Raw genomic sequence first — 72,089 nt, 5'->3', positions numbered from 1 at the left:
GTAGGTGGTGATGGCAGCAAACAATGACTAGGAGCAGGTAATACTATAAACACAACCCAGAAGAGCGAAACATGACTTCTTACGTTGGCTCAGGTCAAGTGTAAATTGCTAAGAAAGCCCTTGCTTTTAGGCGTGTGTTCTTGTGCTTACAGCAATGCCTTAACAGAGATACAATAAAACCACGACTTTGACAACGAATACAGAATGACATTAGCGAAAAGCCACAACTGATGAACCCAAATGCATGCATCGTTGTAAGCCGAACCCCGACCCTCACCCGAAATGATTAGTCTCACAACATTTTGTAAAGTGTTGACAATAAAAGGCTCTAGGATTGTATTGTACAGATATGGTTATGCAGATAAACAAATAATCACATCTCATAATAATATCATACTTTTGGGCACCGGGTCCTGAGGTTACCCCCTCTGGACCGTGCCGCCTTCCCATGTCCCACGACTCGTTGTGGATACCGTACAGTGCGCTGTACTTCTTTCCTTTGTTCTTCTCCCTTATTTGTAGGGTGGGAGGGTTTTGTGGTAAAAAAGCAAAGTGTGGAAGAGACTTAGTAAACAGCGAACCTCCTGTCAGTTTGAGTCCCCGTTCAGGGTCCACAAACAGATTGTGTTCTCTTAGAGCATTCTGCTCTTATTTATAAGACCCAGGGGAGCCCTGGGTCTTTGATGTGTATAGTAGTGGGGGCTGTGCACCAGCCCCCGGCTGGATAGCCGACATGTCTGGCCCCCTGAGGAGGGGGCAGGTCTTTGAACCTGGGCTCTGCGTGCCTGTTTGTTTTCCGTCGATGCTTAGTACCTTGTTGTTTGGAGGAAGGGTGAGGCGTTTGTTCGCACCTCACACTTCCTCGGCTTTGTGTGACAGAGACTGCATGTCTCTGCGCTTGTGGGGGATAGGAGCAGGCGTGAGGGCGGGCGCTTCCCCTCTCCTAGCCTGCCAGATGGTAACATCATTTACTCTGCCTCGCCTTGGGCGGCACTGCGACATTGCCCAGAACTGGTAAAATGTATGAACTCTTACCCAGGAAAACTTGACATCTCCGCTTCTGCACACATGTTGGTTGATACAAATGAGTGTAAATATGTCGCAATTTCCATGGGTTAGTATTTACTTCCCCTTCTTCTGACTGTTGGGATACTTGGGCTTGACAGAATGGGGGACCAGTGATCATTTTTATGTTATGTACAGTCTAAAAAGGGAAACATTTGAAAGCCCAGCACATGTAGCCCCACCCAACCCCCTTGTGTGCACAGATTGGATATATCTAACCAATGGAGAGTTGATGCTTGTTTATATATTTTTTAATTTTGTTGTGTGTTTGACTATATTGATAACATGCAGAACGTCTCTTGCGTGTCTACGTATTACGCTTGACATAGCGAAGATACAGAATATGTGGCAATGTTCCCCCTCCCTTGCCGCACTTGGGGACTGTTTCTGTATCCCTACAGTCCCACTACCAGCACTTGACACCTGATTTCTGCACTTACCTTTGCACTTGCCATCTGCTGGCCGTTACTTTTACTTGTTGTTATTATTCTATTCCCATGTACTGCACTCTCCCTTCCCCCTCCCACCGCACGTTCCCCTTCCCCCATCCCATGCACTTGCACGATCGTTGTCTGCCCTCCATTCATTCCCCCCATCCCTCGTCGCGCCTTGAAACACTTGTCTATAGGCGCTTTACAAATGCCATATCATATCATATCATACCACAGGGATATGAAAAAAAGTAACATGTTTACATATTCTGTTTTCGCTTGATACAATCTAGGGATTAGACGTAATGCATCATGAAGGAGACAGGGTTTGTGGGGCGCATTTGACTGCTCCACCCAGGAGCGAGATTTGTGACTAACTTTTTATACATTTCTTCAATAGGTTAAGTTTGACACTTCAAAGGGGGACCTGCAGTGGCTTTTGATGTGTGTGTCTGTTTGATCGAGGGTAAGATAATCACAAGTGTGCTTCTATATTGTATGCCCGAGTCGGGGTGTACACTAGCCCAGCACCTGTCCACATGTGTGTGCGCTGCATAGACCAACCATTGTTTTCACAAATATATCAATGTCTCCAAACAGTGGAAATAACAACACTAAGCTAAACAATTTACATGAAAGCGTGGGACTCAAAGTAAAAACAACAATTCCATACAACTACAAAACCAGCCTTCACTTACACATGGGTACAGATTCAACCTGCCTATTATTTCATGTGGGTGTTAAGGTTGGATTTGTAGCGGTATGCCTTCCGTGCTTTGTGCTTCAAGTTTCATGATTGAATTTGTAGTGTTATAAGGCAAGTGTTTGCTCCTTAATGTTGTTATTTCTACTGCTCATAGAATTTACATTTTATTTGAGTAACCTTAACTGTTTTTTCATTTTATTTTATCAGTGCTTTTTGTGTAGAGAATGGCAAATAGTGCATGAGTCTATGTCTTTTAAGAGTATATGGTATACGTGTTTGGCATATGAGTGTATTAGCATATGAGCCTATGGTGTATGAGCATATGACCTACATCTATGGTGTAAATATGGCATATGATTGAATGGTGTATGACTGAATTGATTAGGGCATACGAGTGCATTACATATCTCTTATGAGTGTATGCTTTAGAGTATATGCTATATGTGTTTATATCATATGTGTTTATGTCAAATGTTTGTGTGGCATATGAGTGTGTTGGGTATGAGTTTATGTTGCATGACTGCATGGTGTATGTGTGTTTGGTATGCAAGCATCTAGCATATGAGTGTGTGGTGTATGAATGTCTTGAGTACAGCATATGGGCATATGGCTTGAGAGTGTATGGTTAATGAGTATGTGCCATGTAAGTATACAGCATATGAGTGTGTGACATATGAGTGTATTACATGTGTGCTTATGTTGGTGAGTGTATTGCATATGAGTGTATGGCGTATGCATATATAGTGTATGCGTGTATTCCATTTTAGTGTAAGGCTTATAGATATGCTGTATTTGTATGACATATGAGTTTATGGCATATGTGTGGTGTATGCGTGTTTGATATGTGAGTTTGTGGCATATATGTGTCTGACATATGAGTGGCAGGTGTATGAAATGGGCATATGGCATTCAGTGTATGACGAGTGAGTGTATGATGTTTGTGGCATATGAGTGTGTTTCATAACAGCATGTGGCTTAAGTGTGGGTGGTGTAAGTTTATGTGGTGTAAGATAGTGTGGTGTAAAAGTGTGTTGTGTAAGAGTATGTGGCAAATAATGTGTGGCGTAAAAACATGTGGAATAAGGGCATGTGGCATAAGAGCATGTGGTGTAAGAGCATGTTGTGGAAATGTGTGTGGCCCATGTGTTTGTGATGTAACAGTGTGCAGAATAAGAGTGGGTGGCATAAGAATGTGTCACATAAGAATGTGCAGCACAAGTGTTTGCGCCACAAGAGTGTGTGCCATGAGAGAGTGTGTCATAAGAGCACATGACACAATGGCACATGGTGTTTGAGTGTGTGGCATAAGAGAATGCAGCATAAATGTGTGGTGTATAAGTGTATGGGATAAGACTCTGGCATAAGAGCAACTGTTTTTAAATTGTGTAGCATAAGAATGTGTGATTGCGTGGCAGAAGAGTTTTTGGCAAATGATTGACTGGTGTAAGAGGAAATGGCATAAGAGTGTGTGGCGTGAGAACCTGTAATGTAGGAGTGTGTGACATAAAAGTGTGGCATAAGTGTGTGGCATAAGCACACCTGGCCATTGTGCATGTGGCATAAGAACAAGTGGAGTATGAGCACATTGTGTACAAGCACATTTTGTGAGTGTGTGAGCGCATGCGGCATAAGAGTGTGCACCATAAGCATGTGTTGGGTGTAACAGCATGTAGCATAGGTCTGTGTGGCATAAGTTTGTGTGGCATAAGTGTGTGGTGTAGGTTAGTTTGTTGTAATGTGTATGAGTGTTTGATGTGTAAGTGTGTGGCATGTGTGGGCATGGCACATTCACCTCATGACTTTTTTGGTGTAAGTCCTATAAAATAAATATGTTGCATAAGCCTCCTGTACATGTGAAAATCCACATTAAAGTGAGGTCTGATTTTGATGTAAGTTCTATATGTATATTAGGAACATCAAATGCACATTTTACATTTCATACATAAACACAATGTACATCTACTACATGCCTCATTTACATTTGAAAACTAACAACAAAGTCTGTCCTGACTTTGAGGTGAGTTTTCATACTTACAGTAATGCACATATATAGAATGTACATCTACTATTCAAAATGTACATCTACTGCATGGACTAGTCCAGTTTGCATAGCTGATGTACATTCATTCTGCACATGTCTTAAATGCCTTCTATATGTATGAAAACTCAAATGAAAGTGAAGTCTGACGTTGAATTGAGTTTTTAAATGTATAGGGTCCAAAAATGAGTTTTACATTTCTTATATGTGTGAACTTTACATCTCCTATACGTCTCATGTACATATGAAAACACATCAACATCAGTCCTGATTTTGATGTGTATGTTCATACATATATTAGTAAACTTTTTTGAATTGTACATTTGTTACACGTACATGCTCAGTTCATATAGAAAATGTACCTTCATTCTACACATGTCTTATAGGTCTCTTATATATATATGGATACTCACATTAAAGTGAGGAGTGATTTTGATGTTATTTTTTACATACATAGGAGGTTTATACAAATTTTACATTTTATATATGTATGCAATGTACATCCCCTATACATATGAGTGCTCATATGAAAGTATGTCCTGACTTCTATGTGAGTTTTCATACTTATAGTAGTGAACATATTTGAAATATACATCTCCATCACATGCATAAATAGTTTGTATAGAAGATGTTAATTAATTCTGCATGTCTGAAATATAGATACATTTTTACATTTAAATACCTGCAATTTGGCCAGCTCGATTTTCAAACTGTTTTCATAGAACAGATCATGCTAAAATGTGGGAGCTCTCTCTCTCTCTCTCTCTCTCTCTCTCTTTCTCTCTCTCTCACTCTCTCTCTACCAAAATCATACTATATGATATATTATATTTGTTATAATGTCATCATTATATATAGGATAAATTAGACCTCACTGTACTTCATAAGGATATTTTAGGTCACAGAGGAGTTATGTGACAAAAAATAATGTCTGAAGGCTGTGTTCCTTTCTAAGGTCACATGTTCCTTGCTAAGGACACACAAAACAACTAAGTTACATGCAATATCCTTATAAGGTACTTTATTCTATGGTCAATGGGTCATGATCTTCTATATTCATTGTAGAAGAGCAGACAGGGACCTTGGCTGAAGGACATGTCCATAATGCCCTAATAAGATGTAGCATATACAATCATGTGAAATTCAGTGAATACATGTTAGTTAATAGACAGATAAGATAAATCAAACTTTGCAACAAAACCATTCAATTTTCTGGGTGTGGGAAGTGACAACAATCTTGCCTCAGAGATTCCATTGCTAGGCACATACATGAGATCTCAGCAGGGATCACCAATGAGCTCTAAAATAAAATGATATCATGGGTGACATCTACAGGGGAAATCCCGTTAAGAATGTCGTCACTTCCCATACCCTCTAAATTGAATTGGTTTTGTTAGGAAATATGTGTGTATTTTAACTGTCTCTCAACAAGATACAGGGTCAGCTTTTTGGACAGCTCATAACTTTGGTGCCATTCACAAATCTGCACAAAACATTTATTAATAAAATATTGACCCAACCCTGAATTTCTTTGTAAAGTTTGGTGCTGTTTTATCAAGGAGGGGCAATGTTACAGGCAAGTTCCCAACATGTTTTCAAATCACGATAAAAGAAGGGGCTTTTTATCACAGCTGGTCTGATAGGCGACTCTAATTATCATCCAAATTCACTCTTGATTCACAGCATCACATTGATGAGTTCCAAAAAATAATGTGTATTACTCTTGGACCAACTGGGTAAACGTACGCAGTTGTCGCAGGTGGTTGGAGTTTAACGGTCTAAAGCCTAACCCATTGCGTAATTGTTTGAAATATGAAAAAACTCCAAAGCTTCTGCGCCATGTAATCAGAAAACCATTTGACTTTATTCAATAAAGTGCCCTTTGTTGATTTTTTCAGAAAACCATTTGACTTTACTCATAAAAGTCTCCTTTGTTGATTACACGTGTTTCGGCTTACAAAGCTTTTCTCAAATCAGGGCTTATTATTTCAAACTTCCAATCTTGTGCATGTCTTCTCACATAATAGTGTAGCATTGATGGTTACAATTAGGACTGATCCCAGAAAAGTGTTCCCACTCCGTGCTAGTCACTCACGTTGGCTGAACTAACTTGCTGCCTTGTGACTTGAATGTGAAAAGCAATTCTGTCAAAACTACAACTCGAACTACTGGACTGGATTAATTTTTTAAAAGGCCCACAAAGTAGATAAAACAGAATTAGTAATTTCTCAGACCAGTCAGCAGGCTCCTTTCCTGTTTATGTTTCTGTGAACACATGTGCACTGATCAGGGAGACGCATCACTGTCGCAGACATTGTATAAAGCTGCTTTTTGGTCTATTGAAAAAACATGTTGAAACAAATGCCACATTAGTTTCACAGACTACACCCATAGTCCACAAGCAACTTTTTGGTAAAATAGTGAAAAACACATTAAACTTGTATTGTCTTTTTTGTGTTGTATTAGATGTATAAAGCACCTTTCGTCAAAGTCGCTGTTTATATGAAACAACCTCTTGGAAAGTGAGGGGTGGTGAGGATGGGGTGGAATATGTCTAGAAAGGGCCAAATATGTTTGCTGTTTATTTTACGATGTTCACAAAAATCTCAGATGTTCAAGGACATTGCTGTGATTGCTGGGAACTTGACAAATGTTTGTGGACATACATGCACATGTATACATTTAATATATAATATAGTTAAGGTTAAGTTGAACGCCCCATCAAAAAAGCACTTTTTGGGTGTTTTATAACTTTTGCAACATTCAATGAATCCGCACACTAAATTCTCAAGAAAATATCGACCAGCTCAGAGGTTTTTGGGAAACTGATCTGCTGTTTCATCAAGAGGGAGCAAAGTTACAGGGGCATCCATCCTTTGTGAAATCCTGAATGATTTGCATAAAAAAAAGTTTTCTGCCTACATCCAGAACTGTTGGATGTACTTTCAACAAATTTCCGCAAGGAGCTTTGGCCTACCATGCTTTCATAAATTTGATGTTAATTCGTCCAGAGATTTTTTCTAAAATGGTAAAATGTAGGTAAAACTAACAGTGGTATAACTATGGTATCTGAGCCATGGCGTGCTGCCATGACCCTCGACCAAATTGTATGCGGTACAGCCAAATGCAATGCCCAGAAAATGTGGCCACAAGCCATGTCCTCCATGGACCGTATCTGACATTAAAGTGGCCATTGGGCCTGGCCTGCGGTCAGGCCCATTATTAACTGTGATTTGATTAGCAGGGCCGGCAACATGGCTCAATGCCATGGGCCAGGAAGTTTGGCCACTGGTCATGGTCGCAAGTCATGGACAGTTGCCCACCATCCCACAATTTGGGGTATTAGTGGCTCCTGGGCAGGTCAAATGCAAGGCCCAATGTCTACTGTGGATTGCTTTGTGGCACCACAACATTAATGAAACCGATGCCCAGGGGTTTGTGGGCACTAGCCATTGCCACAAGACATGTGGGCCCATGCTCCAATTATTGTAGTGGGCACTGCCCCAATCAGCATTCCAGTACCAGTGGCTATTGCAGGTAGCTTGGTTGGGCATGGACGAACTTCAAGCACCAGGCAATTCAGCCATAGTATTCATCCCCAATATGAGCTGCTCAAAGGGGCAAACATCACTGTACACTTCAAAAAATCTGTTCCTTAAAAAAGCATAGTTCTTTCACCTTCTTTCATCTAAAAAGAGGACTTTTAATAATGAGAATGCAGTGCGGAAACAGCATGGCCCATCGTCAGTTATAACCACTGTTTAAAATCACTGAAAAAACATTGTTAAATGGACATTATGCTTAGGTTGCCCTGCCAAATCTCTAATGTGGGTTGATTGGTGGGACCATAACTTCCGCCCCCACCATGCTTTCCTCAGAACAACACACTTAACATCACAGAATCAAACTACAAATGGCATCATTGACAACAGCAGACAGACTTTCCAACAGCAGGTCCTTGTCTTGCTGTGAGACCCTGCAATGGGACTCGGAGGATAGGTTAGTCTGTCTTCTACCCTTCCGAGCCAGGAAGGTTGTCAGGGACACTTGCAGCATTTGCAATTCAGCAGACAAAGGACTCGGACCCAGTGCCCAAGCATCATGCATACATTTTCCAGCAGCACATCATTTCAAATGTACCCCGGAAGTAGGTAGAGGGAGTGCCTTCCTCCCTCCCTGCAAGTCCCCAATTGCACCCCAAAAACATTACAGAGTCTTCCCTATCACGTTTCCAGCAAAACCCTCTTTTAAAATGGTTTGTCCAAAAGGATTGAAAGATGATTTAAATAATTGATTGAGGAGGGTCTCAACCGTTTATAAGTCCATTTTGCCTTGGGATATTGGTTCATTTAAAGCCTTCAGCAAGAGGCGCAATATCTTTGCTGTAGGACACGTTTTTCCAGCTGATGAGTGCCTTCTCTGCAGGTAGTGGGGAGGAGGCAAAGGAAGTGTGAGTAGCTTGGGGATATCCAAGAATCCCGCTCCTAGTTGTAACTTCTCTCCTGGGCTACCCTGGCTGCCTTAAATCAAAGATACTCCGGTAATTGCAACACTAGTGGGATTTCCGCATTGAGCTGACAGGATTTCCTTTAACTCATTGTTCCCCCCCTTAACCTTTACAGGTATAGCCTGTCTTCTGGGGAAGGTATCAAGCTTCCTGAGCAGAGAACAAAGGGTGCATATAAGGTTGGACCCCACAGTGTTTCATGTGGTTTTAGTGACTAGAAGCCAGTTTGGGGGTAGGAAATGTTTCACACTTACATAGATTGTTGGAGGTAGGAAAGGTGTCACAGATGGATTGCTGGGGGTAGGAAATATGTTGCACTTAGACGGATTGTTGGGAGTAGGAAATGTGTCACAGATGGATTGTTTGGGGTTGCACTTAGATTTTTAGGGGGTGTTAGAAAGGTGTTAGACCGCCCATTTTAACAGATGTTTATGATGATATCCTGCCCTCACCCCTCAGCACTCGTAGGGAGAACCGTCCCAATGTGTCTGAAGTGTTGTGAGGAAAGTCTGTTTATTGCACCTGGAAGATGTATTAGGATTGCCCCTTATGCGCTTAAAGATTTGTCTGGATTGCTTGCCACTGCACCCATTCTTGGTATTTGACCTGGCAGATTCTTGATGTTAGCCTGTTATCGACCCAATAGGTTGTATCCAGAAGACCATACACAGGGTTTTCCAGCATTAGGCATATATATAAAATCATTACACCAATAATACAGAGGTAGGTGTGCAGGGCTTGTGGGGGTTTCCCCCGTACTCCTACTTTGGTGTTTTCGATTTCGGGGGCTGCAGAGTTGTCCTACGCTTACATGAATGTGAATGTGGGGGACATTTAAAAATAAATCGGCAAGATCGAATTGCAAACAGTGGCACAGTGTGCCTCGGCATTTTGCAATTTGATCTTTTCATCGTAGGTTATTTTAACGAACATCCATTACCCCACCTTTACGCATACAATACCTGTGAGGAGAGCCATGGGCCTGCACTTAGATATGTGTGTAGCCTGGTATTGCACCGAGAAGACTAGCACATGTATGTTAACACATGAGTTGCTCTTGAAGCATGTTGTGTAAGTTAACTCATGTATTGCAGGTGGAAGATTAGCATACGTACAACACTTGGTAGATATGTGTCGGTCAGCACACTTATTGCACTTAGAAATGTGTTGTAGGTTAGCACGTGTACTGCTCTTATAAAACTGCAAGGGGTATCTCTTTTTTTACACCTGGAGGCAATTAATTTAATTGTGTTTACATTTGTAGAGCGCACTAAGCCCGCAGGCATAAAGGCGCTGGTTAGAGGACAAGAATGAGTCAATTCAACCAGTAGCAGGTGGTAGTCATGGTGTATCCCGGTGGGATAGCGATAGACAATGCTGGACCAGGGGCATCTGGTAGCTAGGTTTCAGAAATAGTGAGGAGGTCCAGGTTGTTGTTGGCTATGAGGCCCAGGATGTCCAGGGAATGTGCTGGGATAGACCTTGCATTGACTGGGGCACAGTTCAGTGATAGGGCAGGTGGGTTAGGTGAGCAGATGTGAACAGTACTGGTTACAGTGTGGCTGGAGGCAGAGTTCAGTGGTAGGGCAGGTGGGTTGGTGAACTGATGTGAACAGTGCTGGTTACAGTGTGGCTGGAGGCAGAGTTCAGTGATAGGGCAGGTGGGTTAGGTGAGTTGATGTGAGTAGTGCTGGTTCGAGTGTGGCTTGAGGGATAGTTCAGTGCTAGGGCAGGTGGGTTAGGCGAGTTGATGTGAGCTGTGCTGGCTAGAGGGTGGCTGGATACACATTTCAGTGGTTGGGCCGGGGGGAGGGGAGGGGCTGGCGAGCTAATGTGAGCAGTGCTAGCTAGAATGTGGCTGGAGTCCAAGTTGAGTGGAGTGAGGGTGCTGCATGGTAGGTTTACATTGCAGCTGGGGATACATGGTGGGGTGGTGTGTGCGCGGTATACAGTTCTTTTGACGCAGGAGTTTTCGTCGCCGGACTTTTCATCGCCGTTTTTTAATCGAAAAAAAAATAATCATTTATTTTTTTTGGGGGGGGGGGTTTAAAAATTAGAGAAATATTTGTGGGTGAAAGGGAATAATAAAAAAGGGGGTTTTGGGGGGTAACCCCCCCAAAAAAATGCTGAGTTTTTTTCGATAAAAAAAAGGCGAAAAGTCCTGCGACAAAAAATCTCGCAGCAAAATAACGTAGAACCGTGTGCGCATAGGGAAGAGTTCCTGAGTAACAGTATTGTGGGTAGGGAGTTGGGTGTGTAAGGAGGCATAGTTTGCACAGTAAGGTGAGCTAGCCTTCAGTGACCTAGGCAGGTTACAAGAGTAATCTCTGCTGTGGGTAGTCATTGTTTCAATTTACGAGGGTGATGGGATGAGCGAGAGGGTGATAGGGTGAGGATATAGTTATATAACGGTAGCCATGGAAGGAGAAATTATGTAGGTGGGATCTAGAAGTAAGGAGGTAGCAGTTTGGGTAGAAAATGAGTCACTGTGTAGGAAGAGATGATTTTAGGCACAAACTTGTGTTGATGTTCGTGTGGGTGGCCTTCCCAGCCCGCAAATGCCCAGACAGGCTGCTAATTTTGTGGGTTGCACTTAGAAGAAATGGGGAAGTCATTTACTCATTTTCTACCTGAAGAACTTCACAGACTGAAAATTGGGTTGCACCTAGAAATTATTTTGTGAGAGGGCACCTGCATTGCACTTAGAAGGAACTGGGTAGGTTGACACAGATATTACACATGAAGAACTGGGAAAGATAACACTTGTACTGCTCTTAAAGAGTTGTCAATGTCAGCACATGCACTGCATTTCAAAGCAATTATGTACATTCAGCACACCACTTGAGGAACTTTGAAGGCTCACACTTGTATTGCACTTATAAGAACCGTATTAGTTGTACGGGTCCAGGATGGGCAGTGTGTGGCATTAAATGGATCTGGGAGTGGATATCTTTTGTTGCGCCATATAAAGTTAGCCCACCCATTACATTCGAAGATCACCCTCCATTGCACTTACAGATCCCTAAATTAGCCAGTGTAATGCTCAGTGGCGATATGCAGGTATCTATAGGTAGTGTTTATAGAACTTGGAAGACATTTAGTAAGATTATAAAGGTAACGTGTCTATTGCATTCAGAGAATCCTATTATCCTTGATCCTATGAAAGTCTGTCTGCCTCGCCTTGAAGATGTTCTAGGACAGCCAGTCTATTGCGCTTGTAGACTTCAGGGTTGCAATCTTTTTCCCCACAGATGAGACAGCGACACCGAAGATAAGCTCCATCTGAGCTTAAGGTATGTGTAAACGCACCACTTTGGTGAACATCAAAATGTATATAATACCTTTGGCCCTATAGATGTTAGCAATTCATCCTTTAGAGGGCAGCTTTCTCATATGGCTAGAGAAGTTGAATTGCAGACTGGCAGCATATTTGCAGCAGGAATGCCAACCAAAAACCTTTTTACAATTTTTAGTGAAAATGTCTGGCTTGGGTAATTCCACTGCTGTTATGCTGCTGGCTTGCCAGCTACTGATGTATTCCCAGTTTCCATCATGCAGGGAGTTTCCTATATATTGATTTTGCTACGTTAAATTACCCACCCAATGACCAGGAGGCCCAGATTTGTGCAAACCCACCAACACCAGCTTTTAAACACAGAGCACCTTCTGAAAGTGAGACTGTTTAGCAGATCTGACTTCCAAAACAGAATCCAGTCACTATAGCTTCTAAAATGTCAGAATATCAGGAGATTTAACCTGCTAGATGGGAATCTGACAAAATGAGGCTCAGAGTTGTGGGGACGCCCTCTGACCTTAGTGGGTCAAGTTGGGAAAATACTTTAAATGCTGGTTTTGTTTCTGAGAATTGGTCTCCCTAAAGCATATTGTGTTCACCTGTAGCCGCCATCAGAGATATTTGGGGTGGCACGCCACTTCGACCCTACCATATTTAAGTCAGATTTACCGCTCACCTGGTTCACTGTATTAGCAGGTACCAGAGGGGTCCATGCAGATGGTCACTGGATTTACTATTTACACTGGGGAACAATGTCATAACTTAAATTGAAGAAATACAATCAGGATATGAAGGATGCAGGTTGGAGGAATATGGTGTGTCACACGGGAGGCCTGGAGCTCATTATCTTACTGCAATCTCCCATGCCCCCCTACAGTATGACAAAGCTTTTGAGCCTATTTGACTGCCTTTTAGGGACCCCAGTGCCGCTCTTAGGAAATGGCTTTCAAGTATGAAACATATTTTATTTTGAACATTACAATTAATGAAAATAGTGGTGCAGGCAGGAATCCCCACAGCCTGCACAGAAAGGATTGGCTCTTCCAGTGCATTTTCCATGAAAGGGACCCATCAACCATTATCAAAAAGGACGTTTATAAGGCGCGGAGCAGAATGTCATTAGTGACGGTTTGCCTGAGCCTAATCCAGGAGGGACAAAGCGGTGCCCCACCCCACTGCATACATTTTAGTCAACCATTTACCTGGTTGATCCTGTTTAATAATGCAGCACCACACACGCCAAGGGGGACACCTTAATCACAGCAGCTTCCCAGATCTTGAATTGTTGAAGTGCAAGGGGGGGCACCTGTTATAAGGAGAACCAAATTGGATGCCTTCAAGGTAAAGAAATCACGCAGTCCACAGGAAAGAGTTAGACTTCTTTAGTGGTACATGTTTCGGTTAATGTGAAAAAACATAGGCAATGGAAAGATCATTTCCATTGCCTATGTCATTTCCATTTCCTATGTCATCGGGTCCTTCATACTAACTATTGTACTATTTCTCCCTATGCTATTTTCTATATGTATGTGCAACCTTCTGTAACACTGCTGCTCCCAAGAAAATGCACCCAGTTTCCTGAGGGTTAGGCTGCACTTTACAAATAAACAAACTAAACTAAACTAAACTAATGGAACAAAGTTTTTGCAGAGGATCACACAGTCCAGGGTAGTTCACGGTTAAGTCTTTGCCAAGAGTTCAGAACGAAGTTGGTCGGGCGAAATGTTACTTTAAAGAATAGAGAAGGACAAGCCCTCGGATTGGCAAAAGATTTCACACACTTTCACCACGGCTGTAGCTGCGGCAGCCATTCCTGGCAGGTCCTGCAGGCTCACGGTTCCTGAAGTGACCGTTGGACGGATAAGAAGGAGGAAGACTGGAGGGTCTTGCACTGCCCAGGGAAGAAACCAACAGCAGAGCAAAGCGACGAATAAAAGGTGCATTCCTTAAAACGCAAGCAGGGTCCGTTCCTCCTGGCTATGCTGTTCACTGTAGCTGTGCACAGCAAATTGGACTAGTTGAGGGCGGCCTGGCTAGCAGTTTGGTGAACTAGTTGTTCCCACCAGCTCAAGGGGAGAAGATTCCTTGCAGATCTTCCATGTCGTCGAAGTTTGGAGATTCAGACCCGAAGCAGGGCTTCACCGGGAGGTTCAGTCTTGGTAGAGGTCCTTTTCTGTCAGCTTCTCTTCGGTTCTCTTGATCCAGTGGCGACTCTGCCTTCTCAGTCCCAGAGACCTGCTTTTTATGCAGTTTTCCCCCATTCCCCCAGCCTGGCTATCAATTACACAGCAGGGTGGCTCTCCCGCCGGGACAGTCACCACAGCCAATCATGCCAGAGTGCGACATGGGTCTCCAAGGAGACCCTGTGCAGGAAGTCTCAAACCCCTCCCTCGCATCCTGTCCCCCTCAGACATTCTGGCACCTAAGGAGAGCTTCTGTACCGAAGCCTACGAAAGGTCGGCGAACAATGGAACCAAACCTGGTTTGGGACGCAGAGTAAAACACGAGAAAGACTTTTACAAAAAGAAATGGCGAATAAACCCAGCCGGAACTGTATAGAATAAATATGGTCCAGCGGGTTTAAGTTCGACGCTACCAAGATAGCCTAAAACAATACCAAGGCTATTTCAAATAACCACGGTAGGAAAAATAGGGCAGATACCACTGCCACCAGCCAAGTCTTAATGAAAAGGGAACAAAACAATGTTCCATGAGAAACAGACAAAAATGTATAAATATTAACCCTTTCCAGAACTCTATGCAAGATAGTTTGTATTGGGTCTCTGAGTTTAACAAGACTAGTAAAGTCAATGGCAACTTTACATGTTCTGAGAGACAGTAGTCAGTCGAAGAAAATGGAGTCTGAGTTGGGAAGTCTGAAAAAGACAACCCTGTGTCACTGCACTGAAGGTGCTGTGTAACACACAATAAAAAGATGATGCACATGGAGTAGGTGAGGCTCCAAAGTCTATGAACACAAAACATGTTAAACACACACACAGCAAAACACATGTAAGAGTGGGAAAAAAGGCTCACACTCTTACCAGGTGAAAAAAATAAATCCTACAAATCCAACAAAGCTGTTGAGGGACTCAGTAGGTAAAGGAATTTAGCCATTCTGGAGAATTCTCCCTAACAAGGAATAGTTTCATTTTTCATTTGCAAAACACTGAACGTTCCTTTAAACAGCAGGTGTATTTGTTTGCCGGTTTGGATTTGCTTTGGGAGGGGGCGTGGTGTTGGGGTTTGTGGTGTGCAGGGCAGGCTGGTAGAAAACATAGTACCACTACTTCTTTTCGTACACTTCGTCCACTGCTTATCAGAGGCCCTTCTATCATGCCCCATCACCTGTGCTACCCCTGACAGACAGCATTAAAGTCTCCCCAGTTGGCCGCTTGGATAACGACACCAGCTGGCAACACCTGGCAAAAGCGGCATGAGATAGATCCATTTAGAGGACTCCTGCTGCTGATACAGCTTCTGTGCCTCCCAACACACGTAGTGAGGCAGCTCTTCAGGGTCCAGAATCTACGAGGGAGACCAATCAGGAAGGCCTGACAAGCCTGAATGTAACAAGTAAGCACCCTTTATACTCTGAAGAGACGTGTCTGTGTGTCCAAATGCGCGTGTGTGTGTATGTGTGCGTGTGGGTGTAAGGTGCCCTTTATACATTATGTGTACTTTTAAAGACTCACTTTACTTTTGTATGCAGCTACTTAGGTAGGGGTCGTTTTTATAAGCAGGGACAGTTAGGATTGTAATGTGTGTGTGTGCGTGCGTGTGGCGTGCTTGCGTGTGTGTGTGTGTGTGTCTATACCTTTTATTTTCAAAAACTAGGAAAACACTTGTATGCTGCAGTGGCTTTGTCACCCTTTCACCAACGAGCAACGCAAGAGGACCACATGAATACTAAAAAAGCCTTACACCAGCTTCAATATCGTCTGTGTAGCTCTGTGAATTTGTTCAAGTGTGATATTTCCATAACATAGTGTTTTTATTTGTTTAGGGGAATGGATACCTTTCGTTGCTCCCTGCCTTGACAATGTGTGTGGTGTAATCATGAGAATACGTGGATGAAAGTCAAAGAAATAGGGTCTATGTTGAGCATGGAACCTAGTCCCACTATGGAGAAAACCTTTCAAAGGGCCTCATTAGGACCCTGGCGGAGAGGGTTTTACGCCAGCGTAGTGCATGGCGTACCTCTCCGCCATACTACGAGTTCCCGTAGCGCCATGGCGGCCTTTTCCGCCTGGTTTTACCAGGCGGAGAAAACCATGGCGCTACGGGACCTCGTTGTTAATTACGCCACCGTATTTTACGGTGGCGTAATTAACTCCTTCCCCACTCCCATTATACCCTATGGGGCAAAAATGGGAATGGGGAAGGGCAGAATGGGGATTGGGGATTTACCGCCCCGCCAAGGTCGGAATGGGGCGGTAAATCCGCCAACCCCCATGGCGCTATCGGCGGCTTTCCGCCATGCTTCGCGGTGCATTTAGCACCGCGAAATCCGCCTGGGTCGTAATGAGGCCCAAAGAGCCAAGGAGCAAGTCTTCTAGCCTGCTTCAGACTCTGCCAGCCGCCTCTGTGCACATGAATAGGCGAGCGCACTGGAGCCAGCAACAAGGCAAGAATATGCCTTTGTGTGGTAGGAGCCAGCCAGAGATGGTGACACATTTTCTTTTCTGAAATTGGGACACTTGATTGAGATCTACTTCCCTGATATGTGGGAGGAGGCAGCATTGAGAAACAGACTCAAAAGCTTTCGTTGCTTACTCGGATAACCTTAAAAAGTCACAGTCACGGTAGTGCACATGGTTTTAAGATAAGGTTAAGGCATTCGTACAGATTTGGAGATTATATTTTTTAAGTGAATGTTATATCGTTTATTTTGGGAAACTATTTAGAGTATGCCATTTTGAATCTGTATAGAGAAATTCAATTATTTCCTTGTTTTGTATATGTGTATTCTAGTGCAGTAAATACTAGCGTGAATTCCTTATCAGTATAAATTGTGTTGGTGCAATCGTAGTGTTAGTGCCTTTTCTTTTCTATTTAAATATTTATTACCGTGTTTGTTTTGTCTAAATGTTTCCAGTGTGGCATTTTCATGTCGTGCACACTTTCAGTTGCCCCTAGATTCAAGTTTGATTTTTTTTTTACATTTGTGACACCTAATACCAGGAATAAACTCTTGAACTGCAGCTCTCGTGAGAAGCTTTCTAAATGTTGCCTTTTCCTGATTTGTTAAGCAACCATTTTCTCTAACAAGTCCACATCTATAACTTGGTATCGACTGAAAATGTGGTAAAATAAAAAAAAAAGAATGATTGAAATGTTCGGATTTCGGCTGTACCAAAATTACAAACAGCCGAAAATGCTGAACATTTCAAGCATTCGGTTTCATTATAGCGATCAAGGGAAGCGGGGGTTGCGGGGTTGTCCCCCGCACCATTGTTCACTATAATGGAATCGAGGGTGTCGGGGGTGTCCCCCCACATCCAAAACAAGAACATTTTGGAAAAAAAATAGTACGAAAAGGACCCTGCAGTGCCGGATCCCATCAACCGAAGTGAAGGGGACTGGCGCTGCAGGGACTCGGCGGCACACAGCGAGGTGTGCCGCCATAACGTAAGGTGGCAGCGGGGTGGAGAAAGGCCATGTAGTAGTGGGGTGCTTATTTCAAATACGAACATTTAGAATGTGTGATTTTCGTCTTCGTAATGTTCGTATTCAAAATAATCACGTAAATCCCTATAGCTTCATCTGGCCCACGGCCCTGTGACGTGACCCCTGAGATACAGATGGCCCAATGCACTCTGTCTCTTTTGAGCGGGTCCTTGCACGGTTATTGGCTGGCGGTAGATATTTACCTTTGGAATAGTGAGATTCATCGGCTTGCTATATTGCAAGGAATGCCTCAAAGGGTGTCACCGTGTTAAAATCCAATAAGAGATCCTTAGCGAAAATGTATTAACTTTGCTTGAAAGGAAACAGATACATTTATGTATGGTCATGACGGCTGCCTGCCAACGGAGGACAAGAGCTGCGGAGCCAAGACCTGATCTGGACAGATTTCTGAATGATGTCTGCGATTCGTGAATGGAATCCAAATCTTGAGCCTTTGCCTAGGATGAAACCTCTGAAAATCTGAATGTTGGGAACACCAACCATTGTGTGGCCACCAACATTTTGAATAAATGCACTTGACAGATTGGAAACTGAGTTTTCCTCTCCCTTTATATTTATGTAACCTGAGAGCCAGCAGTGTTTCCTGGTCTAACCTTTCTAATAATCCCTAAACTTCAGAAATGATACCAAACCAAAGCAGACTGGGACTATGCACTGTTGCTCTAAAAGTCTGGTTGGACGGTGATGCCCTGCCAGTCTCTGCAGACAACAAATTTCTTAAAAGATCAGATTGAGCCAACAAATAAGTGCACATACTCCTTTGTCTGGCTAGCACAGATTTATCGAAATCTTCAAAAATCTCCAGTGCTAAGAATAAGGCGGAAGCATCAGAAAATGCAAAGCACCAGTGAAGGCCAATTTCTACAAAACAAAATAACTCCTCAAGTGTAATTTCATCCTGAGGAGTACATTTCTTACATGAACTGTAATCAAAGTTCAGTCACTAAATGCATTTTCTGAAAGCAGAATGCCATCGACTGTTAACAGTACAGCTGTGTTGTACGCTGACTACAACAATTCATCTTTTTACTGGTTCAATACCTTCTCCAGTGGGTATTCCTTCTCACTTGCTGATAGCGCCTAGATGTCAAGGCAGGAACCATTACTGAAAAAGCAGACACCAGCGCTGGCACCGTAGAATTCCATCTTCCAAAGTATTGGCAAACAGCATTTGAGTGCCCCAAGAGATTGCCTACCAAAAATACTAGCCTACACTGTTGAGCACTACTATTAACATTGGGCCTGTCTCCAAAAGTGGCCGTCACCAAAGCAACAAGGCTGCATCTCGTTCATCCAATCAGAAGCTGGTTCTGGTCATTCCTAGGAGAGACCGATCTGTGGTTGAGTGGATTTCGATTCCAAGTCACCATAGGATATTGACTCCCCAATTTGGTATCTAGAGTATCAGCAGGTATTTGGCGAGCCACAGTGATCCCAAATGGAGGTGCACGATTTTATAACACCAAAATATGTTGTTTGATTGAAATCTACTTAGCAGCACAATGATACTTAAAACTACAGAAGATAAAGTACTATTATATAGCATTTTTGTTTGGGTTTCTTCATTGAGTGTTATATTAGTTATCCTGTATCTTAACCACCCCGTTCCCACCTAAGAGTTGCTTCTAATACCAAGACTAATTAAAGTTGACTACCACCAGGTGAGCAAGGTATTGCCTTGCCTAGCTGGGACGTAGTCTGCATTGTCCCTAAACACAGGTACCCATCCTACCATCTGATGTTTGACTAATTTCTCAATTGGAATTGCTTTTGCTTCTATGCTTTATCTTTTCTTAGGATACACTTTATTTCGTTTTTTACAATTCTCAAATGTGTTGTCCATATATATGGACATAGAGCATGATGGTATATGATGGAACAATGCTTATTTACCTGTGGCATGTTTTCATTGAGGTTTCCTCTTGTAACCTTGCCCTTGGGGAAGTGATGTTGTGAGAAACCTGTAAGCATTGTATTGTCTGCACTGTTAAGTAAATACAATATTTCCATAAACTCTGGAAGTTATGTGTTGCTGCAGCAAAACAAATGAGGTGATGGGCGGAACGTTTAGAATGAATCTGAACCTCTGGCATTGCTCTGGGCAATCATCCAGACCATCGCTCTTCACCTGCCAATCCAATACAAAAGGGGAACAACATTGTGCAAATCATGCTTAGTTCCACCCTAAAAGGGGCAATCCAACGCAAACTGTTTGGTCATATCTCTTTGGCATGAGACCACTAGCATCCCTAAACATGTTTTTGCCTCATTGAGTATCCTCAATCAGGGGCAGTTTAACAAGTCCATGCATTTCCAATAACTTTGTTTTCTCATTTGATCCATATTGCACTCTGTTGCACTCACAATGTACTTGGGATAACCCCCACAAGCACCTTTATTAAAAAGGCTATCACTGTTCAGGTATTCACAGTATTGGCCATCTTAATATCAAACCATGTGGCTGTATAATCCACTAACACAAAGATAATGTCATGCTCCCCTCACACTTTTTGGTATGCCTACTGACTTCAATGGTACTACCACAGTTGTTCTTGTTTTGTCGCTCTCTGCACACTCATGACAATCCTTTCCCACACCCTCCACCGTGTCATCTATTTGTGGCTACCAATGCTGTTCTCTTTACCTCCTCTTTGTAAGGATGCGCCCCAAATGTCCCTAATAAGCATGTGCCACTATTTTCTGTCTCACCACCAGAGGTGGTATTGGCTTTCCCTTCTTGCAAAACCCCACTCACATGGTATTAACTCATCCATAACCATGATATGGTATGATATGGCATTTATAACGCTCCTATACACAAGTGTTTCAAGGCATGAAGAGGCAAGGGAGGGGAAACAGTGGGAAGGCAGAGACAACAATCCTAAGAGTACAGGTGACATTGCGATCGCAACCATGGTCTATGCTATCTCACAATCAGGTTTCTTTTGCCAACCTTCCAGTGAGTAACTCATTACATGCTTCAAGTCTTTGTCTTCTTCCACACCACATGCCCGCTCATGTGTCTATACATTCGCCTTCTCCATCCTTTGACAGCACTTCTAGAGTCAATCTTGACAAGCTAACTGCCACTATGTTTTTCTTCCCTTGAACGTTTTCTACTACGAAATTAAACTCTTGTGTTGCCAACCCATTTGAAATGCAAACTGTTGCCACACCTGATTCCTGGATTGTGTTCAGATGCACCAACGGCTCGTAATCACTTCTTACTACAATATGTATCCCCATAGATAGGACGGAAATACCTCACTGTCCAACAACATGCCCAATACTCCTTTTCTTTCACTGAATATTTTCTTTCACACTCATACAATGCTCTTGATGCAAATTCTATAGGTGCCTCTTCCCTTCCCTGCCTTTGGCATACCACTGAACCTATACCATTTTGCCTGACATCCACTGTCAGCAACGTGTTCGCACCCACTGCAAACCTGTACAAAGTAGGAACCTTTAAAATGGCTTCCTTTACGTCGTCAAATGACTTCCTCAGTTGGTCAGACCATCGGACGAGCATCCCATTCTTAAGTACCTCCCTCACCTCTTCTGTTTTTTTTCTGAAAAATGTGGCACTGCACACATTTGGCATAAAACTCAACCAGATCCAAAAACCGATCTCAATTGCTCCTTGTCCTCTGGTTCACACACCTTTCCAACCACCCACACCAATTCACGCTTTGGTCTAAAAACCTCACCTGTTACCACGTGTCCCAAATATGTAACTTCCAAAACCTTAAATTAGCATTTTTCCTTTTTCACAGTGAACTCTGCACACCTTAACGTTTCTAACACTTCCAACAGTGCTGTACTCAGTAACCACTAATATTTAATTCTCCTTTCAATGCTTAAGTTCCATCTGTAATCGTCCTTGGTGCCCCCACCCCAACAAATCAACCCCTTTCTCTGCAACATATACTTTTTCGTTCTTCACTCAATTCGTGATCCTTGTTTCACACAACACATAACATACTATGTAAATCGGTAGTCCCCCTTTTGCTCAATGTTCGATCTCACCATCCTTTAAGGCCTCTTGTGCTGTCTGTATACCTGATTCATACACTGGGCCTCATTACGACCCTAGCGGAAGACCATGGTGCTATTAGCACCATGGTCCATGCCGGTAAATTACCGACTCCGCCATGGAGAAAGGGGGAATTACCACCCCATTACAAGGTTGGCGGGGCGGTAATTCCCACTTCCTCCATGGCCCTTCTCCATTCCCATTTTTGCTCCATAGGGCTCAATGGGAATGGGGAAGGCACTAAGTACAGTGCCGCAAATTGAGGCACCGTAATTAGCACCAAGGTCCCTTTACGGGTCCCTACTTTAACGACTGGTCTACACCAGACGTTAAGGTCGGGTCCTGCAAAGGGACCTCTTAATTAGGCGCTAATAGGTTAACGGTGCCGCAGCCTTTTACGGCACCGTTAACCCATTAGCGCCTGGGTCGGAATGAGGCCCACTGTCTGCGATATCAATCTGGAGTCCACCAACCTTTGCACTTGTGTACCATTTGCGGCAACCTCTGAGACTGATGCCGTATGGTCCTTCCTCGTCCTCCTCCCCTGTTGCTGTGGGTAAACGAATCTGCACCACTACTTTGGAAAAGTCTCTCTTTTTGTCTAGATTCATCACGTTTATTCGTGCTTTCGATTCTTGTTCTCTTCTCCCTTTATCTATTGTGCAGTACACTTCTGCAAAATTCCCTCTCTTATTGCACTTGATGCATTTACCTGTTACTGCTGGACACTCTGGATCCATAGCCATGTTACCCACAAGTCCACACCCGAAACAAGCACCTTTAAATCCTCCTTCATAGCAAATTAATCTGGATGAGAATGTTACATAACAGCGGTAGTAATTTAAACATCCGTGTAGCCACCTTTTTGAGGAATGTATGTGCTCTATACTAGTCTCTGTAAGAAAGATTGTAATGCTCACTGTTATTGCTGCTAACCTTTGGTTTGAACTAAGTGATATGGTTTTGTTAGTATCTGTTTGGTTTTGTGTTCTTTCTCCTCTATGTGTTTTTAAATATGGACTTTGCTGTACATTATATGGTTTATAGTATAAAGATCTAAGGAAATTGTTCTTATAATTTTGTAAAGGTTTAACATAAACCAAAAAAAAGCTCTGTGCTACGGTTCTCGCTAATTAATTGTCAATAAAATTAGGTGTCAACAGAGATGAGTGAGTTACCTAATGGTACTTTATACACGTACATGGCAGAGCCATGCACAGTGCACCGCTTCCCAGAGCCTTACTGTGATGTCATAACCTTACATGTACTCAATTGGCGCTGAAAATTGCTGACAGTGAAGCCAATGAAGACTTCTTCACTGGTCTCTCCACCTGTTTATCTGAGGTGAGAGGCTGGGTCAAAATGCTGACCCTCAACTCATACTTGATTTTGAAGCAGGGGAAGGCAAGGGATCACCAGACTGAAAACAGCCTGCATGATTCCCCTTCTGCTGCCCGCCACCAAGCAATCAAAACCTCAGACATGAGATTGTGGGGACACCATCATGACTAAAAGGTATGTTAAAGAAAATTATTGTATGGGTGTGTGTTCCATTTTTGTATGAATGCAGGTTTGTGTAATTGTCTAAGTCTGTGTGAACTAGTTTGAATAATTGTTTGAGTATGTTGTTGCGGGTGAGCTCCTCTACCCCGCAGGAGAACAGACGACAACAGAGATGAGGAGAGAGGTTCCATAGTAGTTTATTGGGAAAAAGATGCTCCCTGCAAGGGAGCCACACCATCTGCCTCTCCGGTCCCTGGGCAAATGCTGGATGATGTCTCGTACGCAGCGCGTCACACATGAGCAGTCAATGGATGCTCCTGATGACTCGCCGCGTGAGGCACAACAACCCAGGGACCCACGAGACATCTCAACACGTGTGTCGCAATACACATAAGAACCCCTCTACACACCTCCCCACTTAACCAAATATTCTTAGCATCCCAAGTCCTTAAATTTGATCGGTAAGCATCGCAAACTCATTCAATGCTCCAGGGTTGCGCCCTGAGCTGACTGTTTACCAACCACTCACAATTCTCTAGCACCCACAGCATGATGACCACCATCCACACGCAAATCACTGTTGACAGTTCCTTGCGAGACCCCCACCGGGCCACTTGTTCCTCAACCCTCAGGACTTTCACACATTTCTGTCCTCACACACTCCACCCCAAAATCTTCATCCCTCTCCAAAGTGTGAACCGGAAAACACAATCAAAAGGCAATTGTTGGAGCATCGACCCACTTTTTTCTCTTCCCTTGCCCTCAACATCATGACACCTCACCAGTTCTTTCATGCTCCACATGGCGCCACCAAGTGGGCACAATACCACAGTGCCCATAACTTTCACCACCTTCTTCGGAGGAGAAAAATGTGCATCACCTCCACCCCTCACTCTCATGTTTTTTATCCCAACCCAAGTGTTCACATATATCGGATTCCTATCTACACACTTACTACTATCAAACCATTGTTATATTTCCATTGACACTTCTCTACCCTTCTCCATCTCTATTTGCATTAACTGGACCAGAGTTTCTGAGGCATTCCAGAGTTAGGCCGTCATTTGGCTTCCACCCCTTGAGTGCCACACAAGGTGTGTAAGCGATATTCAATCAACACTACAGCTAAGTCAATGCCTAGTCTGGGATGCTGAGGAAAACCCTTATTGATGTATTTTTATATCCAGTTCAGTACTCTGGATGACAACCCTTGTATAACACCCCCCTCTTAGAATCCCCCTGACCCCACTGAGCCAAGAAGTAGGTTTGTTTTGCAAATTAAAAGGTTTATTTGAAAATTTAAACAATATATATATATATATATATATATATATATATATATATATATATATATATATATATATATATATCACACTTCTATAAATAAATTGATAATGGATATTACACTTGTGAATATGAGCAGTAGTCAGCAAGAGGTAACTTATGAATAGGAACAGAAGAATAAGGTGGGAAAGAATGCTTTATATGGTTCAAGGAAACGCAAGGTGGAATAAAATGCAGTACAGAAATAACTTGTTATGATTTTAGCAAAAGGTAATATGATCACGTTTTCTTTTGACAATTCACTCCCCCCTATGCAATACAAGAAATGGAAGGAGAGCACACAGTCTTCAAGTATCCCAACAAATCACACTTTATAATGCAATACACAGTTCCAGTTCTCCCAGCAAGCTTAGGGAAAACAGGGATGAGTTTTAAACACAGGCGAATTACTTTAATGTGGTTTGCAAGGAAGTAAAAAGGTACTAAAATTGCTTTTAATTCCCTCTAGAGGTTCATGGTAGGTGATAAATACTTTATATTAGTTCAGGCTCACTTTAACAATACTCTATGAATGATTATCAGATTGCAAACGAATTTTAGCAAAGAGAAGCAAAAAGCTGCTGATTTCTACAGATGAAGAAATCGGGCCAAATCGCAAATCGTGGTAAAATTTGCGAGTGCGTGTCTCACTATTACGGAAAAAGTATAGGGAGTATGGAGTCAGTTCTAGGTTCGTTGGAAAGCCTAGATTCTAAGCTTTCAGGTGAAAGTTAGATCTCGTTCCTAGCAGAAACGGTTCCAGAGATACGAATGATTTAATAAAGGTAGATTTTCGGATTTAAAGTAAAACTCAAAATGACAAGTGACAGCTTGCAGCTGCAGAATTGACAGGTGACAGTTGTGCAGCTTTAAAAATGACAGATGACACGATTTCTAGGAGGCTGTTCTAATTAGGTTAAAATAGCTTGAATTAGATTATTTTAACTAAGAGATTGGGTTCTGCACAGTTCTGGCAGATACTCACTCCTAATTTTGAAATGAATGGGCCTCGTCACGGATCTGGTCAACTGGACTGGACTTCGGTTCTCTCTGCTCGGCGGGTCAATCAGGCACCGGTTCTGCTCACAGCGGTCTGGGTCTCTCTGGATCTCTGGTCTGGTCTCTGGCAATTGTTCTTGGCAAAGAATTCAAACAGCTCGCCCGGCTGAGGAATAGTTTGCAAATGATTTTAAGGATGCTGAGGCCTGCTGAGAAGAGTTCTCAGTTTGTGGGTTTAGGCCCTTGCTTTAAGTTCTGAAGTAAAGTTCTGGTCTTTGGAGATTGTTGGATGTGAAGTCTGGAGTCTCCCGGCAGAGCGTCCCACAGAAAATGGAATTGAATGTCCCTACCTGTCCCAGAAGTCTCTTTTTATGTGTTTTGGAAGTGGGTGTGCGCGTGGCTTAACTAAGCCTGCCCCTCTCTTGATTTGATAGGTCAATAGATTCTTTGGTCCCTGCTTTGGGAAGGGATAGTGTGTCAGAGTGATGTCATTTTTATGACTTGCAGAAATGACACTCCCCTGGTCAATGTGCACACAAATCTATTCCTGATCCAAATACATATTTCCCAGGTACACAGTTGTTTGACATCACATACACACATCATATATTACTAAAGATAGTCCCTGGCCCGACTCTGGAGTTTCTAGGAGCTTGCATTCAAAAAATGGCAACTTATTTTAGATTTTAGTGGGTTTTGCAACATTGGTTTATCATCAAAAATTATACAAAGGTACATTTCCCTTCCACATATATCCCAGTAACTTTCCATGTCTCTAGCTTAAACACATTGGGCCTCATTACGACCCTTGCGGAAATGGAAAACTGATGGCGGAAATGCAATACCGCCATCGAACACCGCTCGTTGCGATCATGACCCGTCACCGTAAAGTACGATGCCATTAGCGACACCGCAGTGAACGGCAACGCTAACTGCACCAAGTACGCGCACGCGCGCCTTGCAAAACCGGAATCACCGCCATGGCGCAACGGTACGCGAATTCTGACCCTAGCGGACATGTACTGAACGCCATCAAGCACGTCGTAAAGTACCATTCCGCCATGGCGAGAAATACGGCAACGCGAACCAACCGTAAATGGCCCACTGAGTGCCTGTACTCCACTCCCTGGCCTCATCGCACAACTCCTGGCAGGCGCAATGTACTCACACTATGCAACCAGTGAAATCCACAATTCACCCATGCATGCCAACGTAGAAAAGCATGCAGGGGCTCAAAGCGCCCCGTGAGTGGGCATCCATGTACGGCATGTCACCATAGCCGTACTGACGCAGCACAGGCATGTGAAGGTACAATACATCAAAATGAAAATCAAGAACACATGACACAAAACAACAGTAGTCCCCCATCGCTTGCCACCAGCGCAAGGCAACATCCAAAACAGCATCCTGAGGGGGATTGCACCAGCCCTGTACTCATGCCAGTAAACAAACCAACCATCAGCAGAAGCATGTACCACACAAGTCGGCAGAGTGACTGAGCAGCCAGGCTCATCCCAAGAGGGGCCGATGGGAGCTGCAGGGCACAGATGGCATCAATACAGAAGCTATTCCAATGGACATGACCCCAGTCCCCCTCCAACAAACGCACGCAAACACAGTCACCTGTGACCAGCCACATTCTGAACAACCCATCATTCCACCAATCGACCTGGCTGACAGGCACCAGTCGGCCAAAAGCCAATCCCCCGCCCCTGAACAGCACATCATGTAAACAGTCACAATGGCAGCCTCTATCCGTGACCATACTGTGCTACGTAGGCAAACGCGGCCAGTACTGTACCACACAACTCAACTCAGAAGGCGGAACACAATGCAGATCATCACGCAATACATACCGCCACAAAGCGAAAATCGCCACATCACCTGCAAAGAACAACGCAACACGACAAATATCGGAATACAATTTAAATGCACATCCAAATGACAAAGGCCCCACAGCAATTTGCAAAATACCACCAAAACAACCATCATCACCGAGGGCTGCATCTGCAATAATTGACCGGCTTCCACTTGTGTGACGCCCTGTACCATCATGGCACACAGGGCCTACATCAACGTTCCAAAAGGCAACATGGAAGCGGCAAGAACCGCAGGTCCGTCCCATGAGGCAGGCACTAGTCGAGCTGAAAGGCCGAAATGTTGCACCTAGCCACCAGTACAGCGTAAGGGCATGTGGCCCATTGGCGATCGTCCCATATGATCGAAATGGTGCTCCACTGATTCACCCGAAGCTGCAGGAGTCGAGAGTAAAAACCATCTGGAGGAGTGGCGTAGAGATGGCATCTGCAATAGGGCAGGAGATACCTGTCACCCAAAAGAAACACAAATCAACCGATTGCATTACGGGACTCATGATGCATTACAATCTTCATTCAACACACCAAATCCACACCCACATGCATGCTAGCCCACTCCAAAGGAATATACACACCCCTAAATCAGTATCGAATCATAACGAAACCAATCGAGCTAAATACACCATTGGCAACGTCGGTTACTGTGCATGCGTCCGTCAAGATAGAACCCATGACATGGGATTAGTAACGTGCCTAGACACAAGTGTATGAAGGCGCGTCGAGACAGGGAGGATCCGACAAGGGCAGATAGACGTATGTCCCACTATGGCAGCCTTGCATCACATAACGCAGGGGAAGGGGAGTGAATCAAAAAACCCATGTACATGGCAGACCCTAAACGGAATCATCAGTCCATGCATCCACACATCATTCCCTCATCCCGCAATGAAAACGCATGAATATTCACTCACATAATATGTGAAACTTCCATCGCGTCTGTGCGTAATGCAGTCCGCAAAAACCACTGTGCCCCTGGCCGGATCTGTAGTGTTGTGAAGCAAGATGGATTTGGGAACGTCCTGCCTTATCGTCCACTACGCTATTGCGCATCCCATTCAATTCATATCATTCATTGCCTGCTCGTTATGGGCCATGTCCCAAGGACATTCTACAATAGAACGTTACATTTCCAGCCAGACCTGTGGGCGTATCCTCGCCGCTACTTCAAAACCCAAAATGCTGGCCTTCGAATTCCTCACTTGCAACATTACGTCGAAAAGGCTTCTGTGAACGCTTGCATTCACAATTACATCAATGTAGTGCGGCTGTGTGTCATGATGCTAACTGGCTGCAATCACAAATGGGACGCCACGCCCGTCGGTGAAGTACGTTACTGTGCTGCATGAGGGTCGGCCATCGATCGAGCCCTACATACCACTGACTCTTCACAGGTATGTAAGCGGCTGCAATCATAGCATGTGTAACAATGGGAGCATAGCATGAAGATCAGTCAAAGTACATCACACTGCCATCGGGATTAGATACATGATTCAAATCCCAAGATGCCATGCGGCCAAATGCAGCCTTACGTGCGGGACGTGCTCGACCAGAAGGGATTGCATCTGCCACAGATTCATTCAATCAGCACAGGTGGAGGCCATACAGGCCGACAGCACATATATTGCAGACCCAAACCCCTCCCACAACCACTCCCACTCCAAAATGCTACCGGCAGGACTAGCGATGTTGGGCCTGGGGTACCAGATAGCACTGCAAGTGCTACAACTACAAGAAGACGACGAACAACAACAGGTACAACAACCGGGCGCACAGGGGAGACGGAGGAGAAGGAGGAGGAGGAGGGCAAGGCAGGGTCAGCAAGGCCCACAAGCACTGCCACTACCACCACGCAGGCGGCCCGCAATCCCACGCCTCCGAGCCGATCCGTTCAACCTCACTGCTGAGCAGATCCACACCCTCTACCGTTTGGACCGGGACACCATAATCGCCATTGTGGACATGACACATGCTGACCTCGTGAGCATGATAGATAGCCCAACCGCCATCCCACCCCTACTGAAGGTGGTGTCTGCACTCCACTTCCTGGCCACATGCACCTACCAGCACACAGTGGGACAGTTGCATGGCATTTCACAGCCACTGTTCTCACGGACACTCTTCCAAGTGCACGATGCCCTCCTGAAGCACGCCGACGACCACATCACACTACCACGCACGTACCAGGAGATTACCAACGCTAAAGTGGGATTCCATGCACTTGGCGGCATCCCGGGTTGCATTGGTGCCATCGACTGCACCCATGTTGAATTGGTTGTCCCACATGCCATGGAGGTCCAGTACCGCAACCGGAAACAATTTCATTCAATCAATGTACAAATGGTGTGTGACTCCAACAAGATATTTACGCATTGTTGTGCCAGATTTCCAGGATCTACCCATGATTCTATGGTCCTGAGGAACACAAGAATACCACGCTACATGGAGCGACACGCAGGGCACAGATCCTGGCTACTCGGTGAGTCTCATTCCATGCATGACATCGTGGCCCATTTGATGCGTCAATGACCTTGCTGGGGGGGGGGGGGCTACTTAGCACTATCATTCCACTGACACCCTTTATTCGTCTCATACAGGTGATGCCGGGTATCCACTGAAGAGATGGCTCCTTACACCAATCCGGAACCCACAGAACGAGCATGAGGAGGACTACAACCATGCCCACTCACGTACCCGTGTGGTCATTGAACAGGCATTCGGCCTACTGAAGGCTCGTTTCCGCAGCCTCAGCAGGTCTGGCGGGGCACTCATGTACAGCCATGAGAAGGTTTCTAAGATGGTCATGGCATGTGTCATGCTGCACAACATGTGCATACGTAGGAATGTGCCCATGCCCCCTGACGCTGTACTGCATGCACCTGAAGATGATGATGATGATGAGGGTGGGGATGTGGAGGCACCTCAAGGAGTCCATGAGGCACAGGATGCACGTGCAATCCGACAGAGCATCATAGATGCATGCTTCTAGCAACCACGCATGGTGCCTATTACACGGAAAGGGGACCTGTGGCACTGTGTGTGTGTAGTACAGGCACATTGTGGACTGTACGCCTATGAAGGCCTCGTACGCAAATATCAATGTCCACACATGTCATTGGATGATAATGAGGTGCTGTATTGTTAATGTGATTTGATTTATACACCCTATGGACCCGCCACCCAGTGAAGCCCAACACACCCCCTCCACCCTACTACCTCCCCCCCCAACACCAGTGTCCAAATATGCATGCTGTCCGTGGGTAGACGCTATTGCAAGCCCCCTCTACGGGTATCAGGGGCACCCCTGCCCGTGGAGCGCAGGTTCCTGCCAGATCTGCGTTGGGGGCTGCCCTGGACGGAACTTGCCACGGATGATGTCTCTGCCTGCTCGCGTCCATGCATGTCTCTGAGGGTTTGTGAGAGCTCCGAGAGCACACGGCGCACAGCAGCAAGTTCAGCACAAACGTCTTTGGACGTCGCATGCAGTTCCCCCCTCAGGCTCTCGGTGCTTTTCTCCATTTGTGCTCTCAGGCTCTCGGTGCTTCTCTCCATTTCTCCCCTGAGGCTCTCACTACTTTTCTCTATTTGTGCCCTGAGTGTCTCGGTGGATGTTTCCATGGCTGCCCTGGAACCCCCGCATTCATTTGCATGGTCCTTGAGTAGCGTGGACGCTTCCTGCTGTTGCTCGATCAGCAGGTCGAGGGACTGTTGCCTCTGCTGGGCCATGGACATTTGCGGTGGTGTGACAGGGGGGCTGCTCAACACATGTTGCCTTGGCACAGGACTTGTGGGGGTTGGCCAGTCGTCGTCTTCAGGGTGCCCCTGCGTGGTTTCGTCATGGTGTAGGGGATGGAACATGCAGGGGGATTGGGAAAGGTCATGGATGGTACCTACGTCGCCAGCACTGTTTTCCGTGTCGGAGCATGCTGGCATGACAGCTGTGTCACCTATGGTGCTGCTACCACCAGAGGCAGTGCCATCAGATACGTTCTTTGGGGGGACCTGTGGTGCTGGGGTTGTGGACTTGCTGGCTGCTGGGGTGCCTGTTGCAGTCCCCTCCAGTGTGCTGCCACTTGATTCCTGCTGCTGCCGTGTCTTGATCCTTGCACCTGAGGTGGAGGCTCCTGGGACGTTGGTCCTGGCCCTCTTTGCAGGCGTGCTGGTAGGGGTGTCCTGCAGCTCGTCGTTGGTATCGGACCCTGTGGTGGAGTGAAGAGGGGCGAGCGTTAGTTATGGGTGTGTCGGATTTGGAATGGCAACGTATCAAATGCATTGGGGTGGTACATGAGGCTGATTTGGGACTGGGCCTTGGAGGTGGTCTCATTTTCGTGTGGATTGAGGATGCATTCATTTGGCTGCCTGCAGTTAGGGGGTGCATGCTGCACATGTAGGGGTTGTTTATGGCTTCTTGATTGATTTGTTTGTTCATTCTGACTTTTAGAGGGCGCTGTCAGGGCAAAGTATGTATTGCACTATGGGGTCACATGGTACTGCACATGTTCGTGGTTTGTGGATTTCGCATTGTTTCTCTTGGCCAACCTACCTGATTCTCCGGATGTCGGCACTCCTTTCTCCATCCCTCCGACTCCCTCTATGCTCTCCATTCCTATGGTGGAGGCGCAGATTTCCTCCCAGGGGGTCAACTTGATGGGCGACTCTGAACCCCCCCCGGTAGCTGTGGCGATGTTCCTGTTCGCAGAAAGTATGCTGCGTACGCGGATCCGCAGGTCGTCCCACCGCTTGCGACATTGCTGTGGCGTGCGGGGTGTTGTCCCCACCGCACTTACGCGCTGTGCCACCAGGGCCCATATGGCCTTCTTGTTGGCAAGGGCCGTCCTGGTCATTTGACTGGAGAAGACGACGGCGGAATTTTCCTGGAGGGTCTCGGTGAGCACGGTCAGTTCCTCTCGGGAGAAGTGTACCTGCCGCTTGCGGTCACACGCTTTCTTGGCTACCTTTCCCATATTTATTTTTTTAACTGGGGTTGCTAACGGGTTGGGATGTGTGTCAGGGTCGGATTTTTTATGGTTGTGTTGGGATTCGGATTTTATAGTTGTGCGGCGTGCTGTTTCCCGTTCCGGCCACATGCTTTTACTTCCGTTTCCGTATATTTACGGTGGCCGTAATTTGCGGTGCACGCTCGTTACGGTGACCGCTCATTACGGTGACCGCTAAGATGGGTGGCGGTATTGCACCTGGTGCAGCGTACGGCGGCGGTAAGGGCCGTTTTGGGGTCATTTCCGCCATCGCAGCCTTTCGGATTCCGCCATGGCGTAATGCTCGTGCCCGATGGGTCGTGATTGGCCGCACTTTGCTCCTTCGTGCAATGGCGGAAACGCTATTTACGCTGTTGCGGTCCGGTCAGTCACTTTCCGCCAGGGTCGTAATGAGGCCCATTGTCTACAATAATCATAATTAGCAGGGTTTTGCCCCAGAACATGGTACAAATTGGAGTTTGGACTCAAATCGTGAGGGCATTTTTCAAACTAAGACTCTCAAAGTAGTACATTCCTGTCATTTGGTTTACGATAAATTATCACTGTTTCTATAAACTATATATTTGTTGCATTTCAACTGCCCAAAGTGTTTGGGTCTGCTTCCAGGAGTCTGGGTGGGTCAGTGATCACATGTCTCTCCTTGCTGGCAGAGGGCTGTTGACAGGAAATACTCAAAATTAACATACCCCATTCAACAGAAAGAGCCTTTTGTGTGGGCTCCAGCAGGCTGCCTGGAAGTCTCTCCTCAATCAATCAACAGGGTCATGTGATATCCTGCCTCCTGGGGTGGGAATCTCTGAGGTGTTAAGGTTTCCCAGCCTCTTGGCCTCTGGGAACAGCAGGTGGCTAAGGTTTCCAATTAACCAACAAGCTTTGAAGTCCCTGCCCCTCTTGCAACTCCTAAATACAGTTTCCCTGTCAGAGTTTAGACCGCTAGCGCCACCTTGGGGAATTTGTCGGTACTGCATCCATGTTTGAGTTGTCTTGATTTACTGCATTTCAATAGAGTGGTATTTTGCTTGATAGTATAGGAACCTTGCTTAACATTGTTTTGATGGCATCCTTACAGTAGAGTGGTGATGTGGAACCCCCCACAAGAAGGTTGTATCTTTGGAGTGGTCTTGTGCCAACTGCGCAGTTCTCCTATTCTGGCGTGAATGTGGGCGGTGATAGCTCATCCCCACATCCACCCAGTCTATTGATTTAGTTTGTTCTGGGATAGAATAGTGGGCGGCGACAGCTCATTCCCACATCTACCCAGTCTATTGATTCAACATGGGTCAAAACCCTTGACAAATCCCCCCGCCCGAAAGCGCTTTGATTCAAGTCGAGGGGAAGTCGTTGCGCTGGTATGTCCCCATTATCTTCTTCCAATTCTGTAGCTGGCACAGTTCAGCATCTTTTCCTCCACCCAGTTGGATCGATCGGTTCTCCTCGTTGGTCCTGATGGGAATATTGGGCGGTACCCCGGGCCCCTCGGGTCTCTGCTCCCGGTCCCCGGATCGTCCTCCTTGGCCAGTCTCCAGGTTTTCTTTCTCCTAGGACGACAAAGGAAAGCGGCAATACCTATTCAGAGACATTTCTTCCCCACCATTGATATAGTGGGGTGGCATATACATTTTATAGTCAAATCATTTGCGTTCCTATTTTAACAAAAAACAAGATACAATTATAAGACTTTTTTTTCAAATCATAATATTTTAGAGACTATATGTGGGATATTTTAGGGTTGGAATTGAATTACTCTGGAGCGGTACCATCTGGTATTACAGAGGACTCCTCCAGTTGTTGCAGAGTGTGCCTGGGATGGCAAAACTTTAGCTGATTTATATGGACCCACTTATCTTCCCCCTCTGCCAAACTGCCTTTGGGGATGCAGATTTTATAGGCAACAGGGGAGATCTTGTCTATAACTTCAAACGGTCCCTTCCATGGAGGCAACATTTTTCGCTGTTTGGCCTGGTTCCTTTGGAAATTGTATAGATAGACCCGGTCCCCCACAGTATATTCCTTCCTGGTGGTCTTCAGGTCGTAGTGGGTTTTCATGCTATCAGCTGATCTTTCTAGATTCCACTGAGCATAGGCAAAAGCTTGCTAAAGGTGTTTCCTTAATTTCTCCACATACTCGTGAGTTGTGGAGACATTTATCCGTGTCTGCTCTTGGGTCCTGTAGAGCAGATGCTGGGGAAGCACCATCCTGCGTCCGGTCATCAACTCAAATGGTGACATTTTAGTTGCAAATGAAGGGGTAGATCTGATGGCCATTAGGACCAGAGGTAATCGGATATCCCAACTTGGCCCAGAATCTGCCACAAACTTTTTTAATATGCTCACAATGGTTCGGTTGTATCTCTCCACTGCTCCAGAAGAAGCTGGCCTGTAAGCAATATGTAGCTTCCTTTTGACTCCCAGTATCTCCCACATCTTTGTCATTACTTCACTGGTGAAATGGCTACCTCTGTCTGACTCAATCCTTTGAGGTAGACCAAACAGGAAAAGATGTGGTTAATCATCAGGGCAGCTGCTGTTTCTGCCTTGCAATTTGGGGCTGGGAGACATTCCACCCACTTGGTAAACAAGTATGTAATTGTCAACATGTACTTGTTTCCTCTAGATGAGCGGATTACAGGGCCTACAAAGTCGATTTGCAAATTTGACCATGGCAGTGTCATCCCCCTCTTTTGGAGATGCGCACGGTGTGTGAGGGATGATGGCTGAAATTGTGCACACACAAGACACCCCTTCAAGTATTGGTCGAGGTCCTGCCCCATGTGTGGCCAGTATGCAACCTCTCTTAAAATTTCCAGTGTTGTGTGAAACCCCCTATGACCGGTGGTGGCCGCATCATGGGCGTGACTTAACATCAGGCTTCGGAATGAGGTAGGGACCACCCACTGATCATGGCCAGCTTGGGATTTCCTTACCAACAAACCGTCTTGGATTCGGAACCTTTTTGGACATTTCATCAACACTCTAAGGTCCTCTTTCCCAATGTAATCGGTATCCGTCAGGGGAAAGTTCTCAGGGTCCTCAATGTGTTGGTAAAACTTACCAATTATTGGATCCCCCTTCTGAGCTGTAATCAAATCAGCATCAGGAGTCTCCTTACTCTATTGTGCAGTTGAAAGATCATTGTGAGCATTTGTCTGGGACCTAGTGATAGCAGTGACCTGGATTTCCCCCAACAGGGACTCTATTTCTATTAGATCCCCTTGGATGGCCCCGGTTTGGCCAGCTGATCAGCTAAGTCATTTCCAGTTTAGTCTGGTCCCTCTACTTTGGAATGACCCTTGATCTTTTTCCAGTAGGTGGTCATCCCATTCGATGTGACCAGATCATCAATGTTTTGAATTAACTTCCCATGTTTCAAGGGTTTGTTATTAGCACATAACATGCCTCTGGTTTTCCAATTAACCAGGTGCTCCACGAACCCGTTCCGTATATAATCCGAATCTGTGATTATGACTAGTTCGTGGAGTTGATGTTGGACGGCAGTGAGGATGGCCTGATGCACAGCCATCAACTCTGCCACCTGACTACTTTGGGGACCAATTTTGTATCCAGCAGAGGGTTCTGGGGACTCATTCACCCATGCGTTCCCTACGCCGGCCACCAGTTCTTTCTCCCCGTTGTTGTCAACATGGTAAGAGCATCCATCCACATAGACAGTGGGCATTCCCTCACACTTGTATTCTTCAAAGACTTTCTGTGTCTGTGGGGAATTAAGGTATGCCTCCATGTTGTCCTTGATTTTTAGACTTTCGTCCTCGAGGCAGTTTTCTCTGGCACAATCATGCAAGTCAGCCAGACCTTGCGCGAGGGGACTCTTCTTGTTTTGGCCATATCTGACCTCTACAGGAAAGCCTTGCATTGACAGAATCCAGGAAGTAATTTGGGAATTACTCACATTCCCGGCCCGGATTCTGTCACTTTGGAGATATTGCAGAGGCTGGTGTGGAGTCTCCACTATGATGTGTTCCCCCTGGATTAACGGGCGGTAATTCTTCAATGCCCACACCATTGCCAGGAGTGCCTTCTCACAATCGTTGAATTTTTCCTCCACAGAGGATAAAGTTTTGTCTGCATAGGAGATTACTTTATTGACCTTGTCATGCTTTTGGTATAATACTGCCATCAAGCACGTATTAGAGAACCCTGTCTCCAGGAAGAATTCCTTGTTTCTGACAGGCTAAGATAGGCAAGGCGCTTGTGAGAGGCTTCTCTTGAGTTGTCTTACTGCCTCAGATTGTTCTGCACCCCATTCCCACTTGACCCCCCCCTTCAGGAGATGAATCAGGGGTCTAGTGATCTCTGCGTAGTCCTCAATGAACTTTCTGCTGTAATTCGTCAGTCCAAGGAGGCTCCTTAGTTGCCGCAGAGTTGTGGGATCCTTCAGTTTCTGGAGTGCTTCCACTTTCTTTTCTTGGGGACAGAGACCCTGAGGAGTAATCTCATGCCCCAAGAAATTAACACGGGTTCTACACCACGGTGCTTTCTGGAAGGAAAGTTTTTCTCCGGCGGTCCTCAACTGTGTCAGAACATAACGGATCTCTGCTATGTCTTCTTCCACAGATGAACTTTTGATGAGGACATCATCTACATAAACCAGGTTACTCCTCGCACCCAGGTCGGGCATGGCCTTATGTAGGAAAATGCTGAATTAATTGCCGGAGTTGAGGTATCCAAAGGGAGTCCGGGTCCATGTGTACTGCTGGCCCCCAAAGGTAAAAGCCAGTTTGTATTGGTCCTCCCTACTGTCAGGAACGGTCCAGTATCCATTGGTCAGGTCTATTGCTGTGAATACCTGTGACCCCTGAATCTGGGCCAGCCCTTGGTCAATGTAGGGCAGAGGCCATCGGGAAGTATGGACCCGTTTGGTGAGCTCCCTAATGTCGGTGCAGAGTCTCCACTGGCCGTTTCGCTTCAATATTCCCAGCACCGGATTATTGAAGGTGCTGTGTACTGGACGGATTATTCCCCAGGACTCAAGGTTCTTAATTATTTCAGTAAGGGACTCCATGGATGCGAGAGGCAAACGATATTGCTTCACAAACACTGGAGTCAATCCAGGGTCCGTGGGAATTGTTGTGGTGTGGATGTCGGTGCGACCACAGTCATATGAGTCTACCGCAAAGAGATCTTGGAAATCCAAGAACACTTGTTTCAACTTTTGCTTCTGTTCCAGAGTCACACAGGCATCAGCTAGGTTGACTCTCTCTTCCACCATCTGCCTGAAGCCTGGAAAGACTTCTGGTTTGGCTATCTCAGCGGCCTCCTTCAGCTGGGTGGAGAAGTCCCTGGTCAGAGTGCTGATTTGGACTGGAGGCTTCAGGTGGGAAAGGCAGCCCTCATGGACCTGGAAAATCACCTCATCCCTCCTGACGTCACAAGTCACATCTTCCTTACCATAAGGGCAAGAAGTGTACACCAGGAAGTTCCCCCCATGCCGGGTGAAAATCCTGTCTGGTGTTGTATTGTCCTCACTGTCACTGTCAAAACAGTCCTTGGGGATCGGTCCTAACAGTTCATTTCCTAAATCAATGGAGAAATGTCGGTCATCAACCGTCATTCCAATAATGGTGCCTGCGGCTAGAGTAATACTCTTTAAGTCGCTGTTATCCACCTCTATTGGAATGGTGTCATGTTCTATGTTGACTAATGGAGTTGGGTTTACCCCCAACCCTTGCTGTTGGAGAGAAGCATTTAGATGTATATAAGCATCAGGGTTTTTCAATTTTTGTCCTCTTTTAACTTTCACTTTCAGGGAGAATTGTCGGGTCCTTTCTGGGATGGTGACTTCCTCTTTAATCTGAATTTCAACTGCATAAGGTAGCAATTGAGCTGACCTAAATGCTTTTTCTGGATCATCAAAGCCCATGGGATTATCCGCTAATCGGGACCAAACTTTGAAGTTTATTAGGTCTAAACTAATGGCAAAGCGATTGAGAATGTCACTGGAGGAGATGTTTGGAATTAGGTGCTTCCAGGTCCATTTCCCATTTGTCTATCAGTTTGAATGTGGGAATGGCTGGATCTTTTGGGAGTTGGCGGAACATGGCTTCGCTGATGAAGCTCTTACCGTTGTTCACACACACTCGAGCGAGAACAGAGTGCTTCCCATCATTCAACTGAACATGGATGAACAACTGCTCTCCAAGTTGCTGAATATCAGCCAGGCTCTGAGCTGATTTCACATCTTTCTGGACTATAGGAGTGGGAGTTTCTGATTGTGGATTAGTAAAGAATTTCAGGGTGTTTCCTTCCAGTGTGGAATACCACCTTAAACTGGAAGGAAGGTTGATTTTCAGAAATAGAGAGGACCCCCCATCACCAGTCTGTTGTCCTACTGCTATGACTAGTCCCATCTGGAATTTGGTTGTTCTGGAAGTGAAATTCTACTTGGTCAGATTTTTGTTCAACCATGTGGCAGGTGCCATTTAAACTAACATGGTTGACACTCTGTATAATTTTATTGGTCGGCTAGTCTGGGTCCAGAGGACCTTGTTTACGCAATCTATTAGGGGTGACAACCTTCTCAGGAGGTCATTCCCTAGTAAACAAGGGGTGCCCTCTGGGGTCACTACTATGACCGGGTGTTTCACCTTGTGTCGCCCAATTTTGATGTCCACATCTGCAGTCCCCTCGACAGGAATTTCCTTCCCGTCAAAGTTCTGCAGTTGTCCAGGAAGAGAGGTGAGAGGAATACGGTAATTCTCTCCCCTTCCTGCATTTAGTTCATCAAAGGCCCTTTTGGACAAAGGGTAGCTTGGGATCCAGTGTCCACCAGTGCCAAAAAAGTACCCTGCCCCTGTACTTGTACCGGGGCATAGTATCTTCCTTCCTTCTCCTCAAGGGGGCACAGATAATGCACATTTTTGGACAACTGGTGGGCTAACTTTCTGGTTTTGGACATTGCTAGCGAAGAGATTTGGGCAGAATTCTGTGGAGAGCCTTGGGAATCTGAAAGAAAAAGTTGGCAACTGGAGATCAGAGCCATTGTGGGTTCCCCTGGTTCCGGTTCTGGGCCGCCCATCCCCCTTTTTGGAGGCAGTCACCAGGATGGGTTTGAACCAGTGGATTTTGGTATTGTCGGTTCTGGGATGAGATGATGGGCGGTGGTAGCTCAGTCTTCATATCTCCCCAGTCTGAATTGACATCCCTTGGGACCCATTTTTCCTTGGGAGGATTTCCCCCATCTCTGAAGGAGAAGATCCTTTTCCCAGGATCTTCTGAGGATCCCTCTCCCTCAAATCGGAAGACCTTTACCTCCTCCACAAAGTGGGTGTGTTTGGGTCCTTTTTGTTTCTCCTACCCCCCTCTGCTCCTTGGGAGGCAGCCTTTCAGGGGCAGGAGTTTTTGTTTCCGGTTCCTGGTTTTCCAGGGGCTGTTTACAAGTTGGGAAGGAAGCTTCCTCCAAGGCTTTACACCCCCCTTCCCCTTGTGCCTCCTCCCTGGGAACCGTGGTTTATCGGGGTGCTTCCCCCGTCATTGTTCTGGAGCACCAGGTCCAGAGTTTGGGGCATTCTGTGGTGGCATGCTCATCTGAGGATTCTGTTGAGCCCTCAGTATGTGACCCAGATCCCGTGCCATATTTTGGACCTGGCGCTCAAGTTGTGAAACCCGCTCAGGGTGATACGGGGCTCTATTTTCTCCCCTGGGCTGATCCCGAGAAGGGTAGCTATCCCTTCTCTGGTAGTACCCCTGGTTGGGAAGATTTTTGTACCCCTCCACCCTTGGCCTCCCCTCTCCCAGATTGGGTTGTCTGGGCTCAGGGAATTGGGGAAAGAAGGATGGATGATTTTGGGGCTGGAAATTGGGTGGATACCTGGGGAAAAAGATCTGCCCAGGATTTGGTGAATTTCTGCCCTCCTGGGGGAAGTTAGGAGGGAAGTTCCCCGGGTCAGGTGCTTGTCTGGATCCCCTCCCCTTGGGCTGGAGGAGTCCACACATAACCCAGGATTGGTCGGTTTCCCTTGTAGCGGGGACTTACATAGTCAGGGGAGCGAGGGACCCCATTTGTGGGACTACCTCCTCGACTCCTTGTCTGTGACTGGCCCGAGGGCCTTCTGGGCTGTGAATTACTTGGTGCGGGCAGGTTTTTAGGCCCCCCATCTCCAAATCTAAAACGGGGGCAACCTTTACCTCTGCCACCTTGGCAGCAGCAGGGGTGCTGTTGGTTTTGGGGTTTTTCGGCGCGTTATTTTTATTTTCGATGGGCTTCTGCACCTCATAGATCCGGGTAGCCTGTTCAATGACCCAGTCTAAAGATCTTTTCTCATGAAAATCTCTCACGAGCTGGGTCATTATGTATTTGGGTAAGGCATGGAAAAACGTATTGATACATTCTCTGCTATCCGTGCGCACCCTTCTGGTGGTCTGCGCAAAAGCACGCTTTAATTCATGCACAAACTCTTGTGGGGCCTGATCCTCCCCACATTGCAAATTGTAGGCTGCCTTGCGAGCCTCTTGAGGATTTCTGTGCACAGAAAAATGTTTCAAGATGGCCGCCCTGTAAGTGGACCACCTTGAATGGTTTTGATCCTCCAGCCCCGCAAAGAAACTGGAGTATTCTGGTGAGAAGGTCCGCTTTACTTAATGGATGCAGCTAATGCTGTCCTTCAAATGGAAAGTCTCCATCATTTGCTCATAGAGCTCCAAGTGTTCCCAAACAGAATACTTGGCGTTCTTATGATAAGGCGTGATGACACTCCTTATTGCCTTTATTTGTTTCAATGGGTCCTTAAGCAAGGCTCTTTTTGCCTTATTGGCCTTTTTGGTTCGGGTAACCCTGGTCCATTCATCCTCTGACTCAGAAGCACTGCTCCCAGAGGTGCCCGTCTGATCTTCCAGGTTTTCCCGGATTCTGCGAGCCTGGGAATGGCTGGCAGAATGTGGGGACCTGGTCTCCTGTGTCCTGTAATGCTCAGAGGAGTCTTCAGACCCCTCCTTGCTGCCAGGATTGGATGGGTACCCCCCCACTGACCTAACTGGGCAGAGGTTTTCAGGATGCCTTTAATGGGCCTACTCTCCTGGGGTTCTCCACTAAATTGCACTGTGCTTGGGTGCCCATACCCGGATGCCCGCCCATCCATTCCTGGGAGGTACTGGCCTATGAGCCCCATACTTCTAGCTGGATAGTCATCTGCCATCCCCGTGGCCCTGGGCTCATGTGCACGATGGGACATGGGGGTGGCAGAGTCCAGGGACTGGGAGAGATGAAGGCCTCTGGTACTAGGGCTCCTGAGGTTATGCTCAGGAGTTTCTCTTTCCCAGCGAACCTCATCTCTATTCGCCCCTGCTTCCTGTTGCAAAGCAAGAGCCTGCGCTTTCAGTTCCTCAGTTAAGGCCTTACTAGACTCTATCAGTCTCTCCTGCATGGCTACCTGTTGCTGGAGACTATCATTGTGCTGGCAGAGAGCGTCATTCTCTCTCTGTGCCTCCTGATTGGTCCTGGAGTACTGGGCCAGTCTCTGCTGCAGGAGGGTTACCTCCTCAGTCCCATCCCTACTGGCCTGCTCCTTTCTTGCCAGAGCCTCCTCCAACCTCCTGGTGTGATCTAGCAAGTCCTGATGCTCTTTTTGGAGGTCACCCAGCCCCTGGAGGGCCAAGTGATTTTCTTCAATTTTTCTTTTTAAATGGCAGACTTCCTGGCCTAAGGTATCCCTTTCCTGACCAAGAGCCTGCATTTGTGATGCCAGGTCGTCCCTCTGCCTTTGAAAGGCACCAGCTTTCTGGCGTTCTTCATCAAACTCTGCCTGGGTATCAGGTCTTTCAAAATCAATTTATTGCTTTCCTCTTTCTCTCTGTCTAGTTGGATTTGCAGGATGGCTACCTGCTCTGTGCATGCCCTGTTGAAATTGATCTGTTGCTCCAGCTTTGTCTCGCTCTGCAGTAAGGAGTCCAAACTGTCTTGGTCTTTTCCTGTTGCAGTATATCCTTGTCCTCTTTTATTTTAATGATATACTGCCTACTATCATTTTCTGACTCCTGGCTCCTCTGCAGCCTCTGCTCAGAAGAGACCAGGTCAGATTGGGCCTTTTCTAACGCCATCTGTTGCCTATTTGCCAGATCTTGGCCTTCCGCACATTTGTCCTGCATGGCTCCCATGTATAGATACAAATATGCCGCTATCCTGGCAATCTTATTGTGTTCATCTTTGGCCTTAGAAGCCATATATAATTCACTCAGGGCCACATGCAATGGACCCTGATCTCTACATGTATCTGACCCTGTTTCGGTGACCTGTTGCGCGATTGCCTGCAACCAGACCGTTTGGTCCTGATGAGTCCACTCACCTCTCGCAATTAGCTTATGTTAGAAGTGCTCTCTGGCTATTTTCATATGTACCAAGGTCATCATTCTGGAATTTGAATTCCTTCCTGACTTACAGAAGTTTGCATTTTATTTTGCAAAACAGACCGTTTCCTTAGAGCGTTCCTTTGAGGGATGCTTTCACAGTGTAAAACAGCATGGTGATCTAACCAGATATGTGTATCTGGTCAGTTGGCACACTGTATTAATCTGCACAAGTGGTAATTTAACCCAGAATATCCCGGACGAGCCCCCACTTTTGTTAGCGATATTCAATCAACACTACAGCTAAGTCAATGCCTAGTCTGGGATGCTGAGGAAAACCCTTATTGATGTATTTTTATATCCAGTTCAGTACTCTGGATGACAACCCTTGTATAACACCCCCCTCTTACAATCCCCCTGACCCCACTGAGCCAAGAAGTAGGTTTGTTTTGCAAATTAAAAGGTTTATTTGAAAATTTAAACAATATATATATATCACACTTCTATAAATAAATTGATAATGGATATTACACTTGTGAATATGTGCAGTAGTCAGCAAGAGGTAACTTATGAATAGGAACAGAAGAATAAGGTGGGAAAGAATGCTTTATATGGTTGAAGGAAACGCAAGGTGGAATAAAATGCAGTACAGAAATAAAGGTAATATGATCACTTTTTCTTTTGACAATTCACTCCCCCCCTATGCAATACAAGAAATGGAAGGAGAGCACACAGTCTTCAAGAATACCAACAAATCACACTTTATAATGCAATACACAGTTCCAGTTCTCCCAGCAAGCTTAGGGAAAACAGGGATGAGTTTTAAACACAGGTGAATTACTATAATGTGGTTTGCAAGGAAGTGAAAAAGGTGCTAAAATTGCTTTTAATTCCCTCTAGAGGTTCAGGGTAGGTGATGGCTACGTTATATTAGTTCAGGCTCACTTTAACAATACTCTATGAATGATTAGCAGATTGCAAACACATTTTAGCAAAGAGAAGCAAGAAGCTGCTGATTTCTACAGATGAAGAATCGGGCTAAATCGCAAATCGCAGTAAAATTTGCGAATGCGTGTCTCGCGCTTACGGAAAAAAGTATAGGGAGTAGGAAGTCGGTTCGTTGGAAAGCATAGATCCTAAGCTTTCAGGTGGAAGTTAAATCTCGTTCCTAGCACAAACGGTTCCGGAGATACAGATGATTTAATAAAGGTAGATTTTTGGATTTAAAGTAAAACTCAAAATGACAGATGACAGCTTGCAGCTGCAGAATTGACAGGTGACAGTTGTGCAGCTTTAGAAATGACAGATGTCACGATTTCTAGGAGGCTGTTCTAATTAGGTTAAAATAGCTTGAATTAGATTATTTTAACTAAGAGATTGGGTTCTGCACAGTTCTGGCGGATACTCACTCCTAATTTTGAAATGAATGGGCCTCGTCACCGATCTGGTCAACTGGACTGGACTTCGGTTCTCTCTGCTCGGCGGGTCAATCAGGCACCGGTTCTGCTCACAGCGGTCTGGGTCTCTCTGGATCTCTGGTCTGGTCTCTGGCAATTGTTCTTGGCAAAGAATTCAAACAGCTCGTCCGGCTGTGGAAGGAATAGTTTGCAAATGATTTTAAGGATGCTGAGGCCTGCTGAGAAGAGTTCTCAGTTTGTGGGTTTAGGCCCTTGCTTTAAGTTCTGAAGTAAAGTTCTGGTCTTTGGAGATTGATGGATGTGAAGTCTGGAGTCTCCCGGCAGAGCGTCCTGCAGAAAATGGAATTGAATGTCCCTACCTGTCCCAGCAGTCTCTTTTTATGTGTTTTAGAAGTGGGCGTGTGCGTGGCATAACTAAGCCTGCCCCTCTCTTGATTTGATAGGTCAATAGATTCTTTGGTCCCTGATTTGGGAAGGGATAGTGTGTCAGAGTGATGTCATTTTTATGACCTGCAGAAATGACACTCCCCTGGTCAATGTACACACAAATCTATTCCTGATCCAAATACATATTTCCCAGGTACACAGTTGTTTGACATCACATACACACATCATATATTACTAAAGATAGTCCCTGTCCCGACTCTGGCGTTTCTAGGAGCTTGCATTAAAAAATGGCAACTTATTTTAGATTTTAGTGGGTTTTGCAACATTGGTTTTTCATCAAAAATTATACAAAGGTACATTTCCCTTCCACATATATCCCAGTAACTTTCCATGTCTCTAGCTTAAACACATTGTCTACAATAATCATAATTAGCAGGGTTTTGCCCCAGAACATGGTAAAAATTGGAGTTTGGACTCAAATCGTGAGGGCATTCTTCAAACTAAGACTCTCAAAGTAGTACATTCCTGTCATTTGGTTACAATAAATTATCACTGTTTCTATAAACTATATATTTGTTGCAATTCAACTCCCCAAAGTGTTTGGGTCCGCCTCCAGGAGTCTGGGTGGGTCAGTGATCACATGTCTCTCCTTGCTGGCAGAGGGCTGTTGACAGGAAACACTCAAAATTAATATACCCCATTCAACAGAAAGAGCCTTTTGTGTGGGCTCCAGCAGGCTGCCTGGAAGTCTCTCCTCAATCAATCAACAGGGTCATGTGATATCCTGCCTCCTGGGGTGGGAATCTCTGAGGTGTTAAGGTTTCCCAGCCTCTTGGCCTCTGGGAACAGCAGGTGGCTAAGGTTTCCAATTAACCAACAAGCTTTGAAGTCCCTGCCCCACTTGCAACTCCTAAATACAGTTTCCCTGTCAGAGTTTAGACCGCTAGCGCCACCTTGGGGAATTTGTCGGTACTGCATCCATTTTTGAGTTGTCTTGATTTACTGCATTTCAATAGAGTGGTCTTTTGCTCGATAGTATAGGACCCTTGCTTAACATTGTTTTGATGGCATCCTTACAGTAGAGTGGTGATGTGGAACCCCCCACAAGATGGTTGTATCTTTGGAGTAGTCTTGTGCCAACTGCGCAGTTCTCCTATTCTGGCGTGAATGTGGGCGGCGATAGCTCATCCCCAAATCCACCCAGTCTATTGATTTAGTTTGTTCTGTGATAGAATAATGGGCGGTGACAGCTCATCCCCACATCTACCCAGTCTATTGATTCAACATGGGTCAAAACCCTTGACAGGTGTTACTCCCGTAGTAGGGCGGGGCCCAGTCCTATGTGCCCAAAGCATGTGCCTAATCATCCCTTCAATGCTCAAGTTGGACATTGTTGCCAGTTGCAGCATTCCCTTCACCACTCTGTTAAACCATTCCACCATGCCATTTTGGCGAGGACAATACAAAGCTGTTGTTTCATGATACACAGCTGCTTCCTTGAGATAGTCAGCCACCAAGTTAGACCCAAACTGTACCCTATTGTCAGTGAGCAACACAGTGGGAAATCCTTCTATCCTAAAGATTTTCTCAAGAAAATCTGTTACTGACCTGGTGATCGTCTCTTCCGACCATCCAATACATTGCTATTTGGAGTAGTAGTCCATCAGGAGAAACAAGTACCCTTTTTCTTGGTAAACCTTTGGTAATGGGCCAATAATGTCCAAAGCAACTTTCTCTCAAGGTAATGTGGGACGCTTTACTGGACATAGGGGGCTCGGGCGACACAAGACGCTTATCACTGGAAGCACATGGTAAGCAATTTCTCACCAAGTGTTCCATCTAAGTATCCTTACCTTGCCACCAGTACGCTTCACTCACCCTCCTTTTAGTGGTGTTTCTTCATTATTGTCCCCTATGAGCAATTTCCAAAATGTAAACCCTCATCCCCATCGGGGGTACAATTTTCTTTACCCTGCAGAAGATATCACCATTCATCAACAATTCTTCCTCGACCTGTTCAAATTGGGCACTGACCCCAGGGGCCCCTCTTGGCCAGCCATTCTCTAATAGCTGATGGGCCCTAACCAACTCAGCATCTGCCACACACTCCTCAGACCATTTTGCCATGTCCAATATTCCCACTTGTGCAATCATGGACCACTCTGCTTCTTCAATGTGTTCCCCTTCTAAGAGATGCCTAGACAAATAGCCTGCCACTACATTGCATGGACCTGGGACATAAACCAGGGAAACATTGAATTCCTGCAGGGCAAGAGACCATCGATTGATCCTGTGAGAACCTCCAACACTTTTCCAACATAAAGCATGGACCAGAGGTTTGTGGTTCGTCCTGACAGTGAAAGGCACACACCAAAGTAAAAACTTAAAATAATTGATGACCCAGATAAAAGCTAACACTTTTCTCTCAATGATGGAGTAATGTTTTTCAGCACAATGCAAATCTCTGTAGGCAAACACAACTACATTCCTTCACCTCCTCTATATGAATCAAGGCAGCACCTAACCCTACAATGCTAGCAACATCTATATGAAATGTCATGCAACATGGTTTAAACATGCAAAGTATGGGAGCCCCCACAATACTCTCCATTGTTAAGGTGAATGTCCTCTGATACTCCTCATCCTGGACAAATTTGACAAATGTTCTTAACAACCCTCTTAAAGGAGTTAACATAGAGGCAAATCCTTTGGTAAATTTGGAGTAATACTCCATCAGCCCCAGGAATGCCTGCAACTCGCACATCCTTGTACTGGGGCGTGGGTGCCCACAACACAGTGTCCACTAAACTCATGTTGGGCCTGGCCCCTCTCTGGTCTATGACATGTCCTAAATAAAACACCTCTGTTAATCCAAATTTGCACTTTTCCTTTTTTACAGTTAATTCCACCCTATGCAAAATGCTCAGAACTTCACGCATATATCTATCATGATGCTCAGAATCTGGCACAAACAAAAGGATATCATCCTGAAAGCATTTGACAAAATTCTAATCCATTAAAGAGTTTCTCCATTACATGCTGGAACACAGCGGCAGCTCAGGCAAGCCCGAAGGGCTTCCTCTTTAATCAGTATGCCCCAAAAGGCATGACAAAATGAGTTAGAGCCCTCAAATCCACATGCAAAATGATTTGGTGGTATGCACTGGAAAGATCAATTGTTGAAACATATTTTGCACCTTGCAACAATGAGATCATTTCTTTCACCTTAGGAAGGGGGTCTCAGTTTACCTAGATGTTGTTGTTGAAGCACCTGAGGTCTACACACATTCTTATGTTGCCATCTCCCTATCATGCAATGAACACAGGGGACAACCACTCTGACACTTCTATGGGCTCAATCTATCACTTTTACATGGTTAAGTGTGAACCTTGTGCACGGCAGGTTTAGCTCCCCTCTTCAAAATAATTCTGTGTCAAAAACCTTGTTTGGGACCTGTTAGCACACATCCTGCCCTATGAACATCAGTGGTTCTGGAGTATTTGGGTTCAATATTATTTGGAGATTTTTCTGGTGCTTCCAGCTAAGCAGTGATACTCCCTTATCTGCCACATCCAACACACCTCTGTTCGCCCTCTCTTTGAATATGATTGCAACATGTTTTGAACCAACAATTTTGATCAGGGCGCCTCCATAATCCCCTAGGGCCTTTGTTGGGGGCATCTAAGTCATCTACTGCAATGCCCAAGGTGTCTAGGGCATCCATACCTACAACTGTTTATTTGGAGCCAGAATCTTCCATCATCCTCAGTACTTGTCCATCAACTCGCACTTCAACCATGAGGCATCTACATCACCCTCATCAATGCTAGCAATAAGTAAGTCACTCACTCCCTCATGAAACAAATTGTCTTTCTACACATATCTCACATCACAGCCAGCCCTGCATACTGTGGCGAGGTGCTCTCTTCTTGCAATTCCTCCACACAGCATTTCTAGCAGGACAGCGGGGCTAGTAGAAAAGTGGTCACCTTCTCCACATGCAGGGCATGCAATGTAAACCTTTGCCTCATGCATGCAAGGTCCTTGCGGGGGACCAGACTTGTTCTGAGCCCTCGCTGCAGGAAATGAAGTCTCTGCCCTGAAGTTCCTTCATGGCCTGTTGCTCACAGAGCTCACCTCAGTCTTGGAAGTGTTCATGGCTACCAAGTAGGTCGAGGATTGCTCTGCCAGCTTGGCCATGGAAATGGCCTGGTTGAGGGAGAGGTCCTTAATCATCAATAACTGTTCCTGTAGCTGTTTGTCCATGGTCCATTTGACGATTTGGTCTTGCAGGAGATTGTCAGCGAGGGTACCGAATTCACAATTATTTATCTACCCGCAAAGGGCTTCAAAAAATACTCCTACTTTCTAACCAGGTTGTTGTGTGCAGGAAAAAAAAAACAGGTGTCTCTACATAACAATGGTGACGCAGGGACCAAATTGGGCCAGTAGTGCCTGCTCAATGGCCTGCTAGACATCTATGGCATCCCGTTGCCCATAACCAACAGGAACTATGGTCAAAGACTCAAAAATCCTCTGTCCTTCCACTCCCAGACAGTTAGGCAGGATGGCCTGTTTCGTCAAACTGCTACTCTCCAATTGCAATGTGGTAAGTGTAAAACATGTTCTTCCATTTTATCCATGGAATGGCTGGTTCAGCAGGTGTCGCCTGAAACACAGACGGGGCCTGTATTGTTGCTTCCATTAAGTTCCTGGTGTGGCCTATCAATTTCCCTGAAGACAATTCAGGCCCTTAAGTGTCCAGTATTGGTAATTCCAATGTTATAAACCAGCGAGGCAGATACAGGAGCCCTTTAAGGATCTGTTATTGGTCATTCTACAGTTGCATACCAGCGTCCGCCATCAGGGGGTGCCACAGGCCTGGGAATCAGCACTCTGCTTGAGTGAAATTCTTCGGAGCATGCCGTGGGTTTGGTAGCTCAAAGCTCATTGCCAACATATTGTGGGTGAGCTACCCCAACCCACAAGAAAACAGACGAAAAGAGAATACATTTCTGAGGCCAGAAAACTAGCCCACTGGCTCCCAATAAAGGAAAGGATTGTATTCAAAGCCCTGACACTGACCCACAAGTGTATTCACCTCACTGCTCCTGCCTACCTCGCACAAAGGATACACCCCGTCTCCACTACCAGACCAACCAGATCACCATACACCAACATGCTCTCTGTGCCACTAGTAAAAAGAGTCAGAGCGGGCGGATCCAGCTTCCCTTATCTCGCACCCACTCATTGGAACGCCCTACCTCCCACTGTCCAAGGTGAGCCCTCCCCCACCACCTTCCGCAAAAATCTGAAAACTACTCTCTTCACATAAGGCCCGACACACCAGCACAAATACTTATCATATAAGTTGTAATATATGACCAAATTCAATATCTGTAACAACAGTATGAAGTTTTTTAGTATTCATAATGTGTCAACAACCGTTATCATGCCTGCACCCTGTAACTAAGTTATTGCAAGTAACAGTGCCTCAATGCCCCTGGACTGCTTGCGCGCTATATAAATATAAATAAATAAATAAAAAATAAACAAAGGAGATAAGGAGCGAGGTTCCACAGTAGTCTTTTGTGAAGAAAGATGCTCCCTGCAAGAGAGGCGTACCATCTGCCTTTCTGGTCCCTGGGCTACTGCTGGATCCTGTCTCGCACACAACGTGCCACACAGGAGCATTCAAAGGATGCTTCTGGTGACTCCCTGTGTGAGGAACAGCAACCCATGGACCTGCGAGACATCTCAACCTGTGCTGAGCAGCGCACATAAGAACCCCCTACATATGTGCATGTATGAGTCATTTTATGGGTGGTATGTGTACATTTGGTGGGATAGGGTTGCCAATCGGTGCCTCCAATTACCCCTGTGAAACAACGAGGTGATTAGGGAGATCACTGGCAGCCTGAATATGTGTTTTACAGATTCATGCTGAGATATGTTGGGCAGGCAGCATGAAAATATGTGTCCATGTTTTTACTAACATATTGCTGTAATGTGAGTCATTCTTGTTATGCATCACTAGCCAGGAGAGCATGCTGATGGAATGTTGATGTATGCAGGATAGGCAGCTCAGGAGAATGTTGAGGGAGTGCTGTGTGTAAATGTTCTATGAATGTCAGTTGGGGGCATAAGCTGGGAGTGAGAGGATGGCCGGTCGGTCTGTCCCTTTGATGTCTACCTGCGTCTGCCTGATCCTGCTATGTACGTACCTGCAAGTAACTGGAGTTTGTACATATGTGACTATGTAAAATAAAGCATCCTGGTTTAACCTATGTTGCTCCACATCTGGTCTGTGCACTTGGTCAGAGCTCTACCTCACATCATAACATTGGCGACTAGGAAGTCAAAAGGAACCCACACCAAGAAGGAAGAGACATCTGCTACTCGAGAGACAGCAGCAACTAAATGAAGTAAGGAGAACCGTGGGGAGCAGCAATATGACAACACCTACATCCGCTCCCAGCACATAGACATAGGATTTCAGTTGGCTGAGGGCTAGAGGAGAGTCCCCAGTAACGTGCACTGTGTGATGATGTTTTACAGGAAGAGATGAAGAATCGAGTTGCCGAGCCTACTCTGAGCTTGTGATGAGAAGGCCAATCGACAACACAAACTTCAGGTTGATGAAAATTAACAGATGAATCAATGAGCTAAGCAGGTGGACAAAACAAAAATAATCAAGGAGATAACATATAAGGGAACAAGTTTTTAAGCAATTAAGTTTGGTAATTTCTGACAAACAAGTAAAAAGTGAAGTTTCAAGCAACATTGTGGTATGTTAGAAAAACAAATAAATGAAACGGTAATCCTGGTTTACGTGGCTCCACAGCTGGTCTGTGTACTTGGTCAGAGCTCTACCTCACACCATAACACATACAAAAAGAAATGAGAAAACAATGTTCTTTTTCTATGAAACATAACTTCTAATTATATAGTGAATTCCAATTATCATTTTCAGCTTATACACGTTCATCTTTTGTTTATCTGCCTATATATATATATATATATATATATATATATATATATGCAAAAAGTGCACATTAAGAAAGTTGATAAGAAAGACTAAAAAAAGCATAAGACAGCAATACATTATATTAAAACCACAAGGTCATGTTTCAAAATGCTGTCGACTCTTCAACTGGAAGCCAAACGCCATCATCTTTATGTCTCAGCGATTTCCTTTTTCACATCATCACCTTTTCCTTTGCCAATAAATTAATTAAATTACCGACTTGATTTCATTTTAGATTTCTATCAAATGACCATTGAACTTTCAGCTATTGCCAAGACTCAATGAAGCCATTTCTGTTGACTTGCATATAAACCTGAAACTCCGTGGATCCGGCCTAAGTCAAAGACTTGCATGAATACCATTTGAGAAGTCCCATTTGCCACTAACATTCTGTCTGTCTCAACCTCCATAAAGTGCTAGACTCTTTGAAGAACCAAATGTGGTGATGCCTGGAACCTTTCCCTTTGTAACTATTCGTACGACAGGTCCAGTTCTGTAATAAGAAAATGACCACACTACTCTTATTACATTTGTTGTCACAAAGCAGACCCTGCTGTAAGAGTCAGCACCTTTTGTGAAAGGCATTGATCACAAAACAACAGTGTTTCTTACCATAGGACCAAAGAATTATAATGTGTGGCCACAATTGATTATTGCAAAGGGATGCATGGCGGCAGCGTCAGGGTGGATGCGAAGGGGAGCACAGCTTGAAAGAGCATGAATGAATAAAAGGAAATGCGCTCCAAAAATGGGGCAGCCGAGGTTATGGCAGGGTGAGGTGGGTACATGGAGGGGTAGCCCCAGATGTGACTGAGCCCTACGATGTATGGGGGAACAGGAGCAGGAAGCAAATTGCCCAAATGCAGAAAGGCCGGGCTGGATGGGTGACAGGGATGGAGGTGAGAGAGAGCCCGAAAAGAACAATGAGACAACCTGGGCCGGACTGTGTGATACTGGATATGCCCTATCAAGTGACAGGGCCTATCACTTATCTGTGTGTGTTTTCCTTATGTTCTCTGCCACTGAGGTCCAGCTGCACCTCTGGCAGTGCACCTCTTCATGTTTATCTTTTGGTGGACACCACACATGTTCCCCCTTATGACACCACTATGTGGGGTTACATCCTTGTACCCCTTAAGTGTGTTTTTGGGCACCTGGCTGATGCAGCTACATGCTGACTTGGCAGTGGCTCTGAGTGTCCTCATATTGGCCCACCCAGGCCCTGCCATATGAATCAGTGAATTCCAGATAGAAGGCAAGATGGTGCCTTTGACCTCTAAGTTTCTAATGGCTTTTACCTTATTTCCCAAAGTCCTGGGAAGCACTGTTTATGTTCCCTTCCTCCTCAGTGGCTGTTGGGTGGAAACATAATACATGTTTCTTTTCCCTTTCCTCCTGACTGGCTGTTGGGCGGAAATACCATATACGGCTCTGGGGCTGCCTCCTGTCAGACTGACTGGAGCCTTCCCAGGGGCTGTGTGTTGTGGGTACACCCTTTGGGGTGGGACCTGTGTGAATAGAGTTGGAAGTCAACTCACATTCTCTGTTGTGGGTGTTAGGTGTCTGTGTGCGTGACACAATGAATGAGACTGCCCTGACTGAAACTGATATGAATTCAGTGTAGTGTGCGGTACTTACCCCAATCCACATTATTTGTATGGGTGTCTCTGGGTGCAGTGAATGGCACGAATACCTCTGAGCCTGACTGGCTGCCTGCCTGCATGAATGCCATTATGTGTGATTGGCTGACTGATCATGGTTGAGCCATAGTGAATGAGCAACAGATGTTCATATATGGGGACCGCTCACTTACTAATTTGTTCAGTAGCTGAACAAGTTGAGGCTTAGCAAGAAGAAGCTGTTCCTTCAAGCCCACCTGGAGGAGAAGTCTGCTGCTGCATTTTCTTTTTGTAATCCAAAAGCTGGTGTGTTCCTCGGAGGACTGATCCAGAGAGGACCTGTGAAGGAGACCTCTTCCCAAGCTATGAGGCTCCATTGTGCAAACTGATGTTCTTCATCCAAAGTGGCCTGGAAGCCAGTCTTGTGTGGCTGCCATCCGGATGAAGGAGTATTCGTGAGATTTGAAGAAAAGGAGTGCCCGAAAATCTCAAGTCGAAGAAGTCGATTGGTGTCACCTTGGGTCCAGAGGTGATTTTGGTGACCGCTGGAAGCCATTGCTGTCTACTACCCACAAGAAGGGGTTCCCTGACATAGTGCTGCTGGACACACGGAGCTCCGTAAGTTCCAAACGGCCAAAGAAAATTTAACAAGACATCCTTACATCATCACTGACCACCTTTAAACACCGAAGAGAGTGCAGAGTCAACTGAGTGCAGTGGAAGGTCCATTGGTTGGTTTCCCACCACCAGAAGCTAACAAAGGTGTCCAGAGGCTCCAATCTTGGTGAAGGTCCATGGTCCACTTCATTGGTCGAGTTCAGGTTCCCAGAAGAAGCCGTGCAGATGTCGGTGATGCAGCTGCAGCAACAAAAAAACAAAAGTTGGAAAACCTCCATATTACAAAACCAAATGTGACCTATGCACCCATAAGTCATCAAAGGGTTCCAGGGGGCTTACTTTCGCCTGCCAAGCCTTTAAGGAGCCCACAGCAAGTGTAGTCTTCATATGACTTCAAATGTCAGATAAACTGTCGACCAAAGGGGAGTATTTCAAAGAGAAAAACCTCTCCACTTCAGGAAGACTTTTGTAGCGAAGGAGCCAAGAACCCCGACCTCAACCACCTCGCCCAAATTGCTTAATTGTTGTGAGCCAGAGTATGAGACACGTACAGAGCCATTGAAACCAAGGAGAATCATGGAAGCAAGGTTCCCATTGAGAAAACCATACCTCAATGAGAAACAATGTGATGGTCGTTATAAATGAGATTCTGAAAGAAACAGGACAAATAACTGAACGAAAAGGGTGATGACATCATACAGTACAGAGCTGATGTACACAAAAAGAGATGCAGAGATGAGAGAATGCAGGCAATTCTATAAGGCATCAAGAAAGTATCGAAGATAAGTGTCATTTTGGGATCAAGATGAAGGTGCTTATGCTAACGAGATAGATACAAATATTGAGCTGTTTTACAGGTGTACATATGCAAAGAAATGCAAGCAAACAAAGTATTCCTGAGGCTAGCTTTATAGTGAATAGATTGTGGCATGTGCTAACATATACATAGATATAAGTAAGTAAGGAATGGGTGTTTCCACTACGTACACTAGCAGATCTGAGCAAAAGAAGTATGGCCGCTTTTCTAGTATGTCACAGTTAGAAAACAAGTGAATTACAGGCAAATCTCAGGTTGGATGACCCAAGAAGCCAAGGCTGTATCAGGCTGAGGAGAGCTGACATAAGATACAAATCATCTGAAAGAATGGAGCGCCTGTTCAGAAGGCATGACAAAAACAAGAAGACATCAGAGGTCTATTAGAAAACAGCATTTTAATACACTAGAAGCTCAATTTCTTGGTCTTCAGTCATGTGGGGAGAAGAAGTTGGACGAGCATGATGGTCACACCTATGCACAAGGGCAGAGCGTGCCTTCACTGCACTGAATTTCCCAGAGTAAAGAACACTCCCAAGGACAAGTTCAAAATCCTAATTGATAGCAGACCTGTGAGGTGATGATGGATGGATATGCTAATTGGTGAGAAGCCATGGTGAAGACGAGCTCACCATCACCTGGACGCTTAGCCTGCATGCTGCTATATGTAGGTGGGAAGGTACTGACAGAGGTTTAGAAGCCAGCCAATGATAGGGGACCGCACCATCAAGGGTCCTATAGTTATTTAGCCATTAAAACATTGTATATTTAGTGACCTTCATCGTGACTTGTTTGAAGGGGGAGCTTAGTTGCCCCACCTGATGCTAAGAATCCTACCACTTCATTCCACTGTCTAATGGAGTATGCATTGTATACTTAGATGTTTTCTTAGATCCTATCACCCTTGCCATTAGGTGTTTATATTTTGCCATGCAGGATGGCGTTAGTAATATGCATGTTAACATCACCTATGATGATTTTCTATTATATAAACAAGCATTTTTCTAAGGTGCATTAAGAGAATTTGCGCTGAGACGTCCGTTGATGTCCGATGTACTCCCTGTTTTAGATAATTGATATTAAAACAGGTATTCTTTTGCCAACTATTGATGTTTGAATAATTTCTGAATCCCATCCATCTCAAGGATATTGTTACCTAATCTTAAAGGGCTGGGAGCTCCAGTTCACGTGGTAGCAGAGGATGGTTAAATGGTTAGATATCCATTGAGATAAGTAAGCTTTTGAGTCCCGGAAATATCTCACAACCTCTGCCATTCGGCTGAAAGGATGTGAAGCTCCCAGTAGATAGTGGTTTAGAGTAAAGCAAAGTCTTGCAAGCCAGGTTAGACGGATCCCCTTGTTTTCATGCAGAAACCCTGCCCAGCGTCTACAGGAAGCTGAACAAATGGAAAGTTGGAGAGGCTATTGAGGAGGCGTACAATCACAAGAGTCGGAAGTTGAAAAATTTGAATGGTGAGTAAAACGGAGTGAGGTGGCAAAAGTGTGAAAGGGCAGTGGGTGAAGAAAGTGATAAAGGGAAAATGAGTAACGGAGGGAGGAGGGGATAAAGCCTAGATACCTATGTTTTAAAGAACGTAACACAAGGAACAGCACCTAAAATCCCATAGTGGAAGACGTAGGAGACGAACCCGGTTAAAGACGGGTTTAAGGAGTGCTGCTCAAACTCTGTAGGAGTATTTTTAGAGGCAGGGGAAGTCTTGAGGAAAAATGCTGATGATAGAATTGGCCGGCCGAGTGTGTTTGTTTGTCTGTTTGTTTTATGTGATTGTGTAATAATGACAAAATAATAGACGAAATTGATGAAAGGAAAGAGAAACGCGAGAGTTAACGAACTAAGTGTGTATTTTGAACAAACTTGAATTGATGATATTTTTAGTAGATTTAAGTAAAAAGCGTGATATAGAGGATTTTGAGCTGCGACAATTGGTGCACGCTCATATTGCATTATTTTTCTTGAAAAGTATTATTGTAATTTGCAAAGAGTAAACAGTGAGTATTGACGGTCAAAGAGTGATGTGTCAAAATGGAGGATATTACTCCACTTATACACCTTTGCAAACAGCTGCCGAAACACTCACCTATGCTTAGGCAGGACAGCGCAGAATGGGTTAAAGGAACCGCAGACAAAATGTCATGCCATGGCCACAAGGGGGATCGCTATCAAAGGCAGTTTTGCAGCATGTGATGACATATTTGCATGCTGCATATACGTTGAAAAAGTTAGACAAGCGATTAGGGAGCTTAGAGCTCTAGAAAATGTACCAGGAGGAGACAAAGGACCGGCTTCCTGTAGATTGGATAATTAATGTATGCACAGAGGGGTGTGGGAAGCCTTCCACAACGTAATAAGAAGGATGACGGGCTATATCCATTAAGGGAGCTCAAGGCAGCAACAGGGTTTAGTAACCCAGCATATGTGTCGCCTGCGCAAATCAGCGACAAGGGCCCAGAGAAATGTAATCTCTCAGGTCCCGAGGGACAAGGAGAGACGTGATAAGGAGAAAAGGGATCGTCCAAGTACATCCTTAGATATAGGACAAGAAATAAAGAGATGGAAAGGAGAAAAGGATAAGGCTGATGAGTTAGTGCTTTTACAGAACAAATGGATAGGTGGTCAGACTTTGCTCAAACTCGATGGTAAAAGCATTGAGGACATAAGGTAAAGGGAAGATTGAGACAAGCAGGATAAAAAAAGATAAAGAAAGGGAAGACAGATTGAAAGACGATGGGGCAAAAAGAAAAGATAGACAAAGACGGGAACAGTTGTATAAAGAGGAGCAACTGAGAAAACAGGAAAGAGCAGAGGAACAGAGAAAGTATGACAACAGATAGAGGGCAATTGAAGAGCAAGAAAGGCTAGAAAAAATAGGAGGGAAGAAGAGGAACAGAAATTGAGGGATAAAAGAATGCAAAGACGTAGAGATGAACAAATACGAAGGGCAAATGAGAGAAGGGACATGAAAAGAAAAGAGGAAGACAGGGTACGAGAGGAAGCAAGGAAACAAAGAGAATTTGATGATGAAATAGAACGAAAGAGAAAACAGAGAGCATGCAATCTTGATCGCATGGAGAAGGAAGTCATGAATCCTGATTCAGTACTATCATGGAAAGATTAAGAAGAGTACTTCGAAGAGCGTGAGCCAACAGCAGGTCCATATGGAGCCAAACTAGAGGATGAGTTTGACTCTAGAACCATTGGGGACGCAATCGATAAAGTGTATCACGATATGAAGACTAAGAAAGTACTGCAGGGGAACGGTAAAAATTATTGACTTGAGAGTACACAGTTGTATGAAAAAGTGGGAGCCTCATGTAGTTTTGAGCCAAAGGAACTGTCTCTAGATAGAGTGACTTTGGATAGAGATGAAGAGGAGAAAGGTCACATGAGTTGGGCACAGGAGATGTCAGACGAAGAAAGAGAAGCCTTCTGGGGGGAGGAGAGCGGCAACAAATATGGACGTGAGGAATGTTTTACAATAGATAAGGAAGTCCGATGTGTGGATTTAGACCTACCTATATCTCAGGATGCAGAATCATTGACACGGCTACATCTGCCATCCAAAGGGCGAACCCATGGTCAGAGGGGTAAATCGTCACCTGAAGTGAGCAGGTTAAAGTCGCTGCCAGAAAGAAGGCAGTGTGGAACAATTGTCCCTGCTATGGATAGGCAAACACTGGGAGATGAGAGCAAATTTTTGGTCTCACAATTTCTTTTGTTAGAGAATGGAGGGGACAGACCACAGTATATACCTTGACAACATATGGATAAGGATAATTTAAGGTGTAAATTCCTGAGTTTAACTTCTGGTGCAGGGAAATGGATACATGAATTAGAGAAAATGACAGGAAGTAACAGGTTGGCTATAGGGGACATTAAGGGTCTCTTAATTGCTATCCTTGCAGAAAGAGCTGGTGATGTTTGGTTAAGAGCAGGATATTCTGGTGTTACCACTGTAAACACTGCTCATGGTGGTTGGAAGGCACTTAGAGTTCTGTATCCGGACACGTCAGACATGGGAGCTATAATGACAAAAAAGATGCAGGAAGGGGATGATTTGCTTGTTTACTTTCAAGAGCAGTGGAGCTTGGAGACATGTGAATCTTGGGGGAAATGTATGCCTGTGTTTTATCATATACTATGTCAAGGGCTGCCAGATCCAGTACAAAAGCAGCTCAAAAGGTTAGTGGGCATGGAAGAAAAGCCATGGTCGGAGATTCAGCTGACCATTGCGCATTATTGCAGGCTGTTGCAAGAAAAGAAGAGTAAGAAAGACGATATTAGAAAAGGTGAAGAGGCAAAGTTAGTGTAGAAAAATACGCTCCAAGTACGCCATTGAAGGGGCAATGTTGACTAGTGGAGATGGATCAGGTCCACAGCAATCAGCAAACATGACACAGACGAATAGCCAGAGGCAGTTTCACCAAGGTAATAATGGGTTTATACCACGGGGAAGGGGAGGTTTTCGAGGAAGACATTTTCAGAATAATCAGGGGTATTTTCAGAACAATCAAGGTGAGTTTCAGAACATGCAGAATGATAATCAAGGCATGCAGGAAGGACAGATGGTGTAACCTCTGCTTATATGTTGGACATGTGTTAGGGCAGGTCATTTGGCTCGCATGTGTAAAAGTCAAGGATTCATGCAGAATAGTCAAATTTCGAGAGGGGGACTTCTGAGTCGCCTGCATATTCGCAGCAGAATGGAGGTGGGTTTGCTCAGAATCAGACAGTACAGCAGACACAAGTGCCAAGAGTGCAACAAGACTTTCAAACAAAGCAGGCAAAAATGAATCCACCACAGGGACAGTCACAGTAGTCACCTATGCAGATACCGCGAAGCACAAGCACAGAACAGTTAATGAAAAGGGAGCATCACTGTTGATGGAGGGAAGCCTTTCACAGGTACGGGAATGAGACTGTACCCACAATAGGACAGCTCACTGGGAGACTTGATGTGTTCAATACTATCGGTAACATCTAATCCTCAAGAGGAACTGAAGGTTGACGTTAATATAGGAGGCAAATAATTTTCTTTTTTAGTAGGCACACATGCGACGATGCGCTCATATATACTAGAGGGGAAATTTTCGATGTCTTGAAATGCCATGAATACTCGAGGGTTCACAGGAGCTACAAGTAGAGTTCCTTTTACTGACACACTACTGGTCCCTATAAGAGAGTGTGACATGTCTGTATTGTTACTATATTCAAGACAGACACCTATCAATATATTGGGTCAAGATTTAATGACAATTTTGTTTACTGATGAAGGCATAGTGTGCTCAACACCAGGAATGTATTATTTGAGTGAGTTTGTTATGGTATTTGCAAGACAAATAGCCATACGAGGTGTGCCATTAGAGACAGAAGTGTTTCACTATGGTGTATGCATTTTGCTGACATGGCTGCCAGGCTTAGTGGGTAAGACTGTGAGGATACCTGATGAATGTGTATTCAGTCCACAGATACCTATGTTCAAAGAAGAAGGAGAAGTTTTTCCTTTAGAGTTACAAGCTGCAATCGTACGAGGATAATTAGCTATACTTGATGGAGTTGATTATGATGGCAGAAGATGGGTCACCGTGATTGCCATCGGGGAAGGTTATAGATTGACTGATGTCACGGATAAAGACTTGTTTAGAGATCATCCATCAGATGATGAAGTAATCTTTGAAACAAGTATTGCTTATTGGGTGAGAGCAATTAAATGAAAAGTTCCTCATAGAATGATGTTAGCACATAAACGTCCTGAGTATTACGATGAGGACATGGCAAAGATATCAGTTTCTTTATGGACAAAAGGCCCCTATGACGTAGGCCTATTGAAGGGTGCTGGAGAAGTAAAGATTAAATTACCATGAGCAATTTTACCTCAAGCATGACAGTATCCCAAGTCTCGAGAGGCAGATGAAGGTATTTTTAAGACGATATGTGCTATGATGGAACAGGGTATATTAGTGAAGTCAGAGTCATTTTATTATTCCACAATCTATCTGATTAAAAAAGAGAAATGAGGGTCGTGGCATTTAATTCAAGGTTTGAGATTGATTAATCAGATCGTAGAGGCCGAGTTCCCTCTATTTGTTAATCCTTTCACAATCTTATGAATATACCTGTTGAAGCACGATATTACACTGTGATTAACTTAAAAAATGTGTTTTTTTTAATCTCATTGCATGAACATTCACAAGTTCTGATGTCATTTACGTGCAGACAGACTCGCCTGAAAACACAGTACTCGTTTACACTAGGAGTACTGTGAGTCTCCATCGATTTTCAATAGGGTCCTACAGATGGATTTAAGCAATATTGATTTAGAGAGTGTTGTGTTGCAGTACATGGATGACTTATTGGTCTGCAGCACCACAGAGGAAAAGTGCAGACGTGATTCTGTTCAGCTAATGATTATTGTTGCTGGCAAAGAATATAAAGTTGTCAGAGAGAAGTTACAGTGTTGTCAACAAGAAGTGTTCTACATTGGCCAGTTAATTTCACATGAAGGAAAGAAGGTTACTCCTGAAAGAGCTGAGGCTATATTGATAACAGTAAAGCCAGTTATGATAAAACATATGCAGAGATTTTTGGGACCTTGTAACTATGTGAGAGCATGGGTCTTTGATTACAGTTCATACATAAGGCCCTTATTTCAAGCTCTAAAGAAAGAAAAGGCAAATCAAGAGAACATCGTTTGGACAGAGGAGATGAAAGGAGGGTTTGATGAATTAAAAAAGGCAATTTGCCCTGCTCCAATTTTAGGGATTCCTAATTATGCTGAGGAATTCCATTTTGTTTTCACACACAAATGGTGCTCTTATGACAGCAGTACTCACGCAGAGAAGCACGTTGGGGTACAAGACCCTTGCATATTATAGTGGGATTTTAGACCCAGTAATGAGGGTTCACTTCCCTTGCAAACAACCTTTGGCAGCCGCTGCCTTCACCATTGAGAAGGCTGCCAGTATAGTAATGGGATGTTCTTTGACGTTATATGTTGGACATACATTATTTGCCAGCTTGGAGAAACCTAAAGGCACGTTGACATCTCAAAGGGTTTCTGCCCATGAGGTGCTCATATCGAATCCAGCTATTAAAATAGTCAGAAACAGAATAGTGAATCCTGCCATGTTTGTAGCGGAACCTCTGGCAGAGAGTGAGCACGCACATGATTGTTCGAACTATGAAGAGTTCTATGACGAGCTCCCAAGGGAGAAGGAAAATGCATTGGCAGCTGGGGAAATTCTCTTTATTGATGATTCTTCAAGAATCGATCAAAATGATGCCCAAAGATATAGAGGTGCCACTGTGGTAAAACACATGGCCAATGGAAGGTTTGAAGTACTGATAAGTGCACGATTAATGTCTAATTTCTCGGCACAGGCTGCAGAATTGGTGGCACTGATTGTCGTGCTCGAGAATCATGCAGACCAGGAAGTGGGAGTATACAGTGACTCCGCTTATGTGATGTCAACAGTGCACATAGGACTAGCATGTTGGAAAAGGAGGGACTACCTCTGATCGGACGGCACTCCGGTGCAGCACACAGGCTTATTGGACAGACCCATCAGAGCACAACTCCCAGTATCCATCACAATCATAAAGTTGCAGCTCACACTAAAATGTCAGATTTTATTTCACGTGAAAATCAAAAAGCAGATGAGGAAGCAAAACATATTGCATATACAGAAGTAATTATGTCATTTGATACGCCTGATGTGAATGAAAGCATTGTGGTGATGATGAGTGTGCCAAATTGTTATAATAATTTGTCTAGAACTCAGTTGGGCAAAATTCAAGGGAAAGCACCCCAAGAAGAAAAAGACTTGTGGGCAAAGAGAGTGTGTTCTTTAAACCACTCTGAAGCTTTGTGGTGACAAGGCAGCACAGGTAAACCGGTGATGCCTGTAACCTTATTAAGGGTGGTGTTGGAACAGCTACACTACCCAGTACATATCACTAGGGAGAGCCTTGCCACAACACTTGTTCGGGATTGGTTTGTTCAAAATATAGTAGAACAGGGTGCAGTTTATGTAGTAAATTGTATTGTATGTCAAATGTTTACTGCTGGGCACACATTGCGCACAATTAGAGGAGTTATTACGAGACCTAATGGTCCCTTTCAATATTTACATATCCCCTTTGTCGACATGCTGCAAGTATGTAATGGATACAGATATATGATTGTACTAGTATGTCCCTTTTCAAGTTGAATTAAAGCTGGATCGTGTACATACCCAGATGCCACTTGTGCAGCCAAATTTCTAGTACGGAAAGTGTTTCCTAAATGGGGAGTATGTGAAGTATTAAGATCAGATAATGGCCCTAATTTTGTCAATGAAGTCTTTGAAAAAATAAGGTTGTTGCTTAGTATAAAGCACAAGTGTTCATTGGCATATCACCAGCAAGCAAACAGTTTATGTGAGAGACTCAACGGCTTGCTTAAAGAGATAATAGCCAAATTGAAATTGACTCTGAAGAAAGGATTGCATTGTCTACCACTGGCATTGCATGCATTGAGAAACCAGCCATGTTCAGACCCCCATTTTACCCCGCATGAGATAGTGACAGGGAGGCGAATGAGGTCACCTCTCACACATCTGTCTAGCGTTAGAAATTATGCCCAGCCAACATCAGAATTGTTAGGAAAGGAGCTATGTGATTACCTTACGTGTATGACTTCAAGTATCTCTGTCATTTCAGATCAGCTCAAGCGAAAGGGGTGTAGGGCAATCCAGAACACAGTAGGAGATGCCACAACCACAACAGCCAGAGTTGGCCAGCTTTGTCTTCCTAAACTTTTCCCTGGAGATGCAGTCCTAATCTGCAATTTCACTAGGAAGTGTCATGAACCTCGTTTTAATGGCCCCTTCATATTAGAAGACATTACGTCGTCTAAAGTCAAAGTGCAAGGTAGGCGTGCTTGGATATTCCTCAGCGACATAAATATCTATGCTGGAGAATCCACATCACCCTCACCCCCACCCAAAGAGAGCATCTGGGAAGAACCACAGCAGTGAAGACTAGGTCTATGATGAGGAAGAAGGACGCAGAAGCTGCTGAATAAATACAAATAGTTAATTGGACTGTGGCTTATTTTGGGACAATCCTTTCAGTCATTTAAAAAGGAGTTAAGGGAAGTTATTGTGTTCTTGAGCCACAGGAATTTGTTGACATTGGACTGAGGCATGCTTAATCCTTGATTAAAAAGAAGATATGCCACATCTGGAGTTCCTTTTCGACAATTGGAAAAGGGAGCAGTACCCAGATTTGTTTCTTACTGAGTTCCTGTTTAGAAGCATGCATGGTGTTGCCCAATGATAATGTTTCCCGGATTGTTCTTTCTGATTTCTTGTTCCTCTTGTGCTCCTAGCCTTCTCTGGTGGGGAAAATTACTAATGTTCATAGTTTCCTTCAAAATCGTAAAAATGGTCCAATTGTGAGAAGATTGCTGGCAGCTATCATTGAACAGATCCTTCAGCTTCCTGGGTTCAGTGTGGAAAACAAAAATGCCCCCCATCACCGGATAATGCATAGAGACTTGCCAGTTTAGTATTCTGCTATCTGATAGAGGAATGTCCACATCTTGTTGGGAGACAGACCGTTGTGCTAACTTTCCTGAGAGACCCGAGAAACAATGCAGCGCTCAATGAAATATTGAGAGACATTATTATCCAAGTGAATGGATACTCTGAGAGAACATTGAGAACTGGATGAGGCTTACGAGAGGGACAGATTGAAAGATCTACTAATTAAGGAACTTTTGTTTCATGCTGAAAGAAGACCATCATGTCGTCTGGTCAGAGGCCAATATGTGGCATCCATTGGGAATTTGAGTTCATTATTGTATAAATCAGCCTGCTGAAGCTAATTAAGGAACTTTTTGAGCCGACTCAGCAGATTCCAGAAATAGGGCATGATATTTCCCCATTAAAGATAATTGTTTCCTTTCTTTAAAAGAACAGTTGGGCAGCATCAGTAGCAACTTTGTTATGGCAGATCATGAGAGACGTCCACGACGTGCCAAAAGATATTGCTATAAGTGGTCATGTTTGTTTACAATTTACACCTGTATTTTGTTCATAGTAATACTGCTCTCACTTACAGTACAAACAGTTTATTATGTAGATGTAAATAGAATGAAGATTCCTGTATATCCTCCTATCCAAGAGAAGGGTACAGATGTGGCAAGTACAAGCCAGCCAAAACCTTATGTGATTGTTCCTACTCTAGAGGTACACACGAGCATCTGGTCCTGTGATGAATAAACCTGGGTCATCTTTTAGAAAGAGATCACATGTGGAGATTATGCTAGATATTGTGATGCCTAAAGTTTATGTTGATAGGATGAATCTTCTGGAATTTCCTCCTACACAGGTAGAACAATATAAACACACCCAGTCTACTGATGAATGAGTCTATAAGTGGGCTAGTAAAGAACAACTATGCAGACATGTTACATAAGATGGTTAGAGAAACCGTACAAAAGGAACGAGATCCAAGGGTAGGGCTAGATAAGATGATCAGTAGAGCACATTTGTGGAATAACATTTGGTATCAGCATATGAAGGAAGAGGGAAGGAGACCCTCGAAGGAGGACTGCTTTGTGTGTGCACTCCTGCCTTATACCATGGGGAAGTCTAAGATCTTCATAGCTATTGAAATAGATGTCCAGACAGCACATTGTCTGTCACACATAGCACTCTGTGGAACAAGAGGCAAGTTCATGGGTCGAGATGCTTATCTCAAATGGGGAACTGAATGGACAGATCCAGATGAAGATGACTATGTGCAAGACACAAAGACAAGAGTTAGAGCTCATACCAAGAATCACCTGATCAGATATGAAAAGCCTGGAGTAAATCGAGCTGGAATTAGATGGGAAGCAAACAAAAGACTTGAGAGTCCAGGAAAAACTGATGAAGACATCCGACATTGGAAGAACAGAGGCCAGATGCAGATTTGGGGATCAGTGCTTACCTAATGGATGGGAAGAAGGAGTGGTTATACAGAGCCTGGGTGATATATGATCATCCTGAATCAACTGTTTGGAATGCACAGGTGCTGTGCAAACCAGTGTGGCGAGACTTGCTAAACTGTTGAACTGGGTCGAAGACAGAAGAGGACCCTTGCAGAGAGTGCCTTTGGAGAGTTCAAAACTATGCTTCAGAAAAAATGGCACAAGAAAAGTCGGAGAGAACCAAAACTGTAGTCAGATCTTTGAAGGATCAAAGATGAATCTTGGAACAGTGGTGATCATGGTTCACTATTGGGTCTGTGGAGCAAGTGCTTATATGAGACTACCCACAGACTGGGGAGGAAAATGCACCTTAGTGAATGTTCATGTTCCTGCGTTAGTGATTCCGAAAAGTGACTTGAATATTGATAGTTTCCCGAAAGCAGATGCTCACCTGAGGAAGAAGAGATCTGTGGAGCTGATAAACCAAATGAAAAGGGAGAACTATTCATCTGTCAAGTCAATAGAAGCTTTTGACTCCATCCTGTATAAACATAGACTGTTCAGCCAGTCTCAATCAGTTTTCACATTGATCCTATGCCAAGAATCCAGGTTGGAGCAAACACCAAATGGCTACAGATTACCAGATGGGAATTAGTGCAGATGATCAACACAACCATTAAGGGATTCCATGCTATCAGAGAAGAGATGAGAGCCATATGACTGATGACTCTTCAGAATAGATATGTCTTAGACATTATCACGGCTATGGACAGGGGTGTGTGTAAAAATCGGAGAATCATGTTGCACATTCATACCTTCTCACAATGATGAAAAAGGAACCTTGACAGAGGTTATAGAGATGCTAATGAAACTCCGAGTCCAGATGATAGACTAAGTAGAAGACATTGCTGATGACAGTTGGTTTGGATCACTCTTTTCTTGGGTTCCAAAATGGATGGCAGACATGTTCAAATTACTTGGAGCCTCGGTCGTGTTATTATTGCTGGGATTCTGTGTGATAAAGATAATAATCACAGATAGCATGAAGACAGCAAAGAAAGCTATCGGGATGAAAATCGTGATCAATGCTTAATCCAGATGGAAGGCAAGTGATCTGACAGATGAAGAAATTAGAGACTTTGTGCAGGCTAGTATCCATGTTCCTGAAGGAACAAAATACATGCATCAAAAGAACCATAAGAAATATGTGTGAAGATGGATCTATTGCAGTCCAACTAGACAGTGCATGTTCATGACATGGACCAAGCATGAGCACGTGAAATTATCTGGATGCCTGAAGGGAGTCATACAGATATGGATCCCAAGAAGCATTTCTTCATACACAGATGTCTAGATGTGAAGAATGATGGGAGAGTGGTTGATGAATCGCCCAGAGGGGGAGTGAAGAGAAGGAGCCAAGTACCCCCACCTCAACCACCTCACCCATATTGCCTATATGTTGGGAGCAAGAGTATGAGACACATACAGTGCCATTGAAAACTACAGATACCAAGGAGAATCATGGAAGCAAGGTTCCCATTAAGAAAACCATACCTGAATGCGAGACAATGTGATGGTCATTTGAAGGAGTTTCTGAAAGAAACAGGTCACATAACTGAATGAAAAGAGTGATGACTTCATACAGAACAGAGCTGATGAACATAAGAAGAGATGCAGGAACGAGAGAGTGCAGGAAATTTTACAAGGCATCTAGAAAGTATCGAAGATAAGTGTTATTTTGGGATCAAGATGAAGAAGCTTATGGTAACGAGATAGATGAACATATCAAGCTGTTTTACACGTGTACATATGCAAAGAAATGCAAGCAGATTAAGTATTCCTGTGGCTAGCTTTAATGTGAATAGATTGCGGCATGCGCCAATATATACATTTTTATAAGTGAGTAAGGAATGGATGTTTCCACTACGTACAATAGCAGAGCTGAACAAAAGAAGTAAGGCCACTTTTCCAGTATGTCACAGTTAGAAAACAAGTGATTTACAGCCGAATCTCAGAAAGGAGAGGCTGATGAGCCAAGAAGCCAACGCCGTATCAGGCTGGGGTGAGCTGACATTACATACAAATCATGTGAAAGAATAGAGCTCCTGTTCAGAAGGCATGGACATAAACAAGAAGACGTCAGAGGTCTATTAGAAAACAGTATTTTAATACACTAGAAGCTCGATTTCGTGGTCTGCAGTCATGTGGGGAGACGAAGTTGGACAAGCATGGTGGTCACACCTACGCATGAGGGCAGAGCGTGCCTTTACTCCGCTGAATTTCCCAGAGCAAAGAACACTCCCAAGGACAAGTTCAAAGTCCTAATTGACAGCAGACCTCTGAGGTGATGATGGATGGATATGCTAATTGGGGAAGCCATGGTTAAGAAAAGCTCACCAGCACCTTGACGCTTAGCCTGCATGCTGCTATACGTAGGTGGAAAGATACTGACGGAGCTTAGAAGCCAGTCAATGATAGGGGACCGCACCATCAAGGATCCTATAGTTATATAACCAATAGAACGCTGTATATTTAGTGACATTCATAGTGACCTGTTTGAAGGGAGGGCTTAGTTGCCCCACCTGATCTTAAGAAGTATATAACTTTATTCCACTGCCTAAATGAGAATGGATCGTATACTTAGATGTTTTCTTAAACCCTATCACACTTGCCAATATGTTGTTATATTTTGCCACGTAGGATGACATTTGTAATATGCATGTTAACGTCGTCTATGATGATTTTCTGTTATATAAACAAGCTTTTTTCTAAGATGCATTGAGAGATTTTGCTCTGAGATATCCGTTGATGTCCGTTGTACTCCCTGTTTTAGACTGATATTAAAACAGTTATCTTTTTGCCAACTACCTGAGTTATTTTGATTATTGATGTTTGAATAATTTCTACATCCCCACCCATCTCAAGGGTATTGCTACTTCATCTTAAAGGGATGGGAGCTCCAGTTCACTTTAGTTCCATTTTTCTCATGGACTCAACATCCCAGTGGCTCCGTCTTCCAAGGGGGAGTGGGGTGCATCCTCGGAGGGAATCGTCGAGTCAAACCTAGAAACTCTGCAACTCCGCTTGTCAAAGCACCAACGGTACTTCGATGAGGAAGAACATCTTCTAGCCTCAGGAATCGTAAAGAGGTCCCAGATTTGTCTTGGATCCTGTGCTCCTGTGGCCTCCCATGTACTTTTAAAAGAAAGCAGAATGTTACTGAACATTGTTGGATTGGGCTGTAAAAGACAAAATAAGTTACACGCTAGGTTTTCCATTACAGGTTGCCCGGGTCTGGGGATCTGCACACAGAGTTGTCTATCTAGTTTAAAGACATCATTCTACCACTGCTCACAACAAACCTGCCTTTTCTTCTATAATCTATGCTGTTATACCTCACTTAAGAATGGGCCGGCCTATTTAAAACTTTCGGGAGATAGAGCATCTATTAATGAATTTAAGTCGTGTGTGGTACCACATAGAGTGTATATATTTGCCATCAAGTACAAAGTGTTAATATTTATATGAATATATTTTTGGGTAGAAAACCTTACTTTATATAAAGAAACTACGATATCACCTAACATAGTGTGTGTTCATTCCTTTGAGGTGGCTTTGAGGATTCACTGTACTTAAGAACCAGCCTACATCACTTCCTGAAAGCTTAAGCCTGGTTACTTATCCATTCTAGCAAATTGGGAGCCTTGCTTGGCTGTTTTGTGCCTTTACCCTAACCTATAGAGGGCAGAATTACAGATCCCCCTGCAGTCTTTATAGACTGCAACATGAATAAATCCTGAGCACCAAAAAACAAGTGGCACACATCTGTAAATATCAATTGTTTTCTGTTCATGGCAGACGTTTTGAATATTACCTATGGAGTGATTGGTAAATGCTTCATTTCTAAGCATATTTTATCAGTAACATAGTTCCAAGCTACCAACTGCATAATGCATTAAGTCGCCAAACTGTCCTACTTTGTTAAAAAGCAAGCTCAATTTGACCAAAGGAATTCACCCACACTAGAATGTTAGGACATTGTGTCAGGCAGAATTGCCCTTTTTCCCTTTGGGCTAGTACCAGCCTGGAGGCAACAAGTGGATTCTACTAATCAAGATGTGTTGTTACAAGTACTTTGAGAGGGATAACTCTGCTAATCATCATTAGCCATTGATTGACAAAGAACTGAGAAATACCTATATAACAGCAGCATTTCAATTACCAATAAAACACTGAAAGCAATGACTAGATTTCATATTTGTTTTGTTTAAACTCATTTTCATTCTCAAGCCCATTTAAATGTTAGCCGCAGCACTTCTGTTGACTCAATGTTGAAGGTATGAGGTCATATATATCAGAGCTCTCACCGGTGGCTGTTCTGGGCAGACGGCATTGAGGAGGATGCTGGTCACTTGGCCAGAACCTGCCACCCAGACCCCCACCCAGAACTAGATTCCTACCTTTGCATCAGCTACATTAGGACTCCAGACAGCATTGAGGAGGCTACTGGTCACCTGAGCAGACTCTGCCATGTTGATGCCCTATCCACCACATGGTGCCCACTTTCTCAATGGCTGCTTTATAACTTCTACCCATCTCCAGACAGAAAGCATTGAAGAGGCTGCTGGTCACGTGCCCAGGTGCTGCCTTCCAACTACACCACCCAGCATCATTGTCCTGCCCTATTTTTGACTACATAAGGAATTCAGCCCAGCTCCAGGCAGACAGCATTGAAAAGATGACTGGTCACATGGCCAGGTCCTGCCACTCAGCTGCCCTGCCCACCACCAGAACCCCACTTCTCGATAGCTGCATTTGGACTCCTGCCCAGCTCATGTAGACAACAAAGAAGAGGCTGTTGGTCATGTGAGTAGTCACCACCCACCACCAGTTTCTTGACTTCCTGCCGGCTGCATGAGGACTCCAACCCAGTGCCAGGAACACAGTATTGAGGAGGCAGCTGATCAGATGATTAGGCTCTACCACTCAGCTGTCCCACCCACCACCAGATTCCCTCCTTCCAGTAACTATGTAAGGATTCAGCCCAGCAGCACATAGACAGCATTGAGGAGGGTGCTGGTCATGTGAACAGTTGAACAAGGTGCCAAATTCTCAAAAAGCAGAGCAAAAGAAAGGAGTACATAGAATGTGCTTGTTTATTTTGCTCTGTTTTCAGATGGTCTGGACATTAGCGCAAAGATGCACTGTCCAGCCGCCTGTCATTCAACAGGCTCCTAGCAACCATGTGATTTTGAAATGAGTGCATTTCAGAGAGACTGGACATTAAAGGGCTTCTGCGCTGTTCTAAAATGGTTTCACTTTCTACTCATCCACTAGACACCAAGCAGTACAGTTGGATCTGTCCCAAATGACTACCAGGCACATGTTGGGTCCCCATGATTCCTTCCTCTACTCAATCATCTTTAACCTCTACATGGAAACTTTGGTAATGTTACTACAAGACCCTGACATAGCCAGACATCAATATACTGAAGACACCAAGCTGTATCGCAATCCCACAGGCCTAGAGAAAAACACACACCTGCGTGAGTGCCTGGCTACCATCCCAACCATAATGTTGAACAGCTACCATAAGCATAACCTCACCAAGACCAAATTCTTCCTTATCATTCCCCGTCACAGGTGTCTTGCCAATATATAACTGGAATGATTCACCTGACAGTTGTCATAGGCAGCCAAATCTCGAGGCTTCATTGTTAAACACAGCCTGGCCTTCCAAAAGCACATAGCCAGGAAAGTCCAAACAGCCTGGTTATAGATCACCACACTCCATACAATCAAACCTTTCATCCGCCACTGACTAACACAGTGGTTCGGGCTCTCGTGATCTGCTAGATTGAAGGGGGAAATGTGCCATTAACTGGGCCCAGACATGTATCAGCTGTACCTAAATGCTTTGCACCATGTTGCAGCCCACCTCACAACAAGAGCCTTCGGATTTGACCACATCTCTCACACTCCTTTCACAGGTTTCACTGCCTCCCTGGCAGGAAACCTTGCTTGCATTGAATGGCACGCTAACACACCTCTGGAGGCTCTTGCACCTCCCGTGGCAAATGCATCCAAAGTTTGGAGTCCAAGCTAGCCTGCAAGAGAACACCTGCAACTAGTCCTGCTGCTGCTGCTCCCATCCCTCTGGAACTCTATCTATCTGCAGGTCCGGAATGCTTCCAACATCCGCCAGCTATGAAAACTATTGAATAATCTGTCACACATGACTAAATCCATGTTCTGCCCTCCTGCCAACAGTACTGCTCTATCCTCCTAAAACGCCACGCCCAATGATGGCTTTCTCACCGGGTAAAGTACTCCACTGCCCTCGAGTTATCGTCACTCTATGAATATGAAGAAAAAAACTTGTTGGCGCAAGTGGCACTGCCAATTGTGGTTGTTTTCTCTGAGTTTGGTGCTTGCAGTTTTGCTTTCCATGGTATGTATACATAAGTC

This window comes from Ambystoma mexicanum, chromosome 3p (genome assembly GCF_040938575.1).
Source record: "Ambystoma mexicanum isolate Mex_15411 chromosome 3p, UKY_AmexF1_1, whole genome shotgun sequence".
Taxonomy (NCBI): domain Eukaryota; kingdom Metazoa; phylum Chordata; class Amphibia; order Caudata; family Ambystomatidae; genus Ambystoma; species Ambystoma mexicanum.
Note: the sequence above shows the minus strand (reverse complement) of the source record.